At 38.1% G+C, this 72,089-nt stretch overlaps 1 protein-coding gene across 2 annotated transcripts; it reads left to right on the top strand.

The window, feature by feature from the left end:
- The first annotated feature begins 17,106 nt into the window (after nt 1-17,106).
- Nucleotides 17,107-45,245, top strand: IDH1 (isocitrate dehydrogenase (NADP(+)) 1). 2 transcript variants are annotated; one of them, XM_044670695.1, is made up of 10 exons: nt 17,107-17,197; nt 21,182-21,319; nt 25,113-25,404; nt 26,879-26,984; nt 29,289-29,466; nt 32,250-32,401; nt 39,064-39,204; nt 40,697-40,859; nt 44,166-44,292; nt 44,559-45,245. In XM_044670695.1, exons 2-9 carry the CDS (start codon nt 21,198-21,200, stop codon nt 44,254-44,256), a joined length of 1,245 nt encoding a protein of 414 aa, XP_044526630.1. In that variant the 5' UTR covers nt 17,107-17,197; nt 21,182-21,197; the 3' UTR covers nt 44,257-44,292; nt 44,559-45,245. The 2 variants fall into 2 exon arrangements, with proteins under 2 accessions (XP_044526630.1, XP_044526631.1); XM_044670696.1 differs by lacking the exon at nt 17,107-17,197 and adding an exon at nt 17,464-17,895.
- Nucleotides 45,246-72,089: the final 26,844 nt, after the last annotated feature.

Here is a 72,089-nt window from a genome sequence, read left to right as displayed (position 1 = left end):
GGTGGCCTGGAATTGGGAGGACCTGAGTTCAAATGTGACCTCAGACTCTTCCTACCTATGTGACATTGGGTAAAGTCACTCAACCCTACCTGCCTAGCCCTTGCCCTTCTGTCTTAGAGATGTTACTAAGACAGAAAGTCAGAGTTTTAAAAATAACAATAGTAACTAAATTCCATTCACCAAGCATTTTTTATGATCAAACATATTCTCAATTATTTAATTATTAACATGTCATTAAATGATATTTCTGTTTTCCTCTGCCCTGGTCACACCATATCTGAAGTGTTTGGTTCAGTTCTAGGAACTATATTTTAAGAAGAGTATTGGCTAGTTGGGGGATGAGGAAGGTAGATGGTGTAAAGGTTAAATTTAGTGGTTGGACTTAAATTACAAGAAATAATGTGGTTGTGGTCGCAAATCAGAAGTTTATTTACAAAATAGAGGGGAAACAATAAAGTAGAGAAATGTGAGAGAGATTAGAGAAAATACCTTATACTAGTCCTCAGCCAGGAGAGCCAGTAGTAACTACTTTACACAAACTTCTGAGTTTTACCCATTTGGCACGTGGGTTGCAGACTTCTACCTACTTAAGGTTAAGTAGGGGTGTCTTCCTTTTGGAGGTTCAAACTCCTATAATAAGAGTTTCCCTTATTTTAGGGTTGTATGGGTGTATTCCCTTTTGTTGATTAATTCAAATGTAGACAAAGAAGAGTTAATCCTGTCCTAACAATCTAGTGAGGTACTAAGTAGGGGTATTTAAGTTATTGTTAGCCAAAGTTTCATCTCCAACTAGGCAAAGAGAATAAAGGATTCCCTTTTTTACAAATGTAAATTCAGAATAGACAAAGAGAACCAAGAATTTCCTTTCACAATGGTGAGAGGACTAGAGATCTTATACAAATAGGAGAACAAAGAAGGCAGGGGCTTTTGAATATTGAGAAGAGAAATCTTATGAAACCTGTGATAAAGATCTTCAAGTATTTGAGGCTTGTCATGGGAAAAGGATGAGATTTAGTCTTCTGTGCTCCAGAGAATAAGAATAAGAGCAGTGGATAATACATCTCAGAGAGGCAGGTTTTTTTTAAACCCTTACCTTCTATCTTAGAAATGAAATAAATATGGTGGTAGACCAGAGCCATACAGCGAATAATAAACACAATGGGTAAACACCCAAATCCCACAAGGAATAAATGGACAAACTAAAAAAAAACACACAAGTTTTGGGGAATGGGTAGTTAAATTGACAGCAGTTTAACTGCTACACCAAACTAGCCAGGGATAACAAATTCTCTATGGGGGTTCTTTAGTCTAGAGAGAACAACAAGAAGATTTATAAAAAACAAGTTTAATGTTTGTTTAGGAAAGGAAAGAGGGTGAAGGATTTCTAACTCTTAGGGAAGGTACCAACTGCCATTTAGAATGCTAGATGTTCAGTACTTTCCCTACTATACTAACAGACAGGTGGCTCTGGCTGGGGCTGGAGAGGGACTGGAAGATTGGGATTCTCATACCACTGGTCCAAGCTGATCCTTAGATGTAGACAGGACACAGGAACCAAACCATGATATAAACTTCCTGTGGACGATTAGGGGACTTGAGAATTACACTTCCCATGATTCAATGGGCTTCCTGTCTTACGTGGTAATGTGGGCCAATGTAAACAGAAGTTTAAATAGGGAAAACCTGATTGGTACTGTCTCTTTGCTATGGAGCAGCCAGGTGGGCAGAGGTAATGGCGGGGAATTTTGCATTAGATCTTAGCAGGCATGTGGCTTAATTACCAATATGGATTACAATAAACCATTAATATTATTGAATATATCCATCTATATCCATTTTATTCATAACAGCAGGTTAGGAACAAGTCTCTGCCTATTAATTCTGCCAATCTTGTGCATCCCATATGTGTGGTTTGATGCAGTTTCCTTGCCAATTGCCTTCCCACTGCTTCTGGTAAGAAGGTCCTGCCATCAGGCAGCACCAACCAGCCATCCTCAGCAGCCTGGGCCCCACTTTCTCTTGCTTTCTCCTAATCCAGAATGATTTTGGGGGTATAATGAACTGAAAACCAAAGGGGGTTGAATATACTTATTCTAAATGTAAACTCTTATGCCAAAGGGGACTGTCCCCAATTGGCATTTTGTCAATGCATCTAGCAATCATTTTTTTTCTCTTTTCTTTCCCTCTTATCCCCCAAAATTGTTGTACCTCTAGTCAGAATCTTTAGAGGTATAAGCTAGTTATGTGAAATGATTCACTGGGGAGACTAGGCATTTAAATATGGGAAATTTCAACATGCTCATCTCCCAGTAGAATCACAGGGGGGATTGTATAAAGGGAGTTTCATCCCCTCCCCCTCCTGGATTACTGACCCAGTTCATCCCATTTTTTGCCTGACAGCTCTGTGTCCATTAATATAAATAAAAGGGTATGGGTAGACCCCATCTGTCTCTACTTCCCTGAATGTGGCAGGAGAGGTGGACTGGGAATCCTGCAGAATGAGCTACATGTGGTCAGACTTAGAGTAGGAAAGAGACTTTAAATCTATGCTTATCTGCTTTCTCTATTTCAAGTGATTATTAATGAACTTTATGGAAAATAAGAATTTGGAGATATTCATTTTAATCTAACAAGTCTTAGCACAAACATCTTACACCAAACACTTATTGCAGATTTGATTAGGAAAAAAAGATACAAGACCCTAGTATATTGCCCTATAATAGAACATAATCCTTAGCAGCATAGTAGCATAGACACTTAGAAATTAAACAAATTTGACTTATAAATAAAGGAGAAATCAACATTTATGGAACAAAAAATTGGATGCTAACAGAATCGGGCCTAATAAGAGTTGTTCTTTTAAGCTGTAATAGGTGATGCTTGTCATAAAGGCAAAAGGACCTTGAGTCTCAACAAAAGTCTAACAATCCAACTAAGGCTATGCAAAAATCTCAGAGAAAATGCCTTGTTGGGGAGGCAGTCTTAGTAACCCTAAGATTGGACCACCTGATTTGAGGCCAAAAAAAAAAAAAAAAAAAAAGACCACTGAGTAAAAAGTCATCCTAGATCCTATGCAAAAGCTGTGGAGAAATGTCTGCCTATGACAAAACACTAAGGACAGCACACACAGCATATTCTGAGACACACTGAAAAAAAAAACCCTAGTAAAAAATGAAATTCCAAAAGCTCTGTTTCCAAGCAAATAGAATTGGAATTTAGCTTCCTAACCTTACATAACCCATACAAATCATACACTCACTTACCTTTCCTTCATTTGTTTAATTTAAATAAAAAAGGAGCACATGTAGCCCTTAGCAGTGAGAGTAGACCCCAGTATAATCACAGCATAGCATAGGAATTGCCAAACATGTAGCTTCCTCAATTCCCCCAGCATGAGAACTTAATCCAATTCCTTCCCCAAAACTAAAATTTCATCCAAGAAACCACTGGTGCAAGAATTCTATGAGAAACTTGGGTAGTTATACATTGATATATTGAATTATCACCTATAGAAAACTCTGTTCAGAACCACTGAAGTAATCTAAATCCATTGTTTCCATCTTGTAAATCATTACTAACCATTGTCCCTGCAAAAGACTTACCTAATCCCTTAGACTACATCATTTTCCCTATATATTGTGTGCTCCAAATCATTAAAATTTGTTACTGTCCAGCAAGAGGATTTTCTGTGTGTCTTTCTGTCAAGCTGGTAGTTCAGCCCCTCCTGTAATCCCAGAATCATTTTTCTCATCCCTGTTCATGAACCCACAAGTAATTTGTCAATCTAGACTTGACAGAGAGGGGTCTCCAGCCTAGTCCTGCCAGTTTGAAAGATTGAAAGTGTTTTTTTTTCCCAGTCAACATATTTTTAAGCTAAGTTTCAGAGTCTTGCATTCTTGCACTCCACAACAATTGCAGCCTCACACTGATGGGTCTGAATTCTCAGAGAAGTACTGCTACTACCTTGTTAGACTCCAACTCTCTAGTCCTAGGGGTGACATTGTTTTGGGAGAGAAATACTCCTTAGCCACCACTAAAGCTCTTGGGCCTTTCCTCCTCCACCTCAGTATAATTGTCATTTATATAAATCATCTACTCACAATGATAGAAATTTAACAATCATTTATTTAACAATAAAGCAAAGGCAAATAGAAACATTACAACAAAGCAAATGCAGCAAAAATCCTACCAACGTCCTTGTGGGGGACCAAACTCTCCCACCAATGTACTTGGTATTGGGGGAGGGGGAAGGAGTAGAATGGACATACCATTACAGAAACCTGTCAGGAAGGTGTATAAAAAGGATAAGCAAAGAAAGGATAAGAAAAAAGCACATGTGTTTAGGGATAATTCCCGTCCCTCAACTACAAACCTGGAGGTCACTGGTCCATGGAGAAACATCTCCACCCCACCAAGAAGCTTCCTACTAGGCAAATACTCTTCTACTCTCAGACTGATGAAGTTTTAAATAAACAAAAGAAGAAATAAATCAATTACATTCTTACCTTATGTTCTCAAATTATTTCTTCTTATAGGAAAATATTTTTTCTGCCCTTTCCAACAACCAGCTCACAAATTGAGTGGGGAGAGAAGGCAGCAGTAGGTCACATTTAAATTTTCATGACTCTTTCCTCCTCGGAACAATATGGAGATAAGCATATATTATATGTCTACCACAGGCATTTCCTCTTTCAGCTAACCTCCGTGTTGGCTAGACTTGAAAGCCCCAGTGACTAGGCACCCTGTAGTCATCCTGATAAGACAACAGTACTGGTAAAAAGGAGAAGTGGAACAGAGGTCAGGGAGAAAATGTGGTATCCCCCTAGAGCTCAGCTTTATGAAACATTTAATTCAAAAATGTTTTCCATTCAATTATAACTCATAATTACTTTTTGTTTTAGTTATAAAAAGTCAAGTTTAAATCTGTTCTGTCATTTGGGATTTGTCATATCAATTAAGTTAATTAAAATGTTGTTTATTATGAACCTGATAATATCATTTCCTTCCCCAACTACTACTGAAATTACACTATATATCTGTACATATATATTTATTTATCTTATTAAATCTTTGTGCATACACTTATTTATCTTTGTGCATATTATTAACCCCCAAAAGAATGTAAGTTCAATGATGGTAAAGACCTTGATTTTTTGTGTTTTAGCTCCATCACCTAGAGCAATTTCCTGACAAGAAGGAAGGAAGGAAGGAAGGAAGGAAGGAAGGAAGGAAGGAAGGAAGGAAGGAAGGAAGGAAAGAAGAAAAGGGAAGAGGGAGGAAGGAATAAGGGAAGAAAAAGAGGAAAGGAGGAAAAGAAAGACTGCTTTGTTGAGACTCTCCTACTGTATTAAAATATAGGCAAATACTACTGCTGAGGCAACAGTAGCAACCTATAAAGAATTCTAGAGAAAAAGGCACTTTCAGAATGCATAGATTCCTAGGGGATTCAGAACTGGTCATGTAGACAGGAAAGAACAATCTGTTTTTTAAAAAATGAATGAGAGGGGCAGCTAGGTAGCAAAGTAGATAGAGTGCCAAGCCTGGAATTAGAAGGACCTGGGTTCAAAACTGGCCTCAGACACTTCCTAGCTGTGTGAATCTGGGCAAATCACTTAATCCTTTGCCCTTGCCTATTACCTAGCCCTTGCCACTCTTCAGTATTAGAATTGATACTAAGACAGAAAGTAAGAGTTTGGGTTGTCTTTGTTTTTTTTAATATTGAATAAAGCTTAACATTAATGAGAAATTTAAAATGTGTCTAATTCACACCCAGAATTTAGAGTTGGAAGTATCAGTGTAGATCATGTAGTCTGACCACTGATGAGGACCTGAGGCTCAAAGGTGAAATGATTTTCCAAGATCACCCTAATAATCAGTGGACATCAACCTGACTCTCACTTCATTTTATTACCTGAACATCATACCTAATCAATTCTAATTTTTAATGAGTTATTTTCTTCTTTGAAGTTTTGTACCTCTTTTTACCAGCTGGTCAATTCTGATTTTTATGGAGTTATTTTTGTTCTTCATTTCCTAAGCTGTTAATAATGTCTTTTCATAATTTTCTTGCATATCTCCCATTTCCTTTCTTAGCTTTTCCTCTACCTCTCATCTGATGTTTAAAATAAGTTTTTGTTCTTTTTTAAAAAAATCTTTAGCTCTTCTAGGAATTCTTGTTGGCCTTGTCCCCAATCTGTATTTTCCTTTGAGGTCTTCCTTATAGATAGTTTTAAGTCATTGACTTTGTCTGAGTTTGTGTCTTGAGCTTTCTTGTCATCACTACAGATTTTTATGTTTGGATTTTTTTTAATCATTTGTTCATTTTTCTAGTATATTTCTTGACTTTGAATTTTATTTTAGAATTGGGCTTTGCTTACTTGCAGGGAGGAGAGATGAACAACTATCTTGGCTTCAGTCTTATGTCCTGCTGCTTTTGCAGCTAGTGAAAGCTAGGTCTGAGGGCCTATAAATTTTTGGTGTCTCTCCAAAGTGGTACGATTTATGGAGTGGTCTAGTCACTGCCTTCCTGGTCTGTGCTCTAGTCCTTACCCAGAGGGATATCTGCTCCCTCAGAACCACAACTGCTCCTCTCCACCTTGGAACTGCCACCAGAACTGATTAATGGGCAAAGGAGCTGCCAAATGGCACACATAGTCTAGCACCCAATGCTAGCATAGGGATGTTCTGAAATCTCTCTCTAACCATTTGTTCAGTCACATTATTGCTACAATGTGCTGGGCACTCCTGGTGCTACTGCCACTGCTGCTGCTACTACTACTACTGCCAACTTCACTGTGCCATGTTCCCAGCCAGCCCCAATCCTTGTGCCCAAAGACCTCTCTTTCTGTTCCTCTTAAGTTTCAAGGGGCTGGGAAAAAAATGATGGACTGTGATATTTTACTAGTTATCCTGCTCAGAATTCAGTTTGTCATGCTTTTTAAAGTGGTTTAGAGGATTGAATTGAAAGAGCTCAGAAAAAAATGCTCACTTCACTCTGCCTTCTTGGCTCTTCTCCCTCTTCCCAACTCTCACATCATATTGCATGTGGGACTTTATGCCACATTGTTTGGCTCTCTCTGATAATCAGAATAAAGCTAGAGAAGCCAGTCACCACTGTTGAATTGAATTGATCAAGGAATCTTCAATTCTGATAAACAAATCCTCACAATTGTAGAAGACTCATCATCACCAAAATTTAAAAATGTTTTAATAATTGTTGTTTCTTTGCTTCTGTTTAAATTTATTCCGTTGTTCTGATATATATTTAATTCGTAACTAAAAAGACACATATAAAAAACTAGAGTGAATTTATCTATATCCTTGTAAAGATGGAAGGTATCCTCCCTCCTCCATCTTCAAGGGGGCTTTGCTGGTATAGGTAGTTTTCTGTTAAGAAGAAGCACTTGTGCCTTACCTAGGGGACCCTAGGAGAAAAGAGATGCAGATAGTGTCAGAGTCCAGGTGCTTCTGAGGGGCATGATCTGGAATTGCTACCCAAGGTGCAATCTCTGCCTAAGCCACCAAGTGGAGCCCTAAACTCCAATTTAACTGAACTGAACTGAACTGAACCAGTCCCAGGCTTCTTTCAGTCTCCCACCTTAAAGCAAAGCCTTGTCTGGATCTTTGTGATGCTGTGGGCATCCCTTTTAGCCTCCTGCTAGTGCTCTCCTGGGTTACTCTCTGCTCCAGCTAGGATGTAGATTCATTACTGTATGATATTTTATAAATTTATTACTCTTGACTCATACTTGCTCCTCACTCCATTAAGAGTCTTCTCTCCTTCCCATTGTCTGGTGAGGCAACTAAGTGTGGGAATGGAGTTAGCACTGCCCCTGGATTCAGAAAGACTCATCTAATCTTCAATTCAAATCCAGCCTCAGACACTTACTAGCTATGCCACTCTGGGAAAGTCATTTAACACCGTTTGCCTCATCTATAAAATGAGATTGTTGTGGGGTAGAGCTTGAGGTGAACCCCCTGGGTTGGGGAAGGGTATCCTTTGCAAGAATGCAAGACTCCAAAACTTAGCTTAAAAATAAAAAGAGAAACATTAATTTAGAAGGCAATGTTGTAATATTAAATAAATGTTGTAAAATTAAATTTCAAAAAAGGTAATATCTGGTCAGGAGGATAGCATAAATAGAAAGCTGCCTCCCAGAAGACATCACTTCTGGGGTCTTCATACTCTTTACAACAGGTGATATGTGACTTGAGGATGGCATGCACTCGGGCACAAGGCAGGGAGCTTGGTCAGCCTGAAGACATAGGGGATGACCCTCATGGTTTAGGGAACAGGTAGATATCTTAGATACAACCCATGGTATCAAAGCATAGTCTCTTTGTCCATCTCCAAACCTAAAGGATGATCCAAGGAGGATAATCCTTTCAGGGGATTTTCCCTTTGATATAGCAGGGTCTTATCAGGAGTTATCAGATGTTTTAGGGTTAGTAGTCACAAGGGTGCAAGGAAGCAAAAGAATTTTCCTGCTTACAGTTTGCCTTAAACACTTCTATAATTTGGGGGATACAACATCCCATACTAAGATGGAGAAAGAAATGGCAAACCACTCCAGTTATCTTTGCAAAGAAAACTCCAAAAGGGGTTAATAAGAATTGTACATGACTGAAGACTGACTAAACAAAAAAAATGTCTGATGACCCAAAGGAAAACTTTAATTATATTTAAATGAATGAAATAGAAATAAAAAAGATATTCAAAATTCACTGACCGGTATTCCCATGAAAACTTTTAAGGAAGCATATTTCCTTGCTATTTCTTCAAAGTCAATGGTAGAAAAGCACTTTTTAAGCCAACCCTTCAAGTCAAAGGATTCAAGATCAGTGGCCACCTAGATCTTTGCCCAGCAACAGCCGCTTACAATCTTCCCCACCTCCCATCAACTTTTGACATGATATTCTACCTTCTTAGAATTGTAGATATAGAAATGGAAGCTGGAAAGGATCTCAGAGGTTTAGTCCAACATCTTCTTTTTGGGGATAAAGAACCTGAGGCCCAGTGAGGTTTAGAAATGGCTTATTATAACACATCAGAGGTAGGATTTAAACCCCAATCTTTTGACTCTAGAAGTAATGTATTTTACATTGTATTCAACTGCCTTTTCTTTTTTTTTTTCCCTCATTTTTTCTTGTCATGCAAAACAGACATCCATATTGGCCATTGTTGTAAGAGCACACTCATACATAGCCAAGACCCCCAAATAAAACCATAAATACACTGATGTGAAATAGGATTCCAACAGTTCTTTCTCTGTTCTATTCTCTTTCATGACTTTCAGAATTGTCCCAGATCATTGCATTGCTGAGAGTAGCAAACTTTCACAGATAATCATCATCCAGTATTGCAGTTATTGTGTACAATGGTCTCCCAGTTCTGTTTATTTTGCTCTGCCTCAGTTCTCGAAGATCTTTGCATCAGCTGCTTTTTCTTTTTCAGATGTACTCTTGCAAGTCTCACTGTTGTCTCTGGTATCTAGCCAAGTACAGCCTTTCTCTAATAAAAAGAGACAGAAATAAAAACAAAGAAGCACATTAGAGAGACATAGGAAGTCCTCTTCCCAACTGATGAGGTCATCCAATTCTGTTAGCTGTGAGTTCATAAGGTCTTATTCTTCTATGTGTATCTCTCTAGGTGGTACCTTGATATTGGCATGGGCATTGTACCCCCAAAACTATAGAAGTGTTTCAGGCAAACTATAAGCAGGGAAATTCCTTTGCTCCCTTCTGTTCTTGTGATTCCTAACACAATAACATCTGATAACTTCTATAAGACCCTGAGAGAATTATCATCCTTGGATTGTCCTTTAGATGGACAAAGAGATACACCTCCTGGATATCATCAAGTTGTATCTCAGACATCCTTCTGTCCTCTAAACTATGAGAGTCACCCCCTATGTCTTCAGGCAAACCGGGTCAGATGACCAAACCCCCCCTACCAAATGCCTGAGTGTTTACCACACTAGCATCACATCTCCACTATTGTAAAGAGTATAAAATTCCTAGAATTGATTTCGTCTGGGGGGACAGCTTTTCCATCCATGCTGTCCTCCCAAAAAAGGGGGCCTCATCTTGCTGTTCCACCTTGCTATCCTCCTGGCCATTCTCAACATTACTTTGTAAATTATTAAATTTCTCTTTTTACTTTTAAACTAAGGTTTGGAGTCTTGCATTCTTGCAAAAGGTATCATTCCTGAACCCCAGGGGTTCGCCTCTGTATCCCACAACAGTATGCATATTATAAAAATAATTGACCCCCTAAATTTTAAATATCCCACCAAGCTAAATAATTAATGACCTTTTTTTGGACAGATCTCTTCGTTTTTCCTGATACTTCCATTCTTGAATGTCCTGTTTTGGCCTACTTTTACTACTTTTGAAAAATACAGGAGGAATTGAAGGAGAAAAAAAAACAAAACACAAATCTGCCTAAGCAAGAGTTACCTCTTCAAAATATTTTATTTCAGCAGCAAGAACTAAAAAGCTGTTTTCTTCCTAGATCATGTCCCTTCGATCATTCCCTCTCCCAAGTCTTTCTTTATCTATTGGCTCTCTCCTGCCCACAAATTCTGACAGCATTCTCCAAACCTTTAAAAAAAAATCTCCATCATTTGATCTTCTCATTCCATCCTATATCACCATTTCCACTCACTGCCAGACTCCTAAAAAAAGCCGATCCCTTCCTTTCTTTCTTTCTGCACCTGGGAGGATGGGGTCAGAAGAGTGTGTCTAGGCTTAAGCCCAATAGATTGCTATCACTTCCTAAAATAAAATAGTGTAAAAATCCAAGGAACAACAGCTTACTGCAGTTATTTTCAGGGTATAGCTCTTAAAGACCTGGAACATATTCACATTTGACTGTAGTTGCTGAATAGCCACAGACAATTCACTCTCCTATTTCAGAGGGACAATGAGAGGCAACTTCAAGGAAAAAGGCCTAAATTCAGCACTTAATTGATGGAGAACTAAACAAAAGGTCAGGAAACTAGTTCAATCCTGTTTCATCTAGTCAAAGTCAGACTTCTGGGTCAACTTAGTTTATCTAAGTATAAGCACACATCTACATGACCATTGATGGTAAAAAATGAAATTATGAGTATTATTACTTGTTCAAAATAAAATGCACACAACTAAACATCACTCAGTAGAATATAAGATCTAGTTGGTAGAAGGGTGGAAGGGGAAGGGTAGAGAGAGTGAATTATTTTCCTACATTGGTTCTTTATAAATCTTTTCAGTAAATATCCTTTTGAAAAGAGAATTGATATTGGCTAGTTAAATTAATAGTGGGACAGTACTATAGGTGATATTGAGAAAATATTCATCAGAACTGGCAGTTGATATTGGGGAAAACACACCAGACCAAGGGCTCTGGCTGATGGTGTGGGAAGAGCAACCTCCTCAATCATCATGGGTACCTCTACATCCCTAAAAAAGGAGGCATAGTCAATTATTCTTAGGAGACTTATTCTGAAGTCTGAGTAGGAAATGGAATAAGAAACCCCAGAATTTATTATATAGGAAGTCAGAGTACATTTAAGAGCAATCCTTAAAAAAAAAAATCAAGTTGGCATTAAATAAAATCCAAAATATATTGTACTTTATGCGCTCACTTTATAGCTCCAAAAACACTTGTTATTTTAGAATCACAAAACAAAGTATTATGTTTAACTCAAAACTCCACACTTAAACAGATGTCTAGTCTCATAGACTCGGATGTTCCTTCCAACAATGAAGATTTTAACCTATCCTTGTCAAACATCTTGTGTGACTCTTATCAGTGACCTCCTTTAAATTCCCCATTTTTGGGTCCATCTAACTGCTGAGGGAGGCTTTCTCTTCATATAGAATTGTTTATAGCATAATTATTTGGCAGCTACATGATGCAATGTTAGATCACTGAAGCAGGGGTCAGGACATCCTGAGTTCAAATCTAACCTCAGATATTTAATAGCTCTGTAACCTTGGGCAAGTCACATCTGTTTGCCTCATTAACCATTTGCCTCATTAACTGGAGATAACACTTATCTTTCAGGATTGTTATGAGAATTAAAAGAAATAATCTGTGAAAATAATCACTTAAAATTACTTATTGATTTTACTTTTAAATGTTTTTTTTCTTTATTACAAATGGAGCTATAAGTTTCTTGAATCTTGTTTCTGTAAGTTTTTATCAGTTTATATAAAAGCAGACAAAAAAAATCCGAGATAAGAATAAACCAAGAATATAATAGCAAAAGATTACATTTTCTGGATTTTTTTTAATTCAGATATGTCAAAAACCTACAAAAGTACTGTTTTTCATGGGTTACAACTTTTTCCACATGTAACTTTGTCTAATCAGTCTTGCTTGAAAAGTAATATTTCACTGAATAGCATTTTCAAATCACTTTTATTTCTTTGTTTTTTAGAATAACTTTAAATACAAAAATGCGTCCCTATATTAGCAGTTGATATCCACCACTTTATGAAGAGGGAATGGAGGGACTGTTTAAATAAAGGCTTAGGGGGCAGCTGGGTAGCTCAGTGGATTGAGAGTCAGGCCTAGAGATGGGAGGTCCTAGGTTCAAGTCCGACCTCAGGCACTTCCCAGCTGTGTGACCCTGGGCAAGTCACTTGACCCCCATTGGCCACCCTTACCACTCTTCCACCCAGGAGCCAATACACAGAAGTTAAGAGTTTAAAAAAAAAAAAATTTTTTTTTAAATAAATAAATAAATAAATAAAGGCTTAGCAAAAAACTATTTATAAACATATTATTGGCAGAATTAACTGTCAAAAACTTTACCTTACAGACAACATGAATAATTGCACATCTTTGTAGCATTTTAAGGTTAAAAAAAAATACTCTAGAGCAGTGATGGGCAAACTTTTTAAAGAGGGGACCAAAGAAAAGGAAAGGTTCATTTGTCAGTCTATTTCTAAGGCAACTCTTTCAAAGTTTCATTGTTTGTATCCTACTCATTGTATTTGTCAGATTAGGAATAATGTCACAGGGCCAGATAGAACATTTCAGGGGCCTGAATCTGGCCCATCACTGCTCTAGAGATATAATTTTCCTTTGGCTAATCAATAAATATTTATTCGAATCTTGAAATGTGGCAGGACTATACAAGGCTCTGAGAAATCCAAACGAATGAAACAATCTCTACTTAACACTACACTAATGGGGAAGACAATAAGTACATAGAAAAATAGGCATACCATAAATATAAAGTGAATGAATGAAAATCCATATTAACCACCTACTATCTACTTAGTGCAGGGGATACAAAGAGAGCAAAAGACAATTCCTGCCCTTAAGGAGCTCACAATCTATGTAGGTAAATACTAGCTAGTTTTGGAGAGAAGGAACTAAGCTTCATTCAGAAAATAACATTTGAACTGTGCCTTAAAGCAAGAGGAATTCTGAGGCAGGGAGAGAGTTAAGGAGGGAAGAGCATTTCAGACATAGAGGATTGCCAATGCCTCCCTGAGAAGGGAGGATGGAATGTCATGTCTAAGATACAGAGAGGATAAGTTTAGATGGATCACTGTATCCAACAAGCCTGGAAAGACATCTGTTTCTTACATCATCATAGCTATCCCTCGTATCCTCCTCTTCACTCCCTTCATATTTCCAAAGAGTCATCCCATAGAACAGGTAGTATTTTTTAGAGAGAGAAAAAAATTAGCTCAACTGATTAATATGTATTGAAAAGTCTGAAAAAAGCATGGGTACTGTACCCCCAAAACTCAGGCAAAACTAAGCAGGGAAATTCCTTTGCTCCCTCACACCTTCCAGACTCCCAACCCCAAACATCTGACTTTAAGGTTTACCCTCCTTTGATTTTCCCATTGATTTGAGATGGACAAATAGACACACCTTATTCATCTGTCCTCCAAATCAAGAGAACCATCCCCATGCCTTCCGACAAACCTCCCCCACTCCTTGCTTTCAGTGCTTACCACTCTAGAGTTAAGTCTTCACTGTTGTAAAGAGTATAAAAACCCCAGAATTGATGTTCTCTGGGGGATGGTTTTTCCATCCATGCTGTCCTCCCAAGGAGCAGATCCCCATCTTGCTGTTCCCACCTTGCTATACTCCTGGCCATTCTCAACATTTCTAAATTAATAAATTTCTCTTTATTTTAAGCCAAATTTTAGAGTCTTGCATTCTTGCAAAAGGTATCCTTCTCAAACCCTGGGGGTTCACCTCTACACCCCACAACAAAAACATGCAATATGTAACACTTGTGGACCTCCCACCTCTACAAGGAAGTAGGTTGAACATGTCCACTAATATCTCTTCATTGAGTCCTTCTTAATCTTTTATTTGTTGCATTCAATTTTAATTTTTTGGTGTATAGTTGTTCTTTCCATTTATATTGTTGCAGTTACTGCATATGTATATTGTTTTCTTGTGCTTACTTCACTCTGTATTACTTAATACAGATCTTTCCATGCTTCTCTGTATTCATCACAACACATCACTTCTTAAAGCACAGTAATATTTCATTACATTAATGTAACCCAATTTATTTAGACATATCTGTACCCTAGTACATGGTTAACATTTGTAAAAGTTCCATATAGTCCTGAGAAAGATTTATATTCTTTTACAGTCCCTTTTAGAAGATGCCATAAGTTTTTAAACTCTAGCTCTCCAGCAATTTGTTCTGTTCTATATTATCCCTTTTATCTTTTCCCTATCCTCATCCCCTAGGGCCTAGGCCTTTCTTTATATCTCAATCCCAGACACACTTGAATGCATAATAATTTCCTTTGGTAGTATTGTATTCATAAACATAGGGAAGCTGAATTTTAAAATATGGAGAGAGAAAGAGAGAGAGAGAAAGAGTGGGAGAGACAGAGGGAGAGAGAGAGAGAGAGAGAGAGAGAAAACTATCATCTACCAGAAATCAGGGATAAGACTAGGCAGCCTATCACCTCAGAGAGTATAGTACTAATAGCTGGGAGATATTAAAAGATACAGAAGAAGGCCGCGTTTCAGTAGACCTTCCATTGAGAGCTTTTGGAAGGGCACAGGCAAGAATCACAAAAAACACAAAGAGAGATCTGGTTTTCTGTCTTCATCAGTGAAGGGAGTGAGGTCATGGATCCATTGAAGTATGTGTGACTCTGTGTGTGTACTTCATACATGGGAAGAATGTACTTTTATGTTCTCCATTTTTCAGATGACAAAACTGAGGCAGACAGAGGTTAAGTGATTTACCCAGCATTGCAAGGATCCTGAACCAGTCACTTAATTTCCCAATCCTCCAGGAAATTTTCTAAGACTTTAGTCAGGGTCAAGGATGTGCTGGTAAATGTTAAACACCAGCTCTTTTTCTCTCTCTCAAAAAACAAACAATCTCATGACATTTTCCACATTAACATTTCTTCATCACTTTCTTAAATCTAGACAATAAACAAAACAATTAATCAAGCTGCTTTGTAGCATTTGCTGATTTCAGAGAGAATAATGGCTCACTTTGAAACTTTAGCAAAGTATCACTAGGAAATGACTCCAGCATATCCCTGGTGAGAGTTCATTTGTTGATCAATTGTCTGGGGAGGATTTCCACACCTAGAAATCATCCTGCATCAATTCTTAACCTTTTCCATGTTCTGGAGCTCTCTGGCAATCTGATGAAGCTTACAGAAAACCCTTCTCAGGACAGTGTTTTTTAAATGCAAAAAATAAAATGCATAAGATTATAAGGGAAAGGATACGTTGAAACAATGATCAATATTCAAAAAAGCAAATTCACAGACCCCCTTAAATCTAGGAGGAATGTGGACTCCAGCTAAAGTAACCCTTGCCCTACACAGATAAATTTACAAGTCAAGACCAAAATATATTTTAAAAAAATGTTTAGAGACTCTCCCAGAGAAGAGTGCTTTTGTCTTGCTTTTCCCACAGATAAATCCTCACTCTTCCAATTACTGCTAACATAGGAAACTTCCTTTCCTGAGCTTCATATTTTTATCCATATAAGACTCTTTAGGTCTTTTGTTTTGGCTTAATGATTCATTATGACTGCAGTAATGCCTGGTGGAGGAGAGGAAGGAAAAGGTGAAGAAGGCAGGGGTAGAAAATAGCTGCTAGATCCCTATTTGTGTATTGCTTTCTCCTGGTGATGACACTCCCAACCCCCGGATTACAATCTAGGCCTTTGCCCATCCTAGGCTATCCTTTGGACTAGACCCTAATAACAGTATTCAGGTCTAAAAATAAAACTGTCTAAGTTTCCGTCCCGTGGAAGGAGGGGAAGAAGCCTTATCTTAGGATCAAGTCTACTATATTGTAGGCTCCAGTGACAATATTTATAGAATCAAGTGTTTCTTTAAGATACTATAAAGATTTAGTTTGTTTTAGATAATAATCACTAAGTATATATTGTCTAATTTGTACAAGGCACTATGTTCCTGGCCCCGAAGACCTTATATTCTGTCGGGAGGGGAGGGGGAGACGACACTTAATTTATAAATATATTGAAAATAAATACGGATAATTTTGAGAGAGGCCCTAGGAGCTGGGGGTAGAGGATCAGAAATGGCTTTAAGGAAAAGGAAACTTCAAATTGTGAGCTCCTAGAGATCAGTGTCTGTCTTTTTGCCCCTGGGCATATCTCTCAGAACGGTGCCAGACACAAGACAGGTTCTTAATAAATGTTGAATGGTTTCACCCGACCAGGGGTTCCACTAGGTATTAGACCCCATTTGCAAAAAGAGGAGCTCAAAGGTTCTTTCCAATGCTAAATCTTGGGCGCCAGAGGGCCGATTCCCCGCTGGTTTTGCCGTATTCCTCCATTGGCTTCCAAGTGAAAGCCCGGGTGGTCCGATTGCACTCGGCCAGCCCCTCGAGGCGGGTTGACAAGCATTCCCTCCCCTTTCCCCGCCCCAGTCCCCGCCCCGCGCGCTTCCAGACCGTAAGCCGGGCACTGGCTCCGCCGCGCCCCCGGACATAGGGAAGCCGGATTGGGCGGGGAGGCGGGGTGGGCTGAGAGGGGCGGGCTGAGGGGGAGGGAGGGGACAAAGCTTGGGAGGAGGGGCCGAGCGAACTGCTTGCCAGTCTCCACCTCGACGTTCGGACGGGCGGTAGCATAAGCTTTACCCTGCAGCCTCCGAGCTTCTTGACTCATCGTCTCTTTCTTTCCTTGGCCCTCTTCGTCGTGACTGCGGGCTCGCCCGGCGGCAGGTAACGGGGCGTCAGTTGTGGCACTGGCTTCCTGCGGCTTGGAGGGTTGTATGTGATGACAGAGGGGGGGGTTTCGCTTTGTTCTGGGCGGAGCCGGGAAGTCGACACGCCGCCATCCCGCCCCTCCCCCTCCAATTCAGCCCCCTCCCCTACCAGCCTTATCCCTCTGCTCTAGGGCCTCTCCTGTTTAAAGGTCTTGATGCTCTCGAGGCGAGGGGAGGAGGTGGGGCGAGCGTGTCCGGGATCAGACCTTGTTCCAGCGCTTTCCTAGCACTTCTTCCTTGCAACTGTCAGGCAGGCGGCAAGCAAGCATTTATTTAGCGCCTACTATGTGCGAGGCACTATATCAAGTGCCCATTGTGTGAGGAATTCAAAGAAAAACTAGCTACGGCCAGACGGGAGACATTTGCACGCGGGGGACTCATTCGGGGCTCACTGGACCTCTGACCAACATTCCCTCACCCCCCACCCCTCGAAGTGCCAGAACGTTCCCTACTTACAGATACGCACGGGGACACGCCCGTGGACACGAGAATACACAAAGAAGACAATCGTGCTCTTCAACCTTTAACTGAAAAGTCTTCGGGGGACCCAAAAGTGCCCTTTGCCCTCAAATGAAGCTGAACTTTAAACGATCTACAGCTAGCTGACCCACACTTAGACACTTAACTCGATCTTAACGAGGGTCTTTTGAGCTGGTCTGTAATCTTTTCATTACTATTTCATTTTTTGGTTTTTGTGCTCTTTCTCCCCTCAGAAGTGGGTGATTTTGTTTTTAATCTTGTGCTGGTGGGAGGGGGATTAGAGGATAAATCTGGATCTACCAGAACTAAGGTGCTGACTCAGTTGCCTTATACTTGCTTGCACTTTCAAAGGTTTTCGATGGGCTTTATCAAACTATTTGATCCTCCCTACTCTTAAAGTATCAAAGTTCTTCCCATCTTACAAATGATGAACTTGCGGCTGGAGGATACCATGGTCACATATAATAGAGAGAGGTTTGAAACCAGGTGTCTTCATCTAACCGCTGAACTTCAGTTCTCCCTGCTACACCTCCAACCCAGTGATATCGTTGGTGTGAAGGCTGTTACTTCAAATAATTTGATAAAGCCCTTGCCATGCCTTAGTAGAGAAATGGCGACGGAAAAAAAAAAAGTGGCTAATCTTCTGGCTATGAATTCTTTAGGTAATGATTGCTGAAGGGCGGGGCGGTGTTGTGATGGAAGTAAATGAGGACCTCAGCAATCAGTTTTTTTCAGTGTATTTTTTCCACCCCGGTTGTTTTGCCTGAGAGTGGCAAGGAGTAATATAAAGAATAGAAAACTAGCCTCAAAGCCATCTTCTGATCTCTGTTAATTATGTGACCCTGGAACAATTCATCACTCACTGCCAGTACCTCAGTACAGAATAGGAATTGAAGAGAAGGCTGATCTGTATAGGCAGAAGAAATTTCTTCCACCAGTAATTCCTCATGCCAGTCAAATCACAGGTCCAGTTCCTGTCTCTTTTTTGCCTAAATTTGCTTCATAAAATAGAGTTTTTATCCTGAAACATTGACAGTTGCACAAACTGATTGCATAAATTGCAAATTTCCCTTTCTGAAAACAGCATGAAGGAGGGTATAACAATTATAGTGACTCTTCTCTCAAAAATACTTTGTAATTCCAGGTTGATTTTTTTGTTTTAAATCAAGATTGGAATTTATCTGCTTAGGGATTTTATAAGCTAGTTTGTTGGCGTTAGAAGAGATTCCTTATCCAGATGTGAGGAAGAGATATGAAACTGGGAGGAAAGTTCTGGAAGGGACTGCTCTAATGGGATTATTTATTTCTCTGAGCAGATATAAAGTAATTTGAAGCTAGAAGCTTTTTAAGAAACTGTTAGGTGACTCAGTGAATAGAGCTTAGGGATGGGAGGTCCTCAAATCTGGCCGCAGATACTGGCTAGCTGTGTGATCCTGGGCAAGTCACTTAACCCCAGTTGCCTAGCCCTTTTACCATTTTTTGACTTAGCATTGATATTAACCCTTTTTTAAAAATAATAATTAGGGGGCAGCTGGGTAGCTCAGTGGATTGAGAGCCAGGCCTAGAGATGGGAGGTCCTAGGTTCAAATCCAGCCTCAGACACTTCCCAGCTGTGTAACCCTGGGCAAGTCACTTGACCCCCATTGCCCACCCTTACCACTCTTCCACCTAGGAGCCAATACACAGAAGTTAAGGGTTTAAACATGTAAAAAAATTGTTATTAAAATGAAATAGAAAATAAAATAAAAGTAGCCAGTTTGAGGAGAAAGTCATATAAAATATAGGGGATAGAATCTAGAATACTTACCAGTTAGAGGAAGCTCCCTCTATCACTATAGATAGCTTCTCTGCAATTTATAGTCTTAGAGCTTAGACTGAGCATCAAGAAGTTAGTTATCCATGGTCTCAGAGTCAAGTTAGAGACCTAACTTGAAACCAGTTCTTCCTGACTGAAACCAGCTCTCTATCCTCTATACCAAATTTAAAAGAAATCTGAAATGTTTCAAGCTAGCATGAGTGGAGTGGAGAAAGATTACTTTCTTAGCATATGAGAGAGAGTGCTTACTATTTTTACTGAGAAGGAAACAATGAACTTAAATACCCTGATAACTGGCAATTTTATCCTATTATTAACTATGTTTGTCTAAGGAAAATTTGCCAAGTGGTTATTGTTGTGCAATAGGTATTAGGTCAAAGAACATGGTCCTTTAAATATGCTGAGTAAGAGTGTTGGTAATCTATTTATATATTTTTAATTTTCAAGAAAGAACATATAAAATGGCTGAAAAATGAAAAATTAATTTAAAAAATATTGCTAGTACTTGTTGTTATTAGAAGTGACTTTTAGATGTAGAAGATTCCACGTGGACAATTGTCAGTTGGAATCAACTCATAAGAAAACCAGTTTTTAAGTTTAACACTTACTTCCCCCTTCTCCCACCCCACCATCTTATACTGGAAATCTATTTCTTTGTTTAGTGGTTTATTTAATTGTATTGTTTAATTCAGTTCCTTATTTTTATTCTGGTTCCCGATCTGAGGCCACTGGAACCTTATAAGAATGTTTGGCTCTCTAGCCAGTCATCTAAATACTTCCCCAGAAAATAGATGACTTGAGAAATGTATTCTGTATGTGTAGGAGCTGGAGTTGACTTAATTTTGCAAAAAGCAACAGTGGACCCAGTACTGGTTTTGGAGCCTTTTGCTCCTTGTGGGGTAATGTTAGGCAAGTCATAATTTATCTTTGGACCTTAGTTGGCTTCCTCATCTGGGAAGTGATAAAATGGATGACCTCTAAAGACCTATCTATAAATCTGTGATTCCCAGAACCATAAAAATCTTGTTCGATGACTTTTTCAGATCTATTTTAAGTGACATATTCCTTTTCAACTTGATGGTGATTTTGTTTTACAGTCTATATCTATGACTTCATCTGTGATGGGAACATCATTTACAAACATAAGCAATATGTATATGTGTGTATATATGTGTAAATGTATACACATATGCATATGTAGATATGTAACAATCTAATAATTATTAGAGGCAAGATTTGAAATCAGATCTTCTTTACTTCAATCCCAGCACACTATTGTTCTGTACTGTGCTCAACAAAATAATGCTATATTTACAATAAATTTATTTATTTATTTTTTAGACCCTTGTACTTCGGTGTATTGTCTCATAGGTGGAAGATTGGTAAGGGTGGGCAATGGAGGTCAAGTGACTTGCCCAGGGTCACACAGCTGGGAAGTGGCTGAGGCCGAGTTTGAACCTAGGACCTCCTGTCTCTAGGCCTGACTCTCACTCCACTGAGCTACCCAGCTGCCCCCTAATAATTTTATTTTTTAAATGTCATTTTGAGTTGGTCTCTGAATAAAAAATACAATTTGTTTTTGTCTTTTTTTTGTTCATTTTGTAATGAAATTTATTCTCAAAATTGCTTATTTTCTTTTTAAAGATATATTAAAGGCAACATGTCCCAAAAAATCAATGGAGGTTCTGTGGTGGAAATGCAAGGAGATGAGATGACTCGAGTCATTTGGGACCTGATTAAGCAAAAACTCATTTTCCCATATGTGAATTTGGACCTGCACAGGTAATTAATTACTTTTTTCCTGTGAGTGACTGACTCAGAGGATGTACAACTGAATGTTTCCAATATTAGGACAGAGTTTCTTTTCTAGGATTGCTGTCTAAAATTCTGATGGAAAGTTTGGTTTTGCTTTTGTTTTCACTTTTCCTGCTGGGACAGATCTCAAGCATCATTGGAAATGTGACCTTGACATGGAATGGAAAACTCCTCTGTAGAGTTCTTGGTTGTGTTATAAAAATGGGTATAATAGTTCAGAAATTACATAAAAGGAAAACAATTATTAGCTCCTTCTAGAACTCTGTTAATGTGTGATATTTTTGAAAATAAGTAGCTGTAGCTAGAATGATTTATCTTGTTTAAGGAACAGTGGAAATCTTTGCTTCTTTTATTCTCATAAGGGATAATGAGACAGCAAATGAAACAATAAAGTCAAATGTTTTTCATTTAAAACCCTTACCTTCAGACTTAAAACTGATACTAAGTACTGGTTCTAAGGCAGAAGAGTGGTAAGGGCTAGGCAATTGGGGTTAAATGTCTTGCCCAGGGTCACACAGCTAAGAAGTATCTGAGGCTAGATTTGAACTCAGGTCCTTCCAACTTCAGGCCTGGCTCTATTCACTGAGATACCTAGCTGCCTCTGAAATGTATTTTTGAAAGATATTTTGTCTTTCATTAGCAGCTTTTTTGGTCACTCCACTGTGATTCCCAGTAGAATTTTTTTTTTACCATTTTAAATTCTCGTTTTATTTTATTATTTTTTAGAAAAATTTTCCATGGTTACATGATTCATGTTCTTACTTTCCCCTTCACCCCTCCCCAAACTCCCCCCCCCAATAACTGACATGCATGTCCCCCAGTAGAATTTATTTTAACTTTCCTTTCTTGCCCCCCTTTCTATTTTATACTATCTTGTAACTGACAGTAATCTTGAGCACAGTGCCATATAGTCTAACCTCCCACCTAAATCATCATGAAGAAATGAGATTAAAACCTATACTTTCCCATCTCTTGACCTGTTCTCTGTATCTGGAATGTCTCTTCCTGCTCACTGCTCACCCTCATCGGCATTTTAAATCCCTGTATATTCTTTAAAAGATCATCCTGTCACTTCTATGAAACCTTCACTAATTTCTGTTCTTCCTCTCTCTCTTGCCCCCAACATAATGACCTCCCTGGACTTCACTTTGCACCTGTCTTGTGTGCTTGTGTATTATGGCTATTTGATTCCCCCTCCTAGACTATAAGACCATAAAGGCAAATGCCAGGGTTATCTAAACGTTGTATGTTCCCAGAGTGGTACAGAGAAGACATTTAATAAATATTTGTTGAGCAACAGATATCTTTTTTCCCCCTGACAGCATAGTAAACACTACTGCATTTGAACAACATTATTTCAGTCAAGTGATAATTAGTCCTAAATTTGATTTTAATCTAGTCACTAATCAAAAAAGGCTCTTGGGGACCCATTTGATTTTCCTTTGTGTGCATGTTTTACTCAGATTCTGCAAGTCGACACTGTTATGTCTACCATTTTGTAAGATACTAACAATTTTTCTGTTGTAACCATGAAAATAAGCAAATGCCCATAGATTCAGGCTAATCATGTAGGGCATCAGGTTGTTTAAAAAACAACTACTAATGGCTTTAAAAGATGGTTAATAAACCCTCTTTTGGTGAAATTTCAGGAGGAACTCCTTAATATATTTGCTATACAAATATTTTTTCCTTTGCTTGATGATTTTGTTTCTTCAAATAATTTTTTGAGGCTGTCTCCCCTTCTTATGTGGGCTGGAAGTACATCAGCCTCAATTTATGGGCCTAATCCCACCCCGATTAGCAGAGGACCTTGGGTTTTTTTTGTTTGTTTGTTTCCTACGTAGCCAGATTGCTCTTTCTTAGGTATCTTAGTAGCCCCGGTTTTTCAGGAGCTCATCCTATTGGTACTGAAGTTAGTATGGCTACCCAATGGGCTTTAAGCATACTTCATCTTGGAATTTCTGAGCTCAAGCAATCTTCCAGCTTCAGCCTTCCCTATAGCACCACTTCTGGCTCCATAAATCTTCCAAAGAAGATCTGACCAATATGCTTGAGGGACTCCCCTCTATTTTTGTACTATGTGTTGGGTAGCATTGTACCATTGGGCTGTCTATCAAGTGATCATTCTCACTACCTTCTTTTTTGGACCCCAATACCATGTTTTATGCCAAGTTGACATGGAGAACAGTATGAGGAAATGTGTATAGTGAGAAGGGAGCTGAAGGTAAAGTGGATCAATGTGTTCAGACTGGGAATTTTTGCCAACCTAAAGATTTTTATCAAACTAACTTTTTTTTTGGTCATTAAAAAGCCACTACCTCAGGGGATCAACTGACAGCTGATTTCATACTTAAATTCTACATAAGAATAGAAATTAAATTCTACTATCTTGCTGGAGGTTAGAGCCTCAGGTGAGACTGTATTCTATTCTGTGAATTCTAGGGATATTCTACATACAATGAAAATGTCTGACAGAATTTTAAATGATTTTGGTTCATAAGTGAAATAGTTTTTTCTAATTCAGTAAAAAAGTTTCTTGGTAGTTTGATAGGTATGGCACTAAATAAGTAAATTAATTTGGGTATAATGGTCATTTTTATCATGTTCATAAGTGAAATAGAATACATTTCATCAATTCATGAGATAAAATTGTAAATAGGTTGCTTTCAGCTCAAGAATATAAGCGGATATGTTGTTACTCTTGTCCAACATTCACCAAACATAGATTTAGAGCTAGGAAGGACCTTGAAAGGTTCTGAAAATATTTTCCTTTGGAAAATGGCTCAGAAGTGTCTTTTGTGTACATAGGTGGCCAATTGAGGTGTTCAAGGAAAGGAATTTGTGAAAGCTGGAATAATATGCCAGAGGCCAAAGAAATAATTCCAAAACTGTTTCCTTGAAGAAAAAAGTGAATCTGTTTTCAGTATTGATTTCCTTCACTTTAGGTAGCTCTCCTGTAGTTTATAATCTTTGTCTTCTTAAGAATTGCCTTGCCTTGCCATCTTTCAGTACTTTGAGCACAATACCCTCTCATTGGCTTTTAAATGAGAAATAAACCTAAGATTCAATGGGTGGGTATAGTACAAGCTGTGCCACTCCACATATATGCAGAAGTCTTGGCAGTTACAAATCCAGTAGTAAAGCTTCGTGGCAATCTCTAGAATAAAGGGAAATTACTCAAGAACTAGGGAAAAGGTCATGGGCTTTAGTTGATTGAGAGAGCTGTACATTTGGCAATTGCTGCCCCATGGAAAATTCTCACTACTTTAAAGATAAAAATGCTAATAAGGCTTACCTTTTTCTCTACTATAAAATTGAAATATTATCAAAAGTATTTAATAATTATCATATTTCTATTTTGTCTGAGGTTCTTTTTGTTGTCTGTATATAAACAGGGTAAAAAAAAGCAAATCTTTTTTTAATTCCCTTAATTGCTTCCCATTACAGAGCCTAATCAAAATCTAGGGTTTTCTCAGGTTACTGACATTACAGCCTAATAGGTGTCATACTTAGTCAGATCTAAATGCAAAGTAAATATATATCTTTTTCATTTTACTTAGTAGGAACTGCCCCCTCACATGTAAGGTCCTAAAAGACAGGTACTGTTTATGTTCATTTTTTTCTTTTGTCTAGCTCCTAGTAATATCTTGTATTATTGTAAGTGCTTGTTGTACATTTGTTGAATTGAATTACCACCAATAATTCAAGGGTTCCTCTGAAATTTCTATCTTGCATCTCCTCCCCTTGCCCTTCTTCCAAGCTATGACTTAGGGATAGAGCATCGTGATGAAACAGACGACCAAGTCACCATTGATGCTGCAGAAGCTATTAAGAAATATAATGTGGGTATCAAGTGTGCTACCATCACCCCTGATGAGAAGAGAGTTGAAGAATTCAAATTGAAGCAAATGTGGAAATCACCCAATGGTACAATACGAAATATCCTGGGTGGTACTGTCTTCAGGGAAGCCATCATCTGTAAAAACATCCCCCGACTTGTGAATGGGTGGGTCAAGCCAATCGTTATAGGCCGTCATGCTTATGGGGATCAAGTAAGTACTTTAAAATAAATCACATTTTTGCCAAGTCTCTTTGTCTTTAGAAGTACCCACCAAAAAATTTTTAAGTACAGCATATCTGCTTACCTTTCTCTTTTTTAAAATTTTCTGTTATGTCCATCACAATTTCCTAAATAGGAATGAAGGAGAAAATTGAGGGGGAAAAAAAAAGAGAATTTACATAAGCATTCACATAGTCTTAGCTTTTCAGCTTGCTTTTCCCCACATAGTTTTTCCTTTCTTTTCTTCTTTTATCAAGTTAATATTTAAAATTTAAAAATTTAAAATGTTCTCTCCTTGTAAAAATTATCCACCAGTTTTAAAAGCTCTTTTTAAGGCATAATTTCCTACTTAGAAATACTTTCATTGTTGTCCTTTCTGCAAGAATGGGCCCATTGCCAAATTAAATAGAGACCGCATACTAAAAAAAAGAGAATGATAAAACCAAAACCAGAATTTTAGACTGATATAACATAGGTTGCTGACTTAATTAGGTTTAAAGATCAGTCAGCAAAAAAAAAAAAATTCTTAATGACCAATTGGCTAGGTGGAGAGCTGTGCTGAAGGGGCCTGCTTCGTGACTTTAGATCCTGTGTAAAATAGATTAGCTTCACTCTGTTCTATTGCTACACAGGACAAGTTAGGCCATATCTTCGTAGATGAAGAAGGACATTCTTATAACCTAATCATGTGGGAGACCATTTTACTTAGTCAGATGGTGAATGGCAGATTAAAATCAAGGCTGATTCAAAAATGTATTAACTTGAGCTAAGTTCTTCTGCCTCAAGTTTTTCCACTGGAGAAATATAAGAACAAATATTTGCAAAATTCGTTAACTCAGAATTACTCTATGTAGGGTAGTATTTAGTCAATGTCATTAACAGACTGGCAGTCTTTCAACATTTGATTTTTCATTGTTATCTCTGAAATTAACAAAGAAAGAGGCCCCAAAGAAGGTTGTTTCACACCTAAATAAACAGATATGGCAGATTTCTTATGACACCTGACATTTGGCAATCCATGACTTAATCCATATACCTAGCCCTTACCACTCTTCTGCCTTGGAACCAAGACACGGTATTGATTCTAAGATGAAATGTCAGGGTTTAAAAAAGAAACAAAAATAAAGGGTGAGCAGCAACAATATCTTATCTCTTAAACAGACTGTAAGCTTCTTGGGAGTAGGGACCATATCTAATACTTCTCCATACCCTTCACAATACTGGATAGTGTTTTTTTCAGTATAAGTGACCAAAAAATCTTTATTGGTGTCTTTGTAGTATAGCCACCACTTTTGATTAGGTCACCTCGCTTGGATCCCAGTTTATCTATAAAATGATGACATCAGACTTAAGATCCTATCCATTTTGTATTCCATTCTAATTTCTCAAGAATTGACAAATGATAGTATTTTCATTTAGACTTATTGAATTAAATTTTCTCAGACCTTGTCTTCTCTTTTAAATAGTACAGAGCAACTGACTTTGTAGTCCCTGGGCCTGGAAAAGTGGAGATAAGCTATACACCTCGTGATGGGGGCAAAACAATGACTTATTTGATCCATAATTTTGAAGGTAGGCATAATACCTTAATGGAAAGTAATGTTACTTATATATTTTTTATTTTTTTAAACTCTTACCTTCTGTCTTACTATTAGTGCTAAGATAGAAGAACAGCAAAGGGCTAGGTAATTGGGGTTAAATGACTTAACCAGGGTCACCCAGCTGGGAATGTCTTGAGGCCAGATTTGAACTCAAGTTCTTCTGGCTCTAGGACTGGTGCTCTATCCATTGTGCTACCTAGATGCCCCATGGTAATTGCTTTAAAAAAAAATAGGGTTAAGGGGCTTAACCCCACTTGCCTAGCCCTTATTGCTCTTCTACCTTGGAACTAATGCTTAGTATTGGTTCTAAGATAAAAGGTAAGGATTGTTTTAAAAATTAAGTTTAGTTTTGACTGTATCATCCCAATTATGTAAAAATTCAATATGTGATATAACTTCTGTGTCCCAAGCATTATTATAGGCACTAGAGATACAAGTACAAAGAATAACCAATTCCTACTTACATTGAATTTACATTCTTTTAAACTTGCATTCTTTTAAAAATTAAATTTAATCTTTTCAATCAACAATTGAATTTTTAATCAAATTAAAATTGAATTTTATTTCATTACCTTCCCCCATTGGAAAAAAATGAATAGAAAAGTAAAACCTTTGTTTTATAAATATACATAATCAAGAAAAAAGTTTTTTGTGTTGCTCATATCTGAAAATATATGTCTCATCCTGTACTGGGAGTTCATCACCTCTGTCAGGAGGTAGGTAGCAGGCTTCATCATCACTCCTTTGGAATCATGGTTGGTCATTGTGTCGATCAGAGTTCTTAAGTTTTTCAAAGTTGTTAGTCTTTATAATCCTTCAATACTTATATAATATGTATAGCATAAATATAAAGTCAATAAATACAATTTTAGTATATCCCCAAAATGCTATTAATCTATTGAAATTAATTAAAAAGTCATTTGAAAGAGAAGGAGGGCATTAGAAGTGGGTAGGGAGGGGTGGGATAAGCAGGAAAAATTTCAGGTAGAAGATGGTGCTTGAATCAAACCTTGAAGGAAAGGAGGAATTCTGAAGCCTAGATAAGGAGAGAGTACATTCCAGGGATGGATGATGACCGATGAAATGGTATAGAGGTGAGGAAGAAAAAGAAGGCCTGCTTGGGAAAATGTCACAGTCCAAGGGGGAGGAGTAATGACCAGTAAACTGAAAGGTAGCATGGAGTCACCTTGTGTAGGGCTTTAGAAGCCAAACAGAGGCAGTAGGAAGTCACAACTGTCCCAATGGATTCTAAAACTGGATTATCTATTCCCTCCTACCCTGTTCCATCTTCTGTCCATGGTTATTAATAACTGACATACATACATATACATACATATGTACATATACATATATAATTGTTTAATTTCAATTTTTTATATTTTTCTTTTTATATCAGGGTACTGGATTATAAATGCTCAAAATCAATTCCTGTATATTAGGGGAAATTGAGCCAAAACTTAGTCCATAGATTTTTGCATTCTCTTTGTTTTGAGGAATGTGGCCCTTTCATAGGCTCTGGTTAACTGGAAAATTCGACAATGATATTTTATTGGCATACTTGCAAAACTTTACCTGTCAGTTTGGGGAAGGACTGAGGGTCTGATGGACCATCTCCTACTTAGCTGATGGCCAATTAGAGATGTTTTGGGATGTTTAAGGAAGGAGCTAAATAATGAACTCTCCAAAATACATGTAAGTACTTAGGCTAGGAGTTTCCATTTGTCTTATGATTGGTCAAGAGAGTTATTTGGCCAAAGTTACAGTGTCTTAACTTGTCAAACAATAAATTATTTTAAAATTAAGAAATGATATCTCTCAAAAATTTCTATCACTACATTTTCATTTGAATCTCACAATGGCCTTATAAAAAAGGAATTCCATTAAATCCATTTTGTTTCTTCAGCCCCTGAAGAAAGTGAGGATTAGAGAGTTTGACAGAGTACATTTTCATTTCTGTGTGCATTTCTTTGTCTACTCCAGGGTCAGTAGGACATTCTAACATAACTTCTCAGTTATTTAAAATGGTGTTCTCTAAAAACTGAAATGAAAATTCTATTTGGTATAATACTGGCTTTCTTCCTACTGTGTGCTTTATAAGGCTGCACCATAGCCAGAAAGCTTCATTCAGCTCACAAGTCTAGCAGTGGTCAGATCATCAAGAACTAGAAGTACTTGGAAGGGAGGGGGAGCTTTTAACAGGGCTCCTAAAATAGCTAAGCCTCATTTATACTGCTCTCATTCATTCACCTCTGCCTCTCATTCTTTCTCTCCACAGATTGTGGTGGCGTTGCTATGGGAATGTACAATCTTGACCAGTCAATCACAGATTTTGCACACAGTTCTTTCCAAATGGCTCTGACTAAAGGCTGGCCTCTATATATGAGTACCAAAAATACAATTCTGAAGAAATACGATGGACGTTTTAAAGACATCTTTCAGAAAATATATGACACGTAATAAGTACAATTTTATTTCTTTTCCTTTTTATAAGTCAGTGCCTTTTGCAGAGAATTTATATTTATATTCTATTACCTTGGGGGAAATACAGTAACATCATCCTCTGTCACTTAAGGATTCAACAGTAACAACATTCATCAAATGTTTATGAAGTAACTACTTGCTTGCAGTCAGGGAGTTACCAAGTTTCAATAAAACACAATCCTTGTTCTTTCTGAGCTCTGGCTGGTAGGGGATAAGAAACAAACACAGATAAATACATTAGAGAATTGCAAAACAAAGAGTTATGTGAGGTTAGGGAAAAAAAGATGGGGTTTCAATAAGGCTTTTATTGAATAATTATACTACTGAATAGGGCTTTACAGTTTGCAAAGCATTTTACATATATTAAAACATTTGAATCCTCATAATACTCTGTGAGGTAGGTGCTACTATTAACCCCATTTTACAGATGAGGAAACTAAGCCTGAGTGGTTAAGTGACTTGCCTAGTATCACCCAACTAGTATCTATGGCAGGATTTGAATTCAGGTCTTTTCTGATTCCAGGCCCAGCATTCTAGTTGGCTTTCCAGTTGAGCTTTAAAGATTGGGTAGGATTTCAATAGAATTAAGAGTCAAGAGAGGAAGGACATACCAGGCATAGGGAAATAGCTTGGTCACATAAGACATAATATGTCAAAATGACATAAGAGGGCAAATGGTGTGTTTGTGGGACAAAGAGTAGACCACTTTATTAAAACTTGGGGTATGCAGAAGGAGACAATAGGAAAGAAAACTGAAAGGTAGGGCAGTTCCACATTATGGAGTCCTAAAATGCCAGGCAACGAAGATTGTGTTGGGTGGTAAAGAACCATTGAAGATATTTAAACAGTAACAGAATATAATTAGATCCATGCATGAAAAAAAAATGTTATTCTGGCAGCAGGATATAAGATGAATTAGAGTGGGAATCCCTGCTAGGAATCTACAGTTGTCTAGAAGGTGGTAATGAGCATGAATGTAGTAGTTAGAAAGAAGGAAGGTTGGGGAGAAGACATTTTTCAGAAGTAAAAATCAATTGGACTTTACTTGTGGAATATGAAAACTGAGAGAGAAGGAAGAATCCAAAATTTCAAAGCTGAGATTTGAATGGATTCAAGTTACTTTTATTTTTAAAGCTACCCTTAAAATCAAAACATTTAATTTTTTTTCAAACCCCCTTACTTGCTGTCTTAGCATCACTTCTAAGACAGAAGAATGGCAAGAGGTAGGCAATTGGAGTTAAGTGACTTGCCCTAGGTCACACAATTAGGAAGTATCTGAGGTCAGATTTGAACCTAGGACTCTAGGATGTTTTATCCACTATCAAGGACACTACCATCCTGGCTATAACCCAGTTTCACATCCTCAGTTATCCCTGACTCTCTTACTCCTTATCCTGATATCAAATTAGCTGACAACTTTTGCTGAAAAATCATTCAATAATCAACAAATATTTTTAACTGCACTTTCTTTTTTTTTAATAGATTTTTTTTTAAACCCTTGTACTTCGGTGTATTGTCTCATAGGTGGAAGATTGGTAAGGGTGGGCAATGGGGGTCAAGTGACTTGCCCAGGGTCACACAGCTGGGAAGTGGCTGAGGCCAGGTTTGAACCTAGGACCTCCTGTCTCTAGGCCTGACTCTCACTCCACTGAGCTACCCAGCTGCCCCTTTTTAATAGATTTTTAAAAATTTTATGCATTGTTAAAGTTCACAGGTATCTCTCTCCCTCCCATCCCTTCCCATACTAGAGAAGGTATCATTTGACAAATCTATATATATGGCTCCAGCCTACTTTTCAAAGTCTTTTTGTATCTTATTCTTCTTTCCACATTCTCTAGTCTGACCTTCTCACTGTTCCTAGCACATAACATTCTATCTCCAAACTGTCTATCTCCCATGCTGGGTTCCTCTCCCTCCACACCTTTACCTTTTAGGATTCCCAGCTGCCATCTCTTCTGCAAGATCTTTCCGGATCGTCCTACCCCACAGTAATTTGGGGATGCTAATGTTCTCCAAAATTGCTTTGTGCATTATATTTGCTTTCTAGGTGTATGTGTTGTTTCCCTCAATAGAAAGCAAGCTTTTCCTGGAGAGGAAGAACAATCTCATTTTTGTCTCCATATCTCCAGTACCTTGAACAATTCTTAGGATGTAGCTAGCAGGCCTTAGTAAATGCATGTCAGAGGAATGAGTGGATTTTTCATTTGATCCTCTAGGTCACCCTATGATAGTGGCAGAATGGATTTTATTATTCCCACTTTACTGAGGAGGAAAGGGGTTACAGTGAGCTGGAATCAAGGCCTTCCCTAACTAAAAAAGCCAGTGGAGTTCATATATAATACTTAGAGAAAGTGGTGTGTGTGTGTGTGTTAACATTTTGTAATGACTTGATATCTTTTTCCTTTGTCGGTGAAATCGGGTTTTACTAGAAACTGCTTACATAGTGATATTTTATCAAAATCTGTCAATACTTTTATTGTTGACCCATTGCCAAAATAGAATACCCTGGGAAAATTCAGATCATTGGGCATCATACAAGAGTAGGATTGATCTCAGGATGATCCAGAAAATTTGGACAATCAGATGATAGATGATAGAAATACTGTTTAGTTTTATAACTGAAATACTGGATAGCAGTGGTAAGACTTCTTTTTTTTTAACTTTTGAGTCTCCTTCAGTTTTCTCTCAGAGCAAGACACAGAGACCTCCCTCAGACTTGTAATTTGGTCTTCTATGTATTGTTCTCATTCCCTAGGCACTACAAATCCCAATTTGAAGACAAGAAGATCTGGTATGAACATAGACTCATTGATGACATGGTAGCTCAAGCTATGAAATCAGAAGGAGGCTTTGTCTGGGCCTGTAAGAACTATGATGGTGATGTGCAGTCTGACTCTATTGCACAAGGTGAGGAGCCTCTGACTAGCATGGACAAGCATCAGAGCAGAGGAATAAATAATTCTGGGGCAATGGAGGAATTATGTGTTAATGGACTCCCCAAAAAGTCATGAACTGAATGAAGGAGGAGTCCATTCCCTCATGCTCTTTCTACCAAAGTGATAGGCTAAGCCTCCAAACAGTATTATTCCAAGTCACTGATTGGTTTTAACTGGAGGTTATATTGTTTTGGTTGGCTAGCTTGCTGCTGAGTTAGTAGCACAACCAACTAGTGACAGGGGTTATAGATGTGGAAGCATTTCAGCCAAACACTGGTGCCTGATGGTCCACTTCAAGAATAATCTCAATAGGTTCATTGGGACAAAAAAAAAATTTCATTTCAAGTTTAGCTTTAAGACCTAGGGTTTAATTGGGGAAAGAACATTCCAATTCACAGAAAGGCCAGCAAGCAAACACTTCAACAGTTAAGGTGTCAAAAATTTAGTACCAATAATGGAGAGTAAATCAATGAAAACTTGAATCTGCCTTGTTTTATTGTACTAAGGTTTATAGTACTAAAGGCTTGTTTTTGTTTTTCAGTTTCAGATGCTCCCAAATACTTAGAAAGAAAAGAATAGACTCTTTTATTCTCTCTCTCTTTCTTTCTCTCTTTTTTTCTTTCTTTCTCTCTTTCTTTCTCTTTCTCTTTCTCTCTCTCTCTCTCTCTCTCTCTCTCTCTCTCTCTCTCTCTCTCTCCCCCACTCTCTCTCTCTCTCTCCCCCACTCTCTCTCTCACAGACACACACATACACACACACACACACTCACTCACTCCAGGGCCTTCAGTGTGCTTTGCTTTTAACCAAGAGATAATATGATTTTCCTTTCTTTTTATCAGTTAAGCATTTATCAGTGATACAACTAGAAAGTAAAATTTACCAAAGGTTTCTTGAAAAAAGATAAGGTACTAAAATATATTCCAGCTGGCTCTCTCTTCTCCTTATTTTGATCCCTGAGACCTCATTAGAGTGATAATTAGCACAGGGGAGTGGAATTCTGTCCCCAGAGTTCTGATGTGGAGTTGCAACTGCCCTGGGCCACCACAGTTGGCTTTCTTTATCATAGTCTCCTCCCAAGGTCTGCCTCCAGCTAAACTTTCACAGGGATATACCCATAGTCAGTCTATACCCTGAACTGCTGCCACAAGATCTGAATGTTAATTTGTACCTAAAGAACTCTGCAAATTGTATGTTGATTCATTTTTAAAATGTAACTTTTATTGTATTCTTATTTATTTTGTTAAATAATTTCCAATTACATTTTAATCTGGTTCAGGCTACACTCAGGAATATTGTGAGCCAAAGGCCAGCTATCTGACACCTTTATAAAATAAGTCATGGTATAACTTACCCTGTATCCCCCATTGAGTTTTCTCCAGTCACAGTAACTCTTTAGTTATGGCTTGGTCCTCAATACCAGTCCATATTGAGTGGTAGGAGAATTAGAAAGAGCATTGGGCATCTTTTGTGAAGAGACAAATGAGTTTGCACGAAAGCATTTTATTTATAATCAGTTGTTCTATAGTAAAGATATATTCCATGGGCAACTAGGTGGTTCAGTGGATTGAGAACCAGACCTAGAAATGGAAGGTCCTGGGTTCAAATCTTGCCTCAGATACTTCCTAACTATGTGACCCCTGGGCAAGTTACTTAACCTCAACTGCCTAGTCTTTACTGTTTTTCCACCTTGAAATCAATCACGGTATTGATTTCAAGGCAGAAGGTATGGGGTTTTAAAATATAAAAAAGATAAAAGATATATTTTCTTCAAACAGATTCTTTTGAGTAGTGATTTAAGAAAGTGACTTGATAAGAGATTAGTAGTGATTTAAACAGTATATGAAATAGTAAATTGAATAATGATGTAATAGTTTAATAATAATCTAAATTCAAAATACAGCAAAAAAATTATTACTTGGGAAATAAATGTCATAAAAGTTTTAGCTAGCTCTCTAATTACTTAAATTTAGAGAAGTCTGAAATAACTGTACCAATCATTCCCTGGTAATATACTGATAAAAAAGAAAAAAACTGAAATGAGTAGACCCCAAGTGCTCAGGAAGGCTTGCAAATAGAAGCAGTTGCACCTCCCATTGTTAGCAGTGGAATTGAATAGGTAAGTAAGACTCAGAAATAACTGAATACAGTAGTCCAGCCCATACCATAAACCTAAGAACATTAAGGAGGAAAACTCCTACTGACAACCGCAGAGAAAACTAGAAAGCAGTTTGGCAGAAAGTTTAAGCAAATATATTATATACCATCATAAGCTCCAAGTAAATAACTAAATATTTTTAATCATGTCATTATTTTAAGAATAGAGAATAGAAAATGATACCTCTCAAAATTGTGTATGGGGCAGAATTCTTAAACAAGGGAGAATGGTAATTATAAAAGAGAACACATTTGCATAATCTCATGCATAAAAATCTAAAAACTTATACTCAGGCAAAATGTAGCTGGAATAAGGAGGGAAGGGGCAGCTGGGTGGCTCAGTGGATTAAGAGCCAGGCATAGAGATGGGACATCCTGGATTCAAATATGGCCCCAGACACTTCCCAGCTGTGTGACCTTGGGTAAGTGGCCAGTAGGAAACTTGGGTAGGTTTCCTAGCCCTTACCATTCTTCTGCCTATTAATTGTGTGTAAATGGAATTAGCTCAAGCCCATTCATAGTTAGACTCTAGCCACCAGAGATAATGTCATCCCCACCTCCCTTAGTGGGGAGGGGAGATGAGTTACCCACACGTGACAATAAGTAGCAAATCAAGAACAAGGGACTGCCCTTTGGGCAATCCAAAACAGTGTTGAGGCTGCCATTTGTCCACTTGAATTAGAGGTGGACCTCCGGGAAGTGACAGAAGAGGCTATCCTTCAAATATGATGGTAATTTCCTGTTAAGGCAGTTGGCGCTTTGAACTTGGTGCTGAAGGATCTCTGCTGAGACCTCAGGCAGCTTCTCCTCTGAATTGTCACGTGGGCAAGTTAGGCTGACTTCCTTTCGCCTACCTTGGTGTTTCCAGAGTCTCTACCTCAAGGAAGCATCTTTGCCTCTCTAATTGCAAAGGCCTTGTGACTAGTAGCCTAGTTTAATTAATCTTTTAACTCTCACCCTGTCTGGACCTCTGCTGGTCCGGACCAGAGTTTTTCTCCCTCTCTTTCCCTATCTTCAACCTTCCTAATTGTAAATAAATTACCATAAAACCCATTCTGACTTGGGTCTATTTTAGTTATGGAATCAATCTAGATCTGATTGATTCCTGGCGACCACACCATATATATAAATTTCCTTCTTACAATTGCAATGCATAAGGTAAGGGTTTAAATTTTTTCCCCTTATAGAATAAGGAGGGAAACTGTCAAATAAGAAATGTCTTTGGTTCAAATATCTCTGATAAGAAGTTTGATACCTGGAATAAAAATTGGAAATAGACATATACACATAAGACCAAGAGCCATAGAATCAGAATGAAACAGTGGAAAGGGAACTAGATTTGGAACATTGACTTAGGCTAGGTCCAATCTCTGATACCTTTGTTGCCTTTGTTAAGTAATAACTTCTCCTTGCCTGCTTTCCCATCCATAAAATGAGAGGGTTAGACTATTTGCTCTTTAAGGTTCCTTCCAGATCTAAATCTATGATCATTTGATCCATTCTCTTTATCAGATAAGTGATCAAAGGACATCAGCAAATCACTATTAACAAGAGAAATAGAAATTAAACCAGCTATTTCTGTTGTTACCTTTTTACCAAAATGCTTCAGGAAGACAAACACTGATAAGCTATCAGTGGGGCCATGAATTGGACAAACTATTCTGGTAAACAATAATGGAATTATTTGAGAAAAGTCACTGAACTGTTTATACTCTTTATCCCAGAGTTAACCTCTCCATAACTGCAACCCTCACACCCATGTGAATCCCCCTCCCCCATCTTATCCCAGACAGGGGAGGTAGGAAATGCTCCCATTGGGCTGCTGGGCAGAGGGGGTAATGTGAGAAATGTCCTTAGATGTGTGTGGAGAGGGGAAAAGGAGCCAGTATGCGTGCTATAGGTTCACCAACACAGCCCTAAGGAAATCAAAAATAAGATCCATATATACCCATATACCCAAATATATACTTTTTGTGGTAGCCAAAAAAAATGAAAGCAAAACATGTATCACTTTAGATATAAATTATAAACAAATTATGATTTATTAATGCAGTTGAATATTATTAGGCCATAAGAAATGCTAAATGTAAAGAATTAATAGAAATGTGGAAAGACATAATAAACTGGTAAAGTAAGCAGAAAAGATTAAAAATGAGCATTGTCTACCATTTTGTGATTTAACAGAACTGTAAATGAAGCCAAATACTAAGTAATTGTAGTGATCAATGTGCCCCACACACAAGCACTCTTTTCTTTCATTAGAAAGGTGGAAGGAATATGGATGCAGAGCACTGCATATGCTCTCAGACATAGTCAGCTGATTTCCTCTTATTACAAGAGGAGGTTTGAGTATCAGAGCAGCCTATCTGAAAATGACAATGATGTAAATACAAAAGACATCAGAGGAAGCTAGGTAGCACAGTGGCTAGAGCATTAGACCTAAAATAAAGAGGTTCAAATCTGGCCTCAGAGACTTCCTAGCTATGTGACCCTGGGCAAGTCATTTAGTCCCAATTGCCTTCCCTTTCTGGTCCTCTGACTTAAGACATTGGGTTAGGGTTAAAAAAATATATACGAAAAGACACCCTTAGAGTTTATTATGTAAAAAATGCTGCTAAGTGCTTTTGCTGCTAAATAAACCAGGGTTAACAGAGTTATAGCCTTTCTTTTTGAAGGTTATCTTTGGACCTGCCACAAACCTTTCATTTGACTTTTCAAACAACTGCATCTGTTCCATCCAACATCTCTGCTTTAATACTAAGAGTCATGTAGGATTCTCAAAAGTAGAATCTTAGAATATAATTAGTACATTTATTTGAAGCAATAATTGCATAATTATGGCAAGTTGGGTAGTATCTAAGTAAATAGTATGTCAGAAGTATGTGGAGTACATCAGAAGCACGTGGAAGATGAAGGTCTACGGTGCCATTAGAAATTTGTCCCAGCAATAATACAAATTTACTTTAGAACACAACTCCAAGTGATGTAATAGCTTTCGACGGGAAGAAATGGTGTCTAGTAGTGCAATATGATATAGAGAGAGGAGAGAAGGGTTAGCCATTTCTGTGTAAAGGTATCATGTAGCTCATTCAAAATGTGTAGTAAAGTGTTGTGAAAATAGTAACTGCTACTTGAAATCAAAAGATGCTGGCAATAGGATCATGAATATAAAGCTGGAAGAGTGCTTAGAGATCATCTAGTCTAGTGATTCCCAAAGTGGGCACCACCGCCCACTGGTGGGTGCTGTAGCAATCCAGGTGGGGTGGTGATGGCCACAGGTGCATTTATCTTTTCTATTAATTGCTATTAAAATTTTAAAAAAATAATTTCCAGGGGTGATAAGTAGTATTTTTTTCTGGAAAGGGGGTGGTAGGCCAAAAAAGTTTGGGAATCACTGATCTAGTCCAGTGCTCTTGTTTATTCATGGATTAGATTTTATTGACTATAGTAAAGTATAAAGCTAAGATTCCAAGGAAATAATTAACTGGGGGGAAAAAATCTTTGCAGCAACTTTCTCTGAATAAAAGTCTTACTTCCAAGTTATATAAGAAACGGATTCAAATTTATAGAAAATAAAGAGCCATTCCCCAACTGATAAAAAGGTCTAAAGATATGGATAGTTTTCAAGGGAAGAAACTCAGTCTACCTATAGTCAAATGAAAAGATGTTCCAAATCATTAATATTAGAAAAATGTACACTAAAACAATTCTTAGATTCTATCCCACACTCATCAGAGTGGCAAATATGCCCAAAAAAAAAAAAAAAAAAGGAAAATGATAAATCGTAAAGAAACTGTGGGTAGACCTGTGAATGAGTGAACCACTCTGGAAAGCAATTTAGAATTATATACAAAAAGTTACTAAAGTTACTTTTAGCACAATTATGCCACTGTGATATTTCTATCTAGCAGCAGTCAGTGCCCTTGTCTTCCAAAGAAAGAAACTGAGACCCAGAGAGATACAGTGGATTACCCAGTTACAGAAGGAACTAAGATAGAAGAGGACTAAAGTTAAGAGGCTTATTCCTTGGAGTCACAGAGCTAGGATGTGTAAGAGTCAGGACTGCAGCCAAGATTTCATGACTTCTAGTTCTCTCTCTACTATGCTATACCATCTCTTGAATAGGAAGGGGAATTAGTTATATTGGCTTTTAAATACAGGTATTATTAGCAATGTTTTCTTATATTTTTCTATTTTAATTCTTGTTAACTGGGTTCTCAGTTTAGTCAATTCTATGTCACCAAAGGAATACAATTCTTGAACATTTTAACTTTTGCTTTACCTAGATTGCTCACCCTAGTGATGATCCCATAAGCCATAGCATGTCTATGAATATCACTAGCATGGCAAGGGAAATTATTTCTTTTGGTCTTTTTATATCCCTACCCCAACTCTCCCTTCCCTCCCATCCTTTTTCTACCACAGCTCAGTGATGCTATTTTTATATGAACTTGACACCCTGTGTTTTATCACTTGCAGGCTATGGATCTCTGGGAATGATGACTAGCGTGCTAATCTGCCCAGATGGCAAGACAGTGGAGGCAGAAGCTGCCCATGGTACGGTAACTCGTCACTACCGCCTGTACCAGAAAGGGCAAGAGACTTCCACCAATCCCATTGGTAAGATGCCCTGCGTTCTATTTTTGGCCAGATCTATTTTTGGCTCTGATCTTTAAAACTGAAAATGATTCCTTTTTGTTTAAAGATTCCTCGTACGAAGTTGTCAACGTATCTCTGACTTAAATGTTACTTTATACTCACCTTTGGATTGGTCCCAGGTCATAAGAGTTCTTTTAGCCATTGTCTTATTCTCTTGACATTCATTCATTGTCCATGTTTCTGTGCTAACATATATGTACATGTACACACCCATACATATGTGTACCAAAAGAATGATTAATTATCCTGCTTCTCCTCAGGAGAAGGGAGCATGAAGCTAAGCCTTTAAATGCCACCTGGATATATTCTACCATTCTAGTTTCAAGGGCAACTCTCAGAAGAGAAATTGTAGCCTGAAGGAAGGGAACAGATATGGGCAGTATAAAGAAGAGAGGCTAACCCCTTCCGACTTATTATATACCCTGAATGTCCAACATTAAATATACCAGAGTGGAAAATGGACTGTTACTGATGCCATGTTCCAGATGAACCTCTTTTATTTTTTTTTTAATTTAATTTTATTGATTAAGAAAAATTTTCCATGGTTACATGATTCATGTTTTCTCCCTCCCCTCCTTCCATCCCCCTCCCATAGCCAATGTGCAGTTCCACTGGGTTTTACATGTATGAACCTCTCTTAAAGAGAAAAGAAACCAGGAGGCAGCTACGTGGCTCAGGAGGATAGAGTAAGGAAGATCTGGGTTCAAATGTGACCTCAGACACTTCCTAGTTATGTGACAAATCACTTAACTCCAATTGTCTAGCCCTAGCCTTGGAACCATTACTTAAGCATCTATTCTAAAAAAGTATAAGGGTTTAAAAAAGAAAGAAAAAAATTGGTTTAGGCTTTAGCGGCAGAAGGTGGTACAGTGGATAGAGAACCAAGCCTGGAGATGGGAAGTCCTGGGTTCAAATATGGCCTCAGAAGCTTCCAACTTGTGACCCCTGCACAAGTCACTTAACCCCAGTTGCCTCGCCATTACCATTCTTCTGCCTTGGAAATGATACTTCAGCTCAATTCTAAGACCGAAGGTAAAGGTTTTAAGAAAAAAATTGAAACCTCATATAAAAATATATTTGAAAATTTAAATTGAATTCTCTGTGGGTTTATCTCTCTTTGAAAAAGTAATGAACCTTTTTTTAAAACCCTTACCTTTTGTCTTACAATAAATATTAAATATTGGTTCCAAGGCAGAAGAGTGGTAAGGGTAGGCAATGGGGGTCAAGTGACTTGCCCAGGGTCACACGGCTGGGAAGTGTTTGAGGTCAGATTTGAACCTAGGACCTCCCATCTCTAGGCCTGGCTCTCAATCCACTGAGCTACCCAGCTACCCCTATCATAAACCTTTTTAAAAGTTGGCATTTAATGTTTTCTGGGAAATACTCCGGACTTCCATGAATTACACTACATCTAAACCCTTCTACTACCAAACCTTATTCTTTTCTTACCTAGCCTCCATTTTTGCCTGGACCAGAGGGTTAGCTCACCGTGCTAAACTAGATAACAATAAGGAGCTGGGTGTATTTGCAACAGTTTTGGAAGAAGTTTGTATTGAGACCATTGAATCTGGCTTCATGACCAAGGATTTAGCTGCCTGTATTAAAGGTTTACCCAAGTAAGTGGGAACTCCCCTTCTTTTCTCATTTGGAAGTGTTGCCTTGCCTGAAACAAAACTTGACCTAGAACAGTAATGTTCATTGAAATTTTACTAATTATTATATGATAGAAAGTCAGGATGTCTCCAAGTCCTGGCCTTCTTATCTATACCTTTGCAAATATGGATAAATCAGTTAATCAGAGCCTTAGTTTTTTAATCTGTAAATTGGGGATGGGAGTAAAGGTAGTACCTCCCTCCTTGCTTCACATGATTATTATATAGATCCAATGAGATAATGAATATGAAAGTATTCACTAAACTGTAAGATGCTAGACAGAGATAGAAGGACCCCAGCACATTGTGTGGACTCCCTGTGGTAGAATTATGGAAGTTCATAGACAAGAGTTGCATGGGATGGGCAGGCAGGGAATGGGGTGTAATCTTCATTGTTGGAGAGGACACCCATCTTGATAAGCTCACAGATGCCCTGGAGTATAAGGTGTCATACTAAAAAATACACTGTGGAAGTTAGTAAAGATGCAAACATTCAGCTAAGTGCTGACGTCCAAATAGGATCTGAAAGAAAAATATTTCCTACTCTCAAGGATCTTATATTCTAATGGAGGAATATAATACACAAAAAGAAGCTGAGAAATGTGGGGGGCTGGATGGGAGGAATGGGGAGGTGGGAGGTCCCTCCTAGGGGCATGATTTAAATCCAAAAAGTCATGAACTGGAAGGTTAGCCTACGTCCATCCACAAAAATGAGAGATGGGAAAGGCAGCCTTTGCAAAGGGATATTCCATGATTAGAATTCCATAGGGGTGATAGGAGGTTCCAGGGCAAGAAGGCTCTAATCCCTGAGAAAAGTTCCAAGATGTGATGGTAGTCCATAAAGGCATGATTTTAAAGTCCATAAAATCAAGAAAAAAAAAAAAACCAGGAAAGAAAAATAAAGAGGGTGGTATTTTTGTGCAGTTTATTTACTTGAAAAACATCTGTTTGTCCAATCCTACTTAATTACATCTGGTATCATAGGGAGAAAGATCTTAGCACAATCTCATTAAGCCTCCCATTTAGCAGATGAGTAAACGGCAAGATTTTCTAAGCAATTTCAGTACAGGGTAACTTACTAAATATCGCCTTCTCATTAAGTAGGTCTGACATTAATGTCTGTTAAGTAGTCGAATGTACATACAGTAGTAATTGCTTGCCATGAACTACATTCACTGGCTGATAGAAATGTTCTCCATCCTAATCACTACATCCATAATGATTCCTCCTCAGGAAGTTAACAGGACTGTAACCACAATCTGTAACAGATAGTGCCAGAAATGGTTTGAATACCAGCAATAATGAAGGAACAACTAACCACCAAGTCCCTTTTACTTAAAAAAACGCTTCTGTGCTACTGTGACAATAGTGAATTTTTGAAATCCTCTTATTCCTGCATTGTGATACAAAACAGGTTGTTCCAGAAAGTACCTACTTGGTTTTTGAGGGTTAGCGCAGTCCACTGTCATGTCAGGGACATTTACTTGTGATGGAAATGTAATTCCTGCAATGATTCCAGGGACAGGTGGAAAACTTCCTGGCTTATGAGTAAAAGGGCAGTAGAGGGCAGACTTAAGTGTAACGGCCAAAATAGATGTGTCCCTCAGCCTCCAACATTATGATCATTATCTATCTAGCTGAATTGTAGCTAGACTGTTTTAGTAATTTGACCTAAAGGACAAAGAAGTTCAGAGTTAAGGTAGAAATAAGTCAGTATCCAGTGGTGTTACTATGGACTATAGAACCACAAATAATATAGTGACTAGGCATTTGATCTTCTTACCTCACCTCATTTGGGATCTTTGTCACAAAGTCAGTCATTTATTAAGTACCTACTATGTATCTATCAAGCATTGTCCTAAGGGCTAAGGCTAGAAAGTCCCTACCCTTGGGGAGCTCGCAATCCAAAAAGAGAAACAACATGAAAACAATAATGTACAAACAAGACATATATAGGATAATTTGGAGAATTTTTTCCTTTTTTTTATTGTCATGCAAAACACAATTCCGCGTTGGCCATTGTTGTAAGAGCAAATTTATATGTAACTAAAACCCCAACCAAAAACACACTGATGTGAAAGACAGCTACAACAGTTCTTTCTCTGGAGTTGGAGAGCGTATCCTATCATAAGTCTTTCAAGATTGTCCCAGATCATTGCATTACTGAGAGTAGCCAAGTTTTCGCAGATAATCATCATCCAATATTGCTGTTGTTGTGTACAATGTTCTCCCAGTTCTGTTTATTTTGCTCTGCATCAATTCCTGCAGATCTTTCCAGCTTTTTCTGAAATCATTTTGCTTATCATTTCTTATAACACAGTAGTTTTCCATTACCAACATGTTTCATGATTTGTTCAGCCATTCCCCATTTGATGGACATCCCCTCAATTTCCAATTCTTTGCCATCACAAAAAGAGCAGCTATAAATATTTTTGTACAAGTAGATCTTTTCCCCTTTTTTATTATCTCATTTACTGGATCAAAGGGTATATGCAATTTTATAGTCCCTTGGGTAAAGTTCCAAATTGCCCTCCAGAATGGCTGGATCAGTTCACAACTCCACCAGCAATTCATTAGTGTCCCAATTTTGCCACATCCCCGCCAACATTTACCAGTTTCCTTTATTGCCATATTGGCCAATCTGGTAGGTGTGAGGTGGTACCTCAGTGTTGTTTTAATTTGTATTTCTCTAATCAAGAGTGATTTAGAATATTTTTTCATATGATTATTGATGGCTTTGATTTTTTCATCTTGTTCAGATTGCTCGTTCATACTCTTTGACCATTTGTCAATTGAGGAATGGCTTGTATTCTTATAAATTTGACTTAGTTCTTTATAAGTTTGAGAAATTAGACCCTTTATCAGAGACGTTTGTTATAAGACTTTTCTCAGTTTGTTGTTCCCTTCTAATATTGGTTAGATTTATTTGCACAAAAGCTTTTTAATTTAATATAATCAAAATTATTCATTTTATATCTTATAATAGTCTATCTCGTTTGGTCATAAATTCTCCCCTTCCCCAAAGATCTGCCAGATAAACTATCCTGTTTTCCCTTAATTTAGTTATGGTATCACTCTTTTTAGCTAAATCATATATCTGTTTTGACCATATCTTGGTATAGGGTGTAAGATACTGGTCTAATCTGAGAATTTTTTAGTGTATTTGTTCCTAGCATTTTTTTACTCCTCCCTCAGATATAGGGTTACTACTATATGACTAAGTCATACTGAATGTTTTATACTTTGTTTTGTTTTTTCTTCATCCTTTAGCATACAGCGATCTGACTACCTGAATACATTTGAGTTCATGGACAAACTTGCAGAAAACTTGAAGGCCAAACTAGCACAAGCTAAACTTTAATAACACGTCTGCTTAACAAAGAGGCTGCCCATTGGGGTAACTAGTTTCTTTGGTTTACAATTTTTTCTGTATGACACTCAATGTTTAAAGAAAATCAATTTTGTAATTTCTCTAGACAAGTTATCTTTTCTATGAGTTTACAATCTTTTTTATAATGTGGTTTCTGTACCTACTTCCAGTTTACCTGCCACATTTCATGTGACGGGAGAACTTTTTTATATATACGGGAGCCAAGGAATTACTTTCTAACTGATTTTTCTCTGGTTGTTTTTATTCTCACTGTCACTTTTCCTTGTACCCAGAAATAGATGACCAAAATCAAGAACATTTAATATGAAAGGAGAAACGGCAGCCATGGTACTGTGTTGTAAGAGCAGTATAAATAAGACCTAATGTTCCACCCTTCCTGGCCTTACTTGTGGACCAGGTCACTGGATGGTTCTGGTGTTAGCAGATATTGCATCATGTGAAAATAAACTTGACAAAGTGGATTTCTGTGTGAATCAAGAGTTAAAGCATTACTGTAAGGAAGCCATGTTAAGGCTTCTTTAGCAGTTACAAAGAGCTTTTGTTGAATTTTAGAGATGGAAACTTTTTTTTTAACAGTGCCCACATGAGTTAGGATTTTTGGACAATGGTGACATGCAGATTGCCCTCCTTTCCTTATGTGGTGCAATAAGGTTTATGCTATCCAATGGCATATTTCACCCAGGTGCAATAAAACAAGCTGCTTTTTTTTGGATCCCTACAAGCCTGTTTATTTCTTTTGTATAACTGTAATGTTTTAGAATTATTGTTAAACACTAGTCTCACCCTGGTCTTTGTCTGAACTGTAATGTAATTGGAATTAAAATTAAATCCTAATAACTGGTTTTTGTTCTTCTGAGTCTTAAGGAGTCAAGGAATACAATTACTTATTGTTATCACAAATGTTTGACATCACAGAAGTCATTATGTTGAGAATATCCCAGTAAAATTGTTTTCTCTAATCTTTTGTTCCTCAGTCAGTTCTTTACTAAGTTAGGAAGGAGGGAGGCATATGAGTCCTGAGTGAATTCTATAGTCTGGTCTCACTTAACAAACAAGAACCTATTTATCTCTCTGCTATTTGTAACTTGATTTGCAAAGAAATCTCAGAGCCTTGCAGGATAACTGTTGCACTTTTTAAATATATCAGGTGGGGGGGCAGCTGGGTAGCTCAGTGGATTGAGAGTCAGGCCTAGAGATGGGAGGTCCTAGGTTCAAATCTGGCCTCAGCCACTTCCCAGCTGTGTGACCCTGGGCAAGTCACTTGACCCCTGTTGCCTACCCTTACCACTCTTCTGCCTTGGAGCCAAGGGTTTAAAATATATATATATATATATATATATATATCAGGTGGCTTCTGGGCTCATTAACTGCCTGCACATTTGGGGTCTGCTCTTTGTTACTTAGATTTCCAAAGGACTAATAGTAATAGTTGGAGAAGTAGAGTAATAGTAATAGTAGGAAGAATAAAGTCATGGTAATAGGAGGAAGAGTAAGAAGATTAGCAATAGTAGGAAGAATAAGAGCAATGGCAATAGTAGGAAGAATAAAGTAATGGCAATAGTAAGAAGAGTGGGAGTAATAGTAGGAGCAGAAATATTAAAAGATGGAGTAGGACGAGTAATAGTAAGAGAGAGAGTAGTTAAAGGAGAAGGAGTGGCCAGAGGAGAAGGAGGAATGATAGTAGGAGTTATAACAATAGCAGGAAGAATAGGAATAATGGAGGAGGACTTCATCCATTGGAATTAGCTTCTGTGACCTCTCCCTGTAACTGGCCAATTCCTCCAAGAACCTCTGTTTTGAGGAGACCCCTATCCACTCCTCTTCAGGGTGCACTCCTGAATCTTCTGGACTTTATCTAACATGTTCCTGAACCAGGTACCTTAATCTCTTCTGCCTTCCCTTTTTGCCACCCTCCCCCACCTTAAACCCTTACCTTCTGCCTTAGAATCTCTACTAAAGACTGGTTCTAAGGAAGAAGAGGAGTAAGGACTAGGAAACTGGTGGTGTGACTTGCCCAAGATCATAGCCCAGGAAGTGTCTGAGACCAACTTTGAACCCAGGTGCTCCTGACTCCAGGCCTGATGTTCAATCCAGTGTGCTAGTGAGTTGCCCCCAGTTTCTTTTGATGTGTTGTCTTCTTCCATTAGAAATGAAGCTCAAAGAGGTTGATTTTCTACTTATATTTGTATGCTTTAGTACTAAGGACATTCCCTGCCCATCACATCAGAAATGATTGATAAATACTTGTTGACTTGGCTTGACATGAGAGCTCTTAAAATATTTGAAGGAATAAACTATCTTTAAGTATTCTGCGCTCTGATGTTTATAGCATCTGGACTTTATAATATATAATTTGCTATTGTATTAGATTATTTTGCATTTTTCTCCATTTACTTCATGCATCTAAATTTGGTCTCAAAGACTCAGGAAAAGCTTGGTGATTACAGAATGATATTGGAATCTTACTGGAGTTGAGGGACAGCCAAGTGGCTCAGTGAAATGAGAACCCAGCCTAGAGGTCTTGGGTTCAAATTTAGCCTCAGACTCTTCCAACCTGCATGATTGGGCAAGTCATTTAACCCTATTGCCAACCCCTTACAACTCTCTTTCTTTGGAACTAATACACACTATTAATTCCAAAACAGAAGTAAAGGTTTGCCACAAAAAAGAATAATTAATCTTCACATACACTTGTGATTTCATTGGTACAGGAATTGCCTGCATGGCTATGGATCATGTTCCCTTTATGATTTAGGAGACTGGTTTCAAGAATTATTGTGACTGAAAAATTCATCATCCTGTTGCCAATTTAGTGTTGAGACTCAATAAACTTAACTAAAATTGTCCTTGAATGACAAACATGTAGTGCATACTCAAAATCTTTCCAGTTTGGTAGGACTTGTGGGAGCTTAAGCTCCAATGGTTTAGCCTTGAAGAGTCCAGGGTCAAGTTCATGCCCAGTGAGTTAATGGAACAGGACATTAGAAGAGGAAAATTTTTCCCCAGCCTTTGTTCCATGGTCTACATAGTGACCAGCTGCTCAATATAAATTCACTATGGAAGGGAATATCACTGATCTCACACCAGGATATAGGTAAGTTCTTTATTAAAATATAAACTCTTTTACCCCCTCACATTGATTCTTGATGAGTGGCCCTGTGCAAGTACATCTAACATAAGCTGGTTGTATTTCCTGAGTAAGGCAGATTTCCCATCTCTTCCCACAATCTCAGTTTCCTATATTCTATGACAGGAGAAATTCTTTAGGGGGGACATACTCTTGGAAGACAAGAACTAACTTTGCTTTTGTAGTTATAGACCTACTTTACACATAGTAAGAGCTTAAGAAATGCTTTTTCATTGATTTGTTTAGCAACTTACAAATTCATATATTATATACTTATTATTCTTTCAATATTTAAAAATCAATTTAAAAATCAAGCAGTTACTCTGCAAATATCTCTTAATAAAGACACTTAATAAAAAACTGTTGAACTGGGGGGCAGCTGGGTAGCTCAGTGGATTAAGAGCCATACCTAGAGATGGGAGGTCCTATACAGTATTGGCTCCAAGACAAAAGGTAAGGGTTTAAAAAAAAACAACAAAAAACTGTTGAACTGGTAGAGTCCTGATTGCCAGGAGAAAGAGGGAATAGAAAATCAGATTTTCTGGGTGCCATCATTCACTGGAGAATGATATATTCCTGCTGGTTGCAGGGACAAATAAAAAGATGGCTGTATAAGATCCCAATCAATCAATCAGCATTTATTAAGCATCTACGGTGTTCTAAGCATCATCCTAGATGCTAGGGATATAAAATAAATGAGTCCCTATTATCAAAGGACTTAAATTTTATTAAGATGTTCTCTTGGTATTTGGGGGTTGTTGTATTTTTAGAATGAATGTGACCTCTAGGTCTCAGAGATTGTTTAGAAATTTTATGTAAACTTAAAAAGTGTTATGGATGGGGCACCGTGAGTAGAGAACCAGGCCTGGAGTTGGGAGGACCTAGGTTCAAATTTGGCTAAAACAACATGGCTAAATTTCGGGCGTATTCCAGTTCGTATGTAATCTTGCATCGTTGCCAAATTAGGAGCTTGAGTACTTTGGCAGCATGCATTCTAGCATTGGAACACATTTTGCTGACCATTTCCATGATTAAAACCATTATTCCAGTTATTTCCCTTGTATCCAAAATTATTATTAAACCGATTAAATCTATTATTATTGTTGTACCTCTGCCCATATGATCTTCTTCTATATCTACACTCCCTTGCAAAATGTCCAATACGGCCACAAACATAGCAAGATTGCTGCCTCTGATTCCTTGTGTGTGTACTGCCACTGGTCTTATAATTATTGGCATTGTTCTTCTTCTCTGCTGCCCTTAATGCTACCACTGCCTTAATTTCATTTATCTCCTGCTCATTGGCTCTAGAATTTGCCTCCCTTAACTGCTTCCTAAGGCTTTCAATTATGGTATCTTTTTCATCACTTCCCTTTTCTTTCTCCTGTGCAAACACATAAGTGGCTTTTTATTTTAACTCATCCAGGCTCAAAAGTTCCCAATCAGGGTAATTATCAGTAAAGAACTTCTTAACCTGGGGAACAGAATTCCTAACAAATATTCTTTTTACATGGTCCATGGTGGTATCCTCCAAAATATTCATATTTAAATACATCTCAGCTGCCTCAATTATTCTATCAAGAAATGTTGCTGGGGTCTCTTGTGCTGTCTGCCTGATTCTCTCAAATTTAGACCATGCGTTTGGATGCCGTGAATTTTTCTTCATGATTTTTATTAATGACTTTCTTGCCTGTTTTAACATTCGATATATTGGAACTGAATTGAGGTCCAGTTCCTCCCAGGCTACTGGCCACGGTGTCATTCCCTCTGTGTTCCTGGTCTCCTCAACAAACTTGGCCCTATCATGATGTGACAAGATCTCACCCAATACATACCAGCAATTTTCAAAGTCTGGGTCATGGGCTTTTATAAATGCCTTAAAAATCTTAACAAATTTCCCAGAATCATCATGGAAATTCAGGATCTTTCTTTTTAAATTTTCCACATCTTCAGACCTAAACCTTGTATATTGCTTCACATGGAAAATGCCATCATCACGTACAGTTGGAAGGTTGAGAAGGGGAAAAAGATTAACGGGTTTTTCACCCTTGCTTTTGTGCCTGCTGTTCCAACTCAGCCTTAGATGTAACACTTTTGCCAGAATTTCCTATGTGTGAAAATACAGCCATATTGCCAGGATTAGGAGGACCAAGAGGTTGACCAGAAACACCACCAGTCTGCATGTACAATTCCAAATTATTTAGTTTGATTTGCAATAACTGTAACATTCGTTTAGTTTTAGAATCCCTAAAACACCAGGTCACTATGATCTTAAAACAATACATAATATGGAAGAACATCCACCTTAACTTATACACAAAATAACCAGTAAGGATCAGGATTGGCATATATGATAACAAATCCAAGATATTAATAGTTAAAATAGGTTGTGCTATTTCAACATCCATCATCCCCCTACAATACCTGGGTATGATTTTGAACGATAGGTATGGGATAGCCAAAACTGCTTGCCACAGTGTCAAGAGGACATAATCAAGCCAATCTTCAAATATCATTGTTCCCCTCATTGCCCAAACCGACCAGCCGTATACAAAATCAGTGTTATTATTAGCCACAATTATTGACTAATAACAACCAATAACAACAATCACAATTACAATAACCAACAATTAAATACAATTACAATTACACAGAGAACAAAACACAAAAAAAATTGGTAAAAATCCCTTTCTCTGGGGCTACTCCAAGCCTGATAGTATTTTGCCTTCCCACAGAGATTTTATGAATGACCTGGGGTGGGGGCTGAGCAGCTCTGAACAGCTCACCACTGGTTAAGAATTTTCAGCTTACAACCAATGACTGAGCCCCCTCATGGAATGTTCGAATTCCCCCTGACTTCCTGTGTGACTCTAGTAGCCCAAGAGAACACTCCTGTCTGTCTTTCTGCTACCCAGCCATCTGGGTGTGACAAACTGTAAAAGTGAGGCACCAGGGCTGTTAATTATTATTAAAATATAACCTAAATGGTTTGTGGGTACACACTAGGTTGAAGGAGAGACAGGACCAACCAGGATAGGGAGACCAGGGTTCACTGTTTTAACTGACACAGGAATGGCAGTTGGCCCAATGATCACCCAGCTCACCCTAGGCCAGGGTCTATGGAACCAGCAGGCAAGGTAAAAGTTTGTACAGTTTAATTGGGGAAATAATAATGAAGGATGGGAATAAGGGAATTCTACACTTGAAACCTAAGGGGCAAACCACAGTGGGCAGGAAAGGACTTAACTACACTATCCTATTGACCTAAGCCTGGCAGGGCCCAAGGGAGCAGTACTGAATTCACAGGGAAAGCTTCTTCAAACCTGGTTCCAGCCAGGTTTGGTCAGCTCAGCTAAAGAGCCTGAGGGTGGCTTTCAATTGGGGTCTCAGGATAATCCAAGGATGGTCACAGGATGCCAAGAGCCAAGGTGATCCAAGGTACCCAGGTAGGGACAGTGAGGTTGAAATGCTGTCCACCAGATCCCAAACCACTTCCCCACTTCGTGCAACTCTGCAGGTCAGTTGTCCACTTGCTGGAAGCCACCACCTCTCAGGATCCCAGGGAATCAGGATGCAGTTTTTCCCTAACTCTGAGATCTCCCAGGGTTAGCAACAGTTATGTCCAACCACTAATGGAGTCTCTCTCAGAGCACAAGCCCCCACTTCCTGCTCCTTCATTCCATCTTGGAATCCTCCAGCCCTTCCTGCTACATCCAACACTATTACTAAATTAAATTGCTAAGTAACCCTCACAATACCTCAGATACTTCCTAGGTATATGACCCTGAGCAAGTCATTTAACTCTAATTGTCTAGCCCCTGCAGTTCTTCTGCCTTGGAATCAATACTTAGTATTAGTTCTAACACAGAAGCTAAGTTTTTTTTTTTTAATAAAAGATACTGAAATAGAAAGTAAAACCATTTTTTTAATGTTATGAACAATTTTTTAAAATTTAGTTAAACCTATTGATGATAATAAAATGACGGTTTTCCCCTATATGACTATTTAAAAAATTTTAGTCTGAATATATTTAGATATGAGGTGCCCTTATCATCCATCCATATCTAAGAGAAGCTTCAAACAACAAAACAAAAAAAGTTTTCATATAGAATTGAGAATTACAGGATTTGTCTTTACTTTAAATTTTGGTTTTATTGTTTAAAAGTACAAAATGAAGAAATAATCAAACTCTCAAAATACCACTGGCTCAAAATCTGTAATGTCAAATGACTTTTAAAATAAATTAAAGTCTTTGAAACTCTAAATTTTGCGACGCTTGTAGCTCTTCTTCTATTTGGTGTTTTTTACTTTGTTTCACTATTTTCTTTCTTTTGTTTACTGGAGAATTCAGAAACAGAGCATCTGTGAATGGGTCTCCACGCCTCAATTTTCTGTAGAACAGTAAAAAAGCATCATTTTTCTTCTCTTTTTCCTGGGAGAAAGCTATTTTAATACAGAAAATTAATGCCTTTTAGAAAGTTTTAATCCAATGGATTTTATGGGCAAGGAATTCATTTCTGAATGACTATAGCACATTCTCTTTTCCTATTGGCCTTTATTTCATTTATTTAAATTCATTTTATTTTTATTTCATTATTAGATTATTAAATTTAATTCATTAAAATTTTAGAAATATTAAATAAAATATCAATTAATTTTAAATTAAATAAATGCATTTATTTAAAGGTCCCTATCTCAGGGTCACAAAGAGTTAAACACATCAATGACAATACCTTAGCTTTTAATCTAAACCTAAAAACTTAGCTGGAAATTATTTGTCAAACTTCAGACATTTTGCCAAGATGGCCCAGAGGTGACTACCTTTTTGGTAGCATAGTGTGGTAGAAAGAGGAGTAAACCTGGTTCAGATTCTTTATCTACTACTTACTAGCTGTGTTACCATGGGCAAGCATCCTCTTTCTGTCTCAGTTTCTTTGTCTGAAAAGTAATAGGGCTGGATTCAGTTCTTTCCAAGACTCCTTTTAGACCTTAATCCTAAAAATCTATGAAATATTTTGGACTGGATCTATGATCTCAATGGTGTAGTTAGCACCCAGAAAGATAAATCCCTCTCTCAATGCATATCACATAGACTTCACTATTCTCAGCAATACAACTATTCAAGACAATTCTGAGGCATTTATGGCAAAGAATGCTCTCCACCTCCAGAGAAAGACTGTTGGAGCCAGAATGCAGGTGAAAGTATACATTTTTTCACTTGTTTATTTGGTTTGGGGTTTGGGGGTTTTGGTTTTATGTGATTACTTACAAAAATGAACAATATAGAAATATGTTTTATGTGATAGTACATGCATGAGCCAGATCCAATTGCTTGCCAGCTCTGGGAGGGGAAAGAGAAGGGAGGAAGGAAGATAATTTGGATCATATCTTTTCAGAAAACTTACATGGAAAATTGTCATTACCTGTAATTGGTAAATAAAAAAATTAATTATCTATGCAGATCACAACTGTTCCTCAATTTAAAATCTTAACAGAGTTGCCTAGAGCAGTGATGGGCAAACTTTTTAAAGAGGGGGCCAAAGGAAAGGAAATGCTCATCTGTCAGGCTGTTTCTAAGGCAACTCTTTCGAAGTTTCATTTTATTGTATCCGCCAGATAGAACATTTCAGGAGGCCACATCTGGCCCACCGGCTGTAGTTTGCCTATCACTCACTGGCCTAGAGTATTACGAGGGTAAGAGACATGATTAGAGACACAAACAGGGATATGCTGTTAAATGTTTTAATAACTAGCCTTCTTCCTGGAGGAAAAAAATTTATTCTGAATTGTTAACATTTTCTCCACTTTTCTTAAATTTAGAAAATCAATAAAATAATATATCAAGTCTAGATTTTTGGGGTTAGCCCATTTCTGAGATATAAAGGCACTTGTGAACCAGGCTGACCTGGCTCCAGCATGAATACATATAGTTTGTGGCAGCAGCAAAGCTTGACACCAGTTCCTTCCAATTTCAAGACTTTCTCTTTCCACATGTCATGCTGCTTCCCATGAAATGCTATGATGAGAAATTATTCAAATTCATTGAAAAGTCCACATATTCCTGTTTGTAATAAACTGCCTTGCTAAGAAAATAATAACTAGCTGCCTTTCTTTTTTTCCTTTTTTCTTTTTCCCTTTTTAGTTTTAGGAAGAAATTTATTAGGTCATTTGGTTAAAAAAGAGTAAGGAGCTGGAAAAGTGGTATAACTCCCTCTGGCCTAGGCCCTGAAAGGTTTCCATTCAATAGAATTTAGACAAAAGTGTAAGAACATTTCCCTGACTGGACTCACATAGACAGTAGTCCCCAAGAGAAATGTAGTTTGATATATCTATCAGTGAGTTAAGTCAATCTATTTGGAGAAATCCAAAACATAAGTCTGGGGTGGACAAAAAAAAAAAAAAAAAAAAAAAGCCTGGGTTTGGAGATCCCAAACAAGAATGCTTTGTGTGGATTTAGGACCTGGGGAACCCCAAAATTCCGTGTAGCCATGTCAGGAATTCCTGGAGAATTAATGAGGCCAATATGACTTTCTTCTTAGTTCAAGCAATCTCTGGTCAGATTTAAATAGTATAAGAATGAGTTTTCCAAACAAAATAAATGGCAGATAATCACAATTAAACATTTTGTTCCCAACAACTTTGGACCACAGAGAGCTGTTTCTTTCCTCCAGAAGTACTTCCTCAGAAGGAAGGTCAGTCATGATTGTTAGGGACCCTGTTCTTATCCACTGGGTTTCTCAGGCTGGTGAACCTCAGCTTTCCTAATGGGCAGTTGCCTTCCAGCTGTGGGTAGCTCTGGTCTACAAGACTTCTAGCAACTTCTGAGTTTCTTTCCACAGAAACGCTTTTACCTCACAGAAGGAAACAAAATCATCACAATGGGGAGTAGATTTATGTATGGTCTCAATCTGCAGTGACATATCTGACACTAGACAACAGTGCGGAGGGAAGAAGCAGATCCCAGAGGTAATAAGCATGCAGTAGAACAGCAGAAAGAACAACCTCAACAGGATTGTGGAAACCTGGACCAATACAAAAAGAGGTCTTCAGTAGAAAAAGTGGGTACATCCAAAGGCAGGTGACAATGCCAGCCACTTCCAAAATCAGAATGTCTGACAAAAGCTCAGGCATTGTAAGACTGAGAAAAGCAGCAACAATGAGCAAAAATAATAACGTAAAAGTAATACTTACCTATTGAGCTGTGGCTCTCGGTAGCTAATAAGATTTTCTTTCTTTCTTGATGAACGCCTCAACGTGGTTCTAGAATCATTCCAGGATTCTTCTAGGTGCATATAAAGAACACATATCATCTATGAGTCACCAATTGATGTTTCAAAAACAAATGAAAATGAGTTTGCTATAGAATTAGTTAAGGAAAAGGATTGTAACTCAGGGAAACCAAGAAGTCTGTTGATCGTCCATTTTGTGCCCAGTTGAGGATGCTGCTTATTTTAGCATAAGACAAACTCTCTGTCCTGATGGGGTTTGCAATCTTGTAGGAGAAATATGCTTGTGTGTGTGAGAGAAAGGGTGAATATGTGTGTGGTATATATATTTATATACACGTGATATATATAAATATAATGAATTCTATATGAAGTTTATAATGAAACATGCATACACATATATATACAACTTTATAAAGAATAAACTATTCAATAAATTGCTAAATTGTGTGGTATAGATCATGCAGGACAGGAGTTCTGGGGAGACCAAAATCCACATGCACAAGATCATCCATTCCAACAGATGTTCATGAAGGACAAGTAACTATGTTAAGTACAGTGCGGAAATAAGTAAGAGCCATCTTTGAGGAATGATAATAAAAACCCAACTAATGGAAGCAGGGATGAAAAGAATAAGGGATTCAAGGTGGGGTTGAGGTGCAATAGAACATTCACCCAAGTAAAAGCTACTTGGACCTCCAAACTCTGACCTCCAATTGCCTTATGCTATTTTTCAGATTCCCTATTCTACAACCCCGAACCTCATTACCTTTCTCATCTCCTCCTCTGTGCCTACATCCAAAGAAAAGGGACCCATCTCTCTTCTCACAGATAACTCCTCATAGCCTTGACCCAGTCTCTCCTATCTCTTTGAGGAGTTTGACCCTCATCTTCGATCTCTTTGCAGTTACTGGCTCCTCCACTGCCCAAAATATGCTTGGGTATCCCTTATTCTTATAAACAGAACAGAACAAAACAAACTCTCTTGATCCTTCCTTCCTTTACACTATCATCAAACATCTTTCTTCCCCTTCACAGTTAAACACTTAGAAATGAAAGCAGGTCTTCCTGATTCCCAAAACTCTACCCACCATGATACCTGGCTATTTCTCCAACATCTCTCACCACCATTGCCCTTTCTCTCTCTCCTGCTGTATCCATTACTTAGTTCAGGGTCTCATCTCCTTTCCACCTAGTTGTTTGTTTTTTTAATGATAGTCTCCTAATTTGGACTTTCCATCGCTAATCTTTCTCCCTTTCCAATTTATCTTCCTTAAAGCTGCTATCGTAATCTTTTTTTAGGACCAGGTCTGGTACTGCAACATCCCTACTGAAAACCTTTCATTAGTTCTGTATTGTCTCTAAATACAAAATCCTTAACTTGACATTCAAGGTACTTTGCACTCTAGCTCAGAGCTGCCTTTCTTGAGCTAGCCAAACATCTTGGGTGATGTTTCACATCACATCTCATTCACAATTTCTACATCCCAGCCAAATCCAATGATAAACTACTCCCCAAATTCAACATTCTATCACCAGCCTCTATAGATCTATATTCCAGACATGATAAACAGCCTGTACAAAAGCATGGCAGTGGGAACAGAATGTTGGGGAAGAGGAACAGTAAGTAACCCAGTTTGCCTGGAAAGTAGGTAAGAAAAATAAGCCAGATGGCGAAGAGTTTTTAGTACGAAATAGAAGAGTTTAAACTTTATCCCAGAGGCAATAGGGAGCCACTGAAGTTTTTTTTTTTTTTTTGTCATTTTCACTTATTTATTTATCTATTCATTTATTTATTTGTTTGTTTGTTTAGCTATTTATCTATGTATATATGTATATATGTATGTATGTATGTATGTATTTGTTTATTAAAACCCTTACCTTCAGTCTTGGAGTCAATACTGTGTGTTGGCTCCAAGGCAGAAGAGTGATAACATCTAGGCAATGGGAGCTAAGTGACTTGCCCAGGGTCACACAGCTGGGAAGTGTCTGGGGTCAGACTTGAACCTAGGACCCCCCATCTCTAGGCCTGGCTCTCAATCCACTGAGCTACCCAGCTGCCCCCTGAAGTTTCTTGAGTGAGGAAATAATATGGCAAGTTAGACTTATGCTTTAGGAAGACCAATTTGGTGGCTATACGGAGAAGAAATACTGGAGAAAGGAATGATAGGAGGTTATTGCAGTAGGTCAGGTAAGTGGAAATGAGGTCCTGAAATTAAATGTTGGCTGAGTGGGTAGAGTAAAAGGGATTTTTGAAAAATTCTCTAACTTTAGATACTTATTACCTACATAACCTATTTGCCTTAGTTTTCTCAACTGTAAAATGGGGGTAATAATAGCATCTACCTTACAGAGTTTTTGTGAGAATCAAATGAGATAATATTTGTAAACCACTTAGCATAGTACCTGACACATAGTAAGCACTATATAAATGGTTGCTATTATTGTTGTTGTTATTATGGAGCTGGAATTGACAAGATATAGGAAAAGATTGGATATGAGGGATAAAAGAGATTTTTTTTTGGGGGGGGGGGCAGCTGGGTAGCTCAGTGGATTGAGAGCCAGGCCTAGAGACAGCAGGTCCTAGGTTCAAATCCAGCCTCAGACACTTCCCAGCTGTGTGACCCTGGGCAAGTCACTTGACCCCCATTGCCTACCCTTACCAATCTTCCACCTATAAGTCAATGCACAGAAGTTAAGGGTTTAAAATTTAAAAAAAAAAAAAAAAAAAAAAAAAAAAAGAGATTTTTTTTTTTTTTAAAGCTGAAGATGATTCCAAGGTTTAAAAGCCTGGTTAATGGGACGATAATATTCCTTCTCCAAACAGAAAGAGGGACATGTGGGCAGCTGGGTGGATTGAGAGCCAGGCCTACAGATGGGAGGTCCTAGGTTCAAATCTGACCTCGAACACTTCCCAGTTGTGTGACTCTGGGCAAGTCACTTGACCCCCATTGCCTAGCCCTTACCACTCTTCTGCCTTGGAACCAATACACAGGGTTTTTAAAAAAAAAAAAAAAAAAAAAGAGGGACATGTTTGGATGGGGAGAAACCTAGAGAAGGGATGATTTTTAATATTGAGTTCTAGGCTCCAAGACCTCCAAGTGGAGATAACCAACAGGCAGTTAGTGATGTGTGACTTGAGTTGAGAAAGACATTAGGGCTGGGTACATAGAACTGGAAGGCATAGATTTGGAGTTGGTAATTGAACCCATGAGAATAGGTGAGGTTTCCAAGAATATCGAAAAAAGAAGAGAAAACTTAAGGCAGAATCTTGGGAGATACAGAAGCTTAAAGGATAGGAAGAAGATGAAATGCCAGTGGCAGAGAGAGAGAGAAAAGCAATCAGATAGATATGAAGACCAAGAGATAGAATTGCCATGAAAATTAAGAGAGAAGAAAATATCCAAAAAAAAGGAGGTGGTCAGTAGTGCTGAAAACTGCTACATAGTCAAGAATTATAAGGACTGAGCACAGGTCCTTGGCAAAATCAGATTCAGAAAAGTAGGGAGTCCAGATGCCAGAGATCAAGGAGTTTGCTAAAAGAATGGACAGGTGTACCAGGGCCAAAACTCTGGTTCTGACCCAACTTGTAAGTCTTCAAATGTGCTGCTTTGAGCTATTGGATTATTTTGTGAGAAAAAGATTGTCAACAAAGCAACAAGGTGGTGAAAAATTTGTCCAAAGCTCCTTGGTATCAATTCTTACCTTTCTTTGGGGTTCTTTTACTCAGAGAAGAGCCTCTAGGAACAACTGCCACACCCCAATGATCTTTTGGGTCAGAAGGGGAGTCCCTCCCTTTGGTGATTTCTAGTCCAGCAGGAGGAGTTCTTAAAACCCTGGAATTGATCACATTGGGTTCCAGAATTTGGAAGGCTTCTAGAGAAGAAGGGCAAGTACTGACAGGCTGCTCTGGCGACAAGGTCACATAAGACTTTTCCAAAGACCTAGGACTATTTAGGACCAGTTTTTTGGTGGCCCTCCGGGAGAAGTTTCTCTCTGTTTTTGAAAGGCTAATATGAATTTCACTCTGCATCACTTGGCCAACTTCTGTGGGTTCATGCTCTCCTGAAATAGTCCCAGAAACACCTCTTCTTCCAAAATCAGATTGGCCTTTAGCTAAAAGAACATTCTTTTGCTTTGTTTTGGTCATTGATTGTGACACATTCCTGGTTGTGTTACCTGGAACAATTGATGGTGCCTGGATTTTATTCACACTATTTGGGATGTTTTTCATACTCTCAACAGAGACATGGTGCATGTTATTTAAGCTTGACTCCACAGAACGGGAAGCCAGTATAGGAATTGATGAGTTTCCTATATGGCTTTTCAGACCTTGCTTCTTCCTACTCAGTGAGTCCCTTAGACTTCTTTCTTTACTGTCTGAATTAGAAGCTTCCATTTGACTATTCAGTGAGCCATCCTTCCTCTTTTCCCCCCAGCTTCCTTTAATTTTGTGCCTGGGTTCCTGGGATTCCTGAGAATCAGCCTTCAAGTTGCATTCCAGTGGAATCATATTTTCCTCTCTGTGGTCTTTAGTGTCATAAGTCCTTCTGCTTGTTTTTTGTTTCAAAGGCCTAACAGTGATTTTCTGCAGTACTTCCCCACTATTTGTACTGGGGACCTGCTGATCCATAGTTATCACCATCTTTTCTGATTCTTTCATGCTTTTTGCTTTGTAGTCATTTACTTTGCTAGGAGTATTGTGTAAATCAGTAGACATCCTGTTTCTTATCTGTTGTATTTCCTTATTTATCTCACTTGAGAACATCTGCTTGTCTGTGACCTCATTCTTCTGAGATAATTGCTGCATGTCAGATCTCCCACATGGAGACTTACAAGTTGGCTCATGACTTGAATTTGGGCTCTGGACTTCTTCTTCCATCTGTTTTTCTGAAAAAGTTTTCCTTCTCTCTCCAGAGGGAGGGGTTGCTGTCTTTTCTTGTTTATTTGGACACACCTCACTGCACAGATAAGTTTTAGTCTGTCTTCTAATGCTGTCATTCACTTGGTAAAGCTGATCCTCAGGAGGCCCACTCCTAGTTGGGGGTGGGTTTTCTTCTGAAAAGTCCACCTCTTTTGGGAACAAAGATGGTATCGGTGCTGATTTACTTGATGTCTGGGCCACTTGAGTCAGTGATGTAAAACTCAGGGTCTCTTTTTGGCTATTATAGTCTGAATTCTTCATACATTGGATTCCAACTCTGTCTTGGGTCTCTTGTTCTATAAAGATACACGTCTCACTTCTCAAAGATGAGGCAATATCTTTGTCGGCACCACTTGTGATTTTGTTTTGACCCTTTATCGAGGTTGTGACTGGTCTATCCTGCTCATTACTCCCTAAAGAACTATTCTGAAGATCCATTATTTCCTCTGGTAGCTGCCCAGAAAGTACTGTATCCTCTGGTAGAGAGATAGCACTCTTGGAATCACAGAGGGGATCAAAGAGCCAGGACAAGGTGGAAGTTTCTCGTCCGTTTGTTTCTCTCACAGGACTTCCAGTGGTCCACCGGGAAAAACGATTCGAGCACACATCTGTTTCAAAGTTCTCAGCTCTGGCCTGACAGTTTACATAAGGGGAAGAAGACCATTTCTTCCTTTGGGTGATATTTGCCAAGAATGGGGACTTGACTTCATAGTCTGGTTCCCCAATCTTGCCATCCTGCCCCACAGATAAAGCATCAGCCAATTCAGATTCCAAGATACTGATGGTATTCACCTGCTTACTTTCTATAAAAAGAAAAACAAAATATATTTCATTTACTGGAAGTAACCTTACCTGTTAGAAGAGTAGTGTATCTTCTTTCTCACTAAGTAGAAGGCTTTACCATATTGAAAATAAATATATTTTCCTTTAGGGGGCAGGGAGTCTGGAGCTTTGATATCATAGGTACAGGAAACTCCCAATATTGACATTCCTTCTACCATTATAGAGTAGTAACTTGTCTGTAGCTTATAATTCTAGTGCAGAAGGCCTAGGTTCAAATCCTGCCTCTGCCTCTTATTACTTATGTAATTTTGAGTAAGTCATTTAACCTCCTTAAGCCTCAGTATCCTAATCTGTAAAAAGGGAAGATATTGCTATCTCTTAGTTTCTTTCCTGTTCTAAATTTCAGTTCCTTTATTTGCATAATGAAAGAGTTGGATTTGATGGCCACTGAGGTCATTTCTAGCTGTAAATCTATGATCCTTTGTCACAGAAGCAGAACTTGAAGCTACAACTTCCTGACTCAAAGGCTGGTCCTGTTATCTTTTCTGTGACCATTGTCTTAAAAATACAGATGATTCACCTTTCCAGTACATGTGGAAACAGAATCCTTTATTACATCTTCCTCATGCTGAGACTAATCCAGAGTTGGACTGGCCATTGGGAATGTGGAGATTGGGTACTCTTCAACCCATTGCTTGCTTCTTCTTGTCTTTTCCTTTCCAGTTCAAATAGAAATTTCCCAAAAAACCAAATGTTCAGATGTGTCTTCTTCTAGACTCCTTTCCATGTGTCAAATGCACATGGTGCATTTAAAATTTTTGGAAGTATGAGACAGCTAGGTGGCTTGGTGGATTGAGAGCCAGGTTTAGAAATAAGAGGTCCTGGGTTCAAATCTGGCCTCATATACTTCCTAGCTGTGTGATCCTGGGCAAGTCACTTAACCCCCATTACCTAGCAATTACTGCTCATCTGCCTTGGAACCAATACACAGTATTGATTCTAAGATTGAAGTTAAAGGTTTAAAAAAAATTTGGAAGTGAATCAACCTTAAAACATAGGATCATAAATTTAGAGCTAGAAAGGGCATTTATACTATCTTGTTAATAATAATGGCCTGTTCTTATAAATTTGGGGCACATATTATGCCCTAGATTATTGTAAGCATGTTAAGGAAAAAGAAGTGAGAGAACAAAGTAAATAAATAATACACTGGATTTCAACAAGGATGCTTTGGTTTCTTTGTTATTTTTTTCGATTCACTCAACCTCTATCTGAATTCAAAGGTTCCTCCAGCCCCAAGTGATATTGTGTTTTGGGACTTTTTGTCTTTTGAAGGAAGAAATCTTTGAGGCCATCATCTGGCTGTTTGTTATTTTCCACATTAATGATAAGATCCTTCAGTGATAACATGGTTGACCTGAAATAAGAAAAACAAGTTTTACCAGATAGCCAGGAACACAATTTAAAATGTGACAAACATCATTCTGCACTGGTTCTGGAATGGATAGAGTAAAAAATACTTAACTTAATTTCTCTATATCACTATTAAGTAGAAACCAAGCTTTGGAATGGGACATTGAATGGAATTCAATCAGCTAAAGAATAAGACTATTGTAGATATACTGAGAAAACAAAATCCAGAGCTCACAAGTTACTGCCTTTTCAATTTTTAGTATTTGTTTTAAAGGCAAATTTACTTATCTTATATTTCTTTGAATCCTTAGAAAACATAAATTATTTACTTATTTACTTTAAAAGCACCAAGTAAATCATGACCCAAATTGCAAGAAAAGCAAGTGTCTTGGTAAAATGTATAAAAAGTGTGCTAGACCTTCCATCTTAGAACCAATACTAAGTATTAGTTCCAAGGCAGAAGAGCCATAAGGACTAGACAATGGGAGTTAAGTGACTTGCCCAAAGTCACACAGCTAGGAAGCATCTGAGGTCATATTTGAACTCTAGGCCTAGCACTCCATCCACTGAGCCGCCTAGCTCCAGGATATGTATTACAAGAAACCATTGAAGGCACTGCACAAAGAAATGTTTGAGGAATATTAATTTGATAGCAATACATAGAACAAGTTTAGGTGACAGAGAGTGGGAGCAGGAAGACCAGTTGTGCTATTGCAGTAGACAATGCCCATGGTGATAAGAGATGGTAGTAGATTGATGGTAGTGATATTAGTGGAACTAAAGGAGAGACAGAAGTAAGCTTTTAAGGAGCAATTAATGAATTGCTATGACTAACAAGACAGAAACAAAGGAAAGAAGAGAAGTTGATGAAGGCTCTACATTTTGAAACTGAATAAATGGAATAATGATGGTAAGTACCATCAACAAAAGTAGAGAAATCCAGAGAGGAAATCAGGTATGAAGGAGGGAAAAACAGAGCCAAAGAATGAAAAAGAAGAGGAATGGTCTCAGTAAGAGTGAGGAAGACTGGGCAAGTCACTTGACCCCCATTGCCTACCCTTACCAATCTTCCACCTATAAGTCAATACACAGAAAGTTAAAGGGTTAAAAAAAAAAAAAAAAAGAGTGAGAAGAGCATCAGAACATGGTGATATTACCAAAGCCAGGGGAGGGGAAACTTTTAAGTATGAGAAGATGATAGTCAATGAATAAGATACTATAGAGAGATCAAGGAATTTTGAAACAGAAAAAAAAGGCCACTGAATATGAGCAGGGATGCTAACCTAAAAGTATAAAGATTTGATCCCAAGAGATGTAACAGATTTGACATTTCATACCTACCCACTTGGTGAACTGTTCCTGTGTTTGTCTGCATTATCATCAGTGATCCAATTTTCTATACTGATTTCCTCTGAAAGCTACAAAAAGCAATGAGTTAACTTAAACAAAGACAATAAAAACATAAATGATACCAGGATAAGCAAAAGGATGTTGGAGAACAGTAGAACATTCTCCTAAGAGATAAGAATCTCATTTAAGTTACAAATTCCAGCTACTGATCACATCAGACTGTGTGCAAGATATAGTAAGGGTCTGGGGAAGAGGATTGAAAAGAAAGGAACTATAACATTTTAGAAGCTAAATTTATTTTATTTACTGAAATGGTTAAATATAATGAAATATAAGCTCTATCAAAGCCAATGAAATAAAATATTTATCACACATAAATGGGCCTGTTTTCACAGAATTGCTAAATTGTTAGAAAGAGATGTACATCTAGTCCAGTCCATGCCAGAAGAAAGATGGTTGGTAAATGTTCATCGAGGCTTTCTTTGAAGACCTCCTCTAAAAGGGAACTCATTACCTCCCAATTCTACTTTTGGACACTTCTAATTGTAATTTTTCTTCTATTGAATACTAATATACTCTATTGTAGCTTCCACGCACTGCTCTTCATATTAGGACCAAATAGAACAAGTCTTCATGAGAGCCCTTCAAGTCTTTGAAAGCAGCTATCTCCCAGTACCTCCAAGTCTTTTCTTCTCCAGCCTAAACATTCCTTCCTCCTTCAAAGGAAGGGATTCAAGACTTTTGAGAGTCCTAATTGCTCTTCTCAAGATAGTTTCTAGCTTATCAAAGTTCTTCCAAAAGTTCAGTCCCTAGAACTAAAAACTGCATTCCAAATGTGATCTGATGAGAGCAGAATACAGTGAAGGGAATACTGTCTTATTGCTAGAAGGCAAGCCTTTCTTAATGCAGCCTGAAATTCTATTAACTTTCTTTAATGAGTCAATGAAACAAGCATTATTGGAATAATTTCTTTTTGTATCTTTAGAATTTCATTCTGGAGTTTTCCATTCTTCCTAGGCTAACTTTTCCTGTAAATTTTTAATCATTAGAATTCTACTTGTCCTTTCTCTGAACCCTTTGAAAACTGCATTCTCCAAATCTAGGGTACATGTCGGACTACTCTCAGATATCATCTCTTTTTCAGTCACTAAATCTAGGAAATAGTGGACCCTTCCTGCTCATCACTCACTCACCTACATGGTTCTATGATTCCCATAATTTCCACACTAGCACCTAGACCTTCTCTATCAGTAAGAACCAGATCCAGAAGAAAAATGTCTGTTTTTTGGTTGCTTCAGTTTTTGAAGGAGAAAATTATTATTAAAGTGTCAGTAAATTATTGGCTCCTCTGCTTTTGGAAGAGAGATTCTTAACAGAGGGTAGATAATTGAAGCTCTCCAACACTATCATAGTATGCCTCTTTGACTGTTTCTGGAATTCTCTTCTGTTTGCTCCTGACTAGGTGATCTATAGTATACTTTTTTTTTTAACCCCTTACCTTCTCTCTTGGAATCAATACTGTGTTATTGGTTCCAAGGCAGTAGAGTGGTAAGGGGTAGGCAATGGGGATTAAGTGACTTGTCCAGGGTCACACAGCTAGGAAGTAACTGAGGTCACATTTGAACACAGGAACTCTTATCTCTATTCATGGCTCTCACCTTACTGAGCTACCTAGAAGCCCTCTATAGTATGCTCTTGACAATAACACCTTCCATTTTTGCCTCTATTGACCTTTACTGAGATGCTTTTCATGTTCTTCTTTCTGGTTCTAAGATTTCCTGGAGTATCTTCTTAATACACAATGCTACTCTAACCTCCAACTCTGTCTTCTTTTGCTTAAGCCCATCATATCTTGGTTCTAATGTACCTTTCTGGTCATGTTGCACCTCATTCCTCTTCACAAACTCTAGAATTCAGAAAAATTAATCTTATACTCCATCTTGCATGCCTTTGCATTTATACAGATGGATCAGTTATAGAGACTGCCTAATCACTCATTACTAGACAGAATTCAGACTTTTTGAGGGTAAGGATTATTCCATTTTTTTGGTATCCTCAGTGCCTAACAATTTGGATTTGGGAGACATAGTAAGTACTTAATAAATGCTTTTTGATTGATTTAAATACCCTTCCAGTACCATATTCCAGTCATGGGTCTTATTCCACCAAAGTCTTAGTAATACCTTTGAGGTCAAATTTGCTACCCTGCAGTAAGATCTCTAGTTCATTTTTCTTGGTACCCATACTTTCTGATTTTGTTTATAGAAATCTGATGCCATGAGATTTTGTTGATGTTCTCAGATCTTGTCCCATGTGAACTACTGGATATCTCAAGTGCTTTCATTCTTTCTGATGGCACTTTCTATGTTATTTAACTTGGTAAATATACATAGGCAGTTTTTTTTCCATCTTCCTTTATTTTTAAAGTCCATGTCATCAGATTTGTGATTTTTCCAGGAAAAATACCATCTTACTTGCCCTTGTTTGGTATACTACTTTTTCTAAGGCTTCCTATAATTTAGACTGTGATTTAGAAATGCAAATTCCATTCTCAGATATCATCTTCCTAAGAAAACTCCCAAATTTGCTTTTCTTTTTTGCATTCCTTTTCTTCAATGAGTGATGATCATGAAAATATCACCTGTGCTCCTTAAGTCTTTATCTCCTTGTCTAAGATTTCATAATCTTTGGCAATGCTCTTTATGTTTATTGTATTTATTAATAGATTTGTTTTGTTTGAACATTTTAGATTCAAAATGGTATAAACCAACAAGCCATGTTGATCTTTCCAATCCATGTAAATTTGAGAAAAGATAATATATATCAATCATAATTCCTCTACCACCACTGTACTCCTCCCTGAACCCATCCTAGGTTTTAAAAACAGTGACGCTTATGGAAACATGAGAATAGCATCAAGGATTCTAGTGGATTCTAATGGTGGAGAGATGAAGGTAAAGAAAGAGCAACACTTTGAATATGGATCAATTCTAAATTAGAGATTACCTCATAACTAATCAATTCCTAGCCTAGAGGGACCTCAGGAATTTGCATGGGAACTTTCTAAGATAAATGAATATTTTTGCTAAAACTTTTGTTTTCTTTTTCTGCTTTAGTAAAACTACTTTCCCTGGAAATCAAAGGAATACAGAACAATCTGATATAGTAGACAGAGTGTTGGGCTTGAAATTGAGAAGTCCTGGGTTCAAATTCTACCTCTCTGGCACTTTGACAACTGGACATTTATGAAACTCCCACTATGTGCCAGATATATGAAGACAAAAATAAACGGGAAAATAGTCTTTGCTTTCAAAAATCTTACATTCTACTCTATTCATAGCAGATAATTTCTAAGTACTACATAAAGACAGAATCTGATTATAAAACTGATGCTTAATTGGACAAAATTAGGAAATTTGTGAATTAAAAAAAATAAAAATTTAGAATCCTTACTTAACCTCTGTCTTAGACTCACTCTCCTTGACCAGATATTGGGAAGCATGGGACTTCGGAAGGGAAAGAAGTTTTTAGGAAGATCTCAAGCCAGCTCATTCGTCAACTATGCAACCCTAGGTAAGTCTTAGCTTCTCAGAGCACTATGTAACTCCCTAGAATGTGTTTCTTGTTCTATCAGGGTTCCAAATTCTATTTCAGGAGAGAGCTCTTCCTCCTGAGAAATTCCCAATTCAGATAAATCATAATCACATTCACCATCAATTTTATTTTTATCTTTACAGTATCTTCTATAAATGTCATCTTCTCTCTGCTCATAAAGTCATAACCCTATAGATCAGGCTCTCATCATCTCTCACCTGGATTATTGCAGTAGTCTTTACAAGCATTTAAATAGTCTTCTAAATGGTTTAATTCAGGGTCTCTCTAATAAATCCAAAATCAAATATAAATGCCTCTGTTTGGCATTTAAAGGTGTTTATTACCTGGCCTTTCCTACTTTTCTAGTATTTGAACACCTTGCTCCCTTCTCCCCACTCTAAATTCCAGTCACCCTGGCCTACTTATAGTTCTATCAATCCAACTTTCCATCTCCCATCTCCAATCTTTTACACTAACTGTCTCTCATAACAAGACTGCTTTGCCCTCTCACTTCAACCTCTTTTAGTTTTCCTGAATTTCTCCAAGGCTCAGCTCAAATCTCATCTTCTGAGAGTGGTTTGTCCAGTTTTCTTCCCCCCTCCTCCATTCCTCAACTGCCTTCCTCTTATGATTACCTCCTATATCTTGTATCTACCTTAAGGGCAGAAACTATATTTTTTGGTTTTCTTTCCATCCCCAGTGCTTAGCATAGTTCCTTGAAACTATTATGTGCTTAATAAATACTTATTGGCTGAGAGAGCCTTAGAGAATTTTAAAGGCAGGAAGAATAATACCATATGACCTATTTCCCCTGTCACACCTGGGCCAAGTGGCCAAAAGAACTAAGACTAAGTCTCTAGGTGGAAAGTCTAGTTTCATGAGCAAAACAGTATGGTAACAGGGGCAGCGAGGTGGCTCAGTGGATAAAGAGTCAGACCTGGAGACAGGAGTTCCTAGATTCAAATTTGGTCTCAAACATTTCTTACCTGTGTGACCCTGGGCAAGTCTCTTAACCCCAATTGCTTAGCCCTTACCTCTCTTCTACCTTGGAATGAATACTTCGGATCTATTCTAAGACAGAAAGTAAAGGGTCTAAAATATAAATATATATGTTATTTATTAGGCTGGGTCAGTCATTGGATATCTTGGCAGTAGAATAAAGATGAAGTTATAATCCTTAGTGGGAGAGGTTGAGAGAAAGGGCAAACATGAAGGACTAGAATTTGTGTCAATACCTGTAGTCTCTAAGGCAGGGGTCGGCAACGTATGGCTCTCGAGCCATATCTGGCTCTTTTGAGGCCAGATATGACTCTTTCTGCAGGAGCCATAAAGTCAATTTTTTTTCAGGTGCTGTTACAGGAGCGCGCACTGTGAGCACTGTACGGCTCTCACAAAATTACATTTTCAAAAATGTAGTGTTTATGGCTCTCATGGCCAAAAAGGTTGCCAACCCCTGCTCTAAGGCATCATCAGTCCATGGTCAGGCTTGTGCTCCTAAAATGGGGCAGCTCAATCTTATCTGTTTCCCTACCTGCTTAGCCTTACCCTGCCTGCTATTCTACCACCACTTTTAGATTAAAAGGGCACTTACTGGTCACTGATCAGGCACACTCAGCACTTTGCAACAAGAACACCTCTTCCTAACGGATTAGGAATTTCAGAGGGGGAGTGAACACTCTGGGATTTTAGATCCCCAAACTCTTGGCCTCCTTATTTCTGTCACCCTCTAAAACAGAGGTTTTTAACCAAAGGCCAATGGACATGTTTTAAAATAATGTAATTTAGGGCAGCTAGGTAAAGCTCAGTGGATAGAGATCCAGGTCTGAAGAAAGTCGCTATTAGTTTCAAATCTATCCTCAGACACTTGTAGCTGTGTGACCCTGGGCAAGCCACTTAGTTACAGTGGCCCAGCCCTTACTGTGCTTCCATCTTGGAACCAATATTTGGTATCAATTTTAAGACAGATGGTAAGGGTTAAAATAAATTACTGTATTTTGATAGGTACACTTTAATATAATTTATTTCCTTTGTGGTTCTATGAATTTTATATCTTTAAAAATATTTTTTTGAAAAATGTTTTACATGATTACACATGTAAAATCTATATTCGATTGTTTACCATTTCAGAGAAGGGGGAGGGACAGAGGGATAGAACAAGGCAGAGAATTTAGAACTCCAAAGTTTTTTTAAATGAGTGTCAAAAACATTGTTTTATATTTAATAGAGGGAGAAAATATTACTTTTAGAATTATTCTGAGAAGAGATCTGTTGGTTTTACCAGGCTGACTGCCAAAGGTTTCTATAACACAAAAATGGTCAAGAACCACTGGTTTAAAAGACTGGGCAAAACTCTGGTCACAGAGACTCTGATAACTAAGCATAGCAATTGGGACAATTCAATTCAATAGACATTCATTAAGTTCTATGATATATAAGATACTCTATTATATGCTAGGAATACAAAGACACATAACAAGTTCAATTCTCAAGAAGCTTAGGAGAGTAAGGGCAGGAGGGTAAATATTTAAAGAGCTGTGATACAGAGGATAGTGATATGATTAGAAATGAGAGATACAGAAATTTGAAGGAGAGATCGCTTCAACTGGATGATTTGAAGTCAGAGGACCTCAAATTGAATTACCAATCTGCTCTATGATTTTAGTTGAGTACTAATTCTCTGGGACTCAAATCCTCATCTATAAAATGAGGGGACTGAATTAAGCAACCTTAAAAGTCATGCCTGTTCTAAATTTATGAGCCTTTGAAAGTTTGAAGGTTTCATAGAGGAGGTTGCAATTGATACAGAAATCCATAGTTTTGTTTAGATTTCTAAACAATTTGGCGGGATCCACCAGGTTCTGAGAGAATTCGTTAATCATATCCTTTCCAAACCAAAGAGAAGATAAGGAGGAATCCCTCCACCCAGTCCAAACAGGAATTTTGTATATCTAAAAATGCAGAGCAGTTAACACCTCAATGGGAGGGGCCCTGGTGAGTCATTTTATCCACCCCCACAGCTGTAAAATTAGAGGGGCAGACTACATGGACCCATGTTTCTCATATTAGACCCTTTACTACTCCAGACAGAGGTGGTGAAGGGGAAACAGAAGCCACTTATTCCTGTGAGCCACTGGAGGACCTCAAATTCCTTTTCTGCCAAAAGAACCAATGTAAGGACACTCTGGAATAAGTAGCCCCTCCCTCCTTCCTCCTTATTATCTTAAATCTCTCTTGTTTTAGCCATGACTATTCTTTTCCTTACATTTTGATCTTTTTCTGTTTCTTTAATCATGCTCACCTAGCCAGCTAGACAGAAAATTCTCTGATTCAACACGGGGAAACAGTAGCCAAAGCAGGTCCCTCTGGTTATTGGGAGTGAATGAAGCACCCCCAAAGCAGAGAGAACCCCAGGCCTCTAGCCAGTGGTCTCAGTGCCTCTGAGGATTACCCATGACCTGAGGCTTCTGGGAGATCTGCACCTACTCCAGTTTTGGTTATTCCCCTATGGGATATGTGGACCTTGCATTTGTAATGTTATCATTTCTCTAGTTGCTTCTAAGGTGAAAGCTCTAATTGGAGTCACTGAGATGCCATTACAGCCCCTGCAACCATCCCCAGCCTGAACCCCTGGACATTGTCTACAGCCAATACCTCTCTCTCCTGACAATAGGCAGGGACAGCTCTACAATCATTCTCAGCTACGAAGAAGCTACAGAAGACTGAGACTATCACCCTTTTCCTCCTTAGATATTTGGAGAGGGGGGAGATGGCATGGGCATCATACCCCCAAAAGCCCAGGCAAACTGCAAACAGGGAAATTTCCTTGTTCCTTTCTGTCCTTGTGACTCCTAACTGAAGAACATCTGATAACTTCTTTAAGACCCTGAGATTATTATCATCTTTGGATCATCCTTTAGATTGACATGGATATAGATATTGTTATGACCAGTAAGGAGGCTAATGTTGTATTTAGGATTACTCAGAAGAAGCCCAATAGAACAGCTTGATATGAGAATGAGATTTGATTCCCATACCAGTTGGGCTAAGCTTCCTTTAAGAGTGAGAATTCTCTAGCTAACCACAAAGCCTTAGGAACCAATTCTGACTGTCAGTTGGCTAGGAGGTAACTAAGAAGTTAAATGTTGATTTCCTGAAACCTTTGGTTATATTTATAAGGTTAGCACTAGCTTGAAGTGGCTATGACCAGTTTAAGATGTTATCAGGATCTGACTACACAATCACAGATATTGTCAAAGTAAGTAGTTGACTTTTTTTTTTTAAACCCTTACCTTCCGTCTTGGAGTCAATATTGTGTATTGGCTCCAAGGCAGAAGAGTGGTAAGGGTAGGCAATGGGGGTCAAGTGACTTGCCCAGGGTCACACAAGGTAGTTGACTTTTAAAGATTACTATAGGCTTAGAGATTAAACTGGGTTTATTTGGAAAATTGAAGGGTAGGTAAATTGGGAGAAGAGTGGGTGATGGAAACCCTGAATAATCTTGCCTAAAGTATTATAAATCTAAATAAATATTTAAAATGAAGATGTTCCCTAAGGTGCAGAGTTCAAAGGGACCTTGTGGGTCTCCCTCTGACTGATGCAGTTTGATGCTGAGCCCAGGGCTATGAAGTCCCTGGGTCAGATGCTATTATAATTCTTGTTATTTGCTGAATAATCTTGAATGGAAATAAAGCTTATTGGCTATGCCAATAAAAGGTGTTTGATATGACTAGCAATGAAATTTGACCCTGCCTGCCTGCCTATATCAAAATTTCCTACCTCCCAGGGCCCAGTCTGTCACCTCCTGCCTCCCTAACCCAAGGAGAAAAATGAGACCCTGAGGGGTCTGTAGACTTCAATTTATACCCTGTCCCTAACTGTCACCTTGGCACATGCCCAGGGCTGCTTTGCCAGGTTCTGAGTTCCAAAGTGGCAAACTGCTTTTTTTGTACCTACAGAAAATGGCTGCCCATTTCTGTACATTACAATATGCACCTCTAGGCTATACCTTGATACCATCGGGCTGTATCTCAGGCATCCATCTGTTCCATAAATTATGAAGGTCTTTAGGCAGACCCCAGTCAGATGACCAAACCCCCCACTGAATGCCTGAGTGTTTACCACTCTAGAATTACATCCACATCATGACACAATAACATGTCCTCACTGTTGTAAAGAATATAAAAATCCCAGAACTTAGGCATTCTGGGAGCAACCCCCCATGTTGCTCCACTCATGCTGTCTTGCTGGCCAAAAATTCTACATTACTAATAAATCTCTCTTTTTACTTTTAAGCTAAGTTTCGGAGTCTTGCATTCTTGCAAAAGGTATCCTTTCTGAACCCGTGGGTTCACCATTATACCCCACAACAGTAGCAACTGAGCTTTGA

The sequence above is a fragment of the Gracilinanus agilis genome, chromosome 3 (assembly GCF_016433145.1).
Source record: "Gracilinanus agilis isolate LMUSP501 chromosome 3, AgileGrace, whole genome shotgun sequence".
NCBI lineage: Eukaryota > Metazoa > Chordata > Mammalia > Didelphimorphia > Didelphidae > Gracilinanus > Gracilinanus agilis.
The sequence above is the reverse complement of the archived record's forward strand: the minus strand, read 5'-3'. Positions and strand labels throughout refer to the sequence as shown.

Bases quoted from the DNA above. Each gene is read 5' to 3' on its own strand.
- IDH1 (XM_044670695.1), top strand. From the start codon at position 21,198: ATGTCCCAAAAAATCAATGGAGGTTCTGTGGTGGAAATGCAAGGAGAT. The intron at 32,402-39,063 runs GTGAGGAGCCTC...TATCACTTGCAG, and splicing joins GTCTGACTCTATTGCACAAG to GCTATGGATCTCTGGGAATG. The intron at 40,860-44,165 runs GTAAGTGGGAAC...TTCATCCTTTAG, and splicing joins TGTATTAAAGGTTTACCCAA to CATACAGCGATCTGACTACC.